The sequence below is a fragment of the Mus musculus genome, chromosome 13, assembly GCF_000001635.26.
Source record: "Mus musculus strain C57BL/6J chromosome 13, GRCm38.p6 C57BL/6J".
Lineage (NCBI taxonomy): Eukaryota > Metazoa > Chordata > Mammalia > Rodentia > Muridae > Mus > Mus musculus.
In genome coordinates, this window is record NC_000079.6 from 33,385,004 (window position 1) to 33,457,092 (window position 72,089).

The 72,089-nt window shown below is 39.3% G+C and overlaps 1 protein-coding gene and 1 pseudogene across 1 annotated transcript; both read left to right on the top strand.

Annotated features, from left to right (window-relative positions):
• The first annotated feature begins 10,669 nt into the window (after positions 1 to 10,669).
• Serpinb9h (serine (or cysteine) peptidase inhibitor, clade B, member 9h) lies at positions 10,670 to 20,142 on the top strand. Its single transcript, NM_001370927.1, has 6 exons — positions 10,670 to 10,935; positions 12,189 to 12,329; positions 12,768 to 12,885; positions 14,330 to 14,472; positions 17,025 to 17,180; positions 19,157 to 20,142. Exons 1-6 carry the CDS (start codon positions 10,768 to 10,770, stop codon positions 19,562 to 19,564), a joined length of 1,134 nt encoding a protein of 377 aa, NP_001357856.1. The 5' UTR covers positions 10,670 to 10,767; the 3' UTR covers positions 19,565 to 20,142.
• Positions 24,101 to 51,779, top strand: Gm19155 (predicted gene, 19155; annotated as a pseudogene).

Sequence of the window (72,089 nt, forward strand, 5' to 3'; positions counted from 1 at the left end):
CCTGAAAAAATGTTCAACATCCTTAATCATCAGGGAAATGCAAATCAAAACAACCCTGAGATTCCACCTCACACCAGTCAGAATGGCTAAGATCAAAATTTCAGGTGACAGCAGATGCTGGCGAGGATGTGGAGAAAGAGGAACACTCCTCTACTCTTGGTGGGATTGCAAGCTTGTACAACCACTCTGGAAATCAGTCTGGCGGTTCCTCAGAAAATTGGACATAGTACGACTGGAGGTTCCTGCAATACCTCTCCTGGGCATATATCCAGAAGATGTCCCAACCAATAAGAAGGGCACTTGGTCCACTATGTTCATAGCAGCCTTATAGAACCCAGATGTCCCTCAACAGATGAATGGATACAGAAAATATGGTACATTTACACAATGGAGGTCACACGGCCCCCAATTTAGGAGCTAGAGATATTACCCAAGGAGCTAAAGGGAACTGCAACCCTATAGGTGGAACAACAATATGAACTAACCAGTACCCCGGAGTTCTTGTCTCTAGCTGCATATTCAACAAAAGATGGCCTAGTCGGCCATCACTGCAAAGAGAGGCCTATTGGACTTGGCAACTTTAGATGCCCCAGTACAGGGGAACGCCAAGGCCAAAAAGGGGGAGTGGGTGGGTAGGGGATTGTGGGGTGCGTATGGGGGACCTTTGGGATAGCATTGAAAATGTAAATGAGGAAAATAACTAAAAATTAAAAAGAATGAATTTATGAAATTCCTAGGCAAATTAATGGACCTGCAGGGCACCATCCTGAGTGAGGTAACCCAATCACAAAAAAACCTCACTCAATAGGTATTCACTGATAAGTGGATATTAGCACAGAAACTTAGAATACCCTAGATACAAGAAACAATTTGTGAAATACATAAAACTCAAGAAGAACGAAGACCAAAGTGTGGACACTTTGCCCCTTCTTAGAATTGGGAACAAAATACCGGTGGAAGGAGTTACAGAGACAAAGTTTGGAGCTGATACAAAAGGATTGACCATCTAGAGACTGCCATATCCAGGGATCCATCCCATAATCAGCTTCCAAACACTGACACCATTGCATACACTAGCAAGATTTTGCTGAAAGGACCGTGATATAGCTGTTTCTTGAGAGACTATGCCTGGGCCTGGAAAACACAGAAGTGGATGCTCACAATCAGCTAGTGGGTGAATCAAAGGGCCCCCAATGGAGGAGATAGAGAAAGTACCCAAGGAGATAAAGGGATCTGCAACCCTTTAGGTGGAACAAAAATATGAACTAACTAGTACCCCCCGGAGCTCCTGTCTCTAGCTTCATATGTATCAGAAGTTGGCCTAGTTGGCCATCAGTGGAAACAGAGGCCCATTGGTCGTGCAAAATTTATATGTCTCAGTACAGGGGAATGTCAGGGCCAAGAAGTGGGAGTGGACGGGTAGGGAAGTGGGAGGGTATGGGGGCTTTTGGGATAGCATTGGAAATGTAAATGAGGAAAATCCCTAATTTAATTAAAAAAGACTAGTATAGCAGAATTTACATTGTTGTTGGTCAGGGATCAAGAACAAGGATACTTCAAAAATTGGACAAAAATTTTTAGGACTGGCACAAGACGTATTCAAAGGGATGGGATAAGGGACAACAGTCAAGGAGGACATCCTAATGCAGCACAAAGGAAGCAGGCCGAGACATTTCTTAATCCAGTAATATTGGCAAGTGTCAGGTCCTCTCTTAAGAGAGATAGCCAAGAAAAAGGGTAATGTGTGGACAATGTGGAGAGCTGTGCACTCAGATTTTTTTCTTTATTCTGTATCTATTGCTGTTCCAAGAAGCTAATAACTTTTTCTTTGCAAAACTGGGGCAGAAGCACCTGTAGCTGCACATCCTACAAAAGCATATGGAGACATTAGTTCTAAATCTTTAGTAATTAATTTCTCTATTGATAGTAAAATTTCCTCAGTTAGGCATATCCATCAACTTAGTGTTGTTTACCATTACCACTACTTCTAGACCTTCCCATATTGTTGGATGTATAAAAGGGTGCATCAGGGATGTAGGCCCAATACAGCTTCTCTATCATAATTGTCAGGATACTATACAAACTTCATGATGAGCATCATTCTTTTTCCCAGCATCAGCAAGTCTCATTAAGCACTCTGGCACCTAGCATCAGCATCCTGTAGAAAAAACACAAACATGCCCTCTTCCCCACAATCAGAGATTTCCTTGGCATAGAAATTTTAGAGTTTTTTTTAGTGTACAGTAACATGATCCCACCCCCCTTTTTTTCGAAAGCCAATTTTTCAGAGTGCAACGTGCATGTTCAAAAATTTCTCGTCCCATTAATTTAAGGAATTACAGTTTTAGGTTCAATTTTAAATTCTGAATTCCTTACAAAATTGTATAGAGTTGTTTCCAGTATGAGCAGGCCCATTTTCTGTTTTGATGTTTTTAAGCAATACCAAAGCAGTAAAAGTCTGTAAGCAATGATCAATTACATTTCCAGAAGCTTCTCCTGTATGTAGAGAAGCAAAAGTGAGTCCCGAAGATGTGTCAATACAGACATGTATATATTGGAATTTTTCAAATTGAATAATGAGTTACATTTATTTGCCAAATATTATTGGGAATAAGCCCTCATAGATTAATCCTTAACGATGAACTTGAGACAATGTAAGACAGTCAGGACATTGTCTTACAATCATTCTAGCTTATTTCTTAGAGATCTTATGAAATGACTAGGAAGATGAAATTTACTATGATCACATTTAGCCAAAACAATAGGATCTGAAACTAAAGCTTCTCCTATTAAAGCTCTGTCAATAAAATCATTGCCCACAGCTAAAGATCTGAGCGCTTTTTGGTTAGTTAGTTTGTTTTTTGAGACAGGGTTTCTCTGTGTACCCCTGTCTATCCTGGATCTCACTTTGTAGACCAGGCTGGCCTTGAACTCAGAAATTCGCCTGCCTCTGCCTCACCAGTGCTGGGATTAAAGGCGTGCGTTACCAAGCCTGGCACCCAGAATGAGCTCTTATATGACCAATATGAAAAGGATTTTTTTTTCATGCAAGAATGGTGTTTTGTGCCACACCAACTCCAGTAGGATCTGTGTGACAAATTCCACAGACTGAGGCAATTGACCTCAAAAGGTCCTGTAGGTGTAAGAGTCTTATTAAAAATTAACAAATGTAAAGACAAAGGATAATCTATATAAGTAACAAATTGTTTCTCAGTAACTCTTTCTACTTGTTGTAAGGCTAACAGCCCTTCTGAAGTTAAAACTCCAGGAGATGTAGGATCAGCACTCCCCCTAAGAATATCAAATAAGGGTTTCAATTCTCCTGTTGTAAGCATTAAATAAGGACGAAGCCGAGTAATATCAGTTAACAGCTTTTGAAAATCATTTAAAGTTGTAAAATTGTCCCTATGAATAATTATTTTCTGAGGAAAAACAGCCTGGTCTCTAATCCTAAAACCTAAATAATTATAAGGATCTTGATTTTGTACTTTTTCTGGAGCTATTTGTAATCCTTTACCAGATATTGCCCCTTGTAAGTCTGTATAACATAGAAGCAAGTCCTGAGGCACTTTCTCTGCTAATATGATGTCATCCATGTAATATATAATATATTTATTGGTTATTATTGTCTTGTAGGCTGAATGGCTTGTGCCACAAATTTTTGACATAATGTAGGATTGTTAACCATGCATTGTGGAAGAACTATCCATTGATACCTTTTCATTGGCTCTATAAAATTAATAGAAAGAACACTGAAAGCAAATCTTACACATAGTTGCAAAGCAATAGTAAAGAAACAGTCTTTCAAAGATCCTACTATTTTAGAATATGCTTTATGAATGTCTCCACCTGCTTGATTTTTCAACATTTCAAAACACTAGCTACAGCACACAATTTAGTTAGCTGTACTGAAGCAGGAGGAAACTTGAAAGAATAAACTTGTGATTCAATCACATATATTTCTCTCCCATAGAGAGGCTGTTTATAAATACAGTAGATGTATTTTTTATGGGATGCATGCATAAATTTACAGGAAATACAAAAGCATGCATACAGGTAATTTCTAGCAACTTATCATGTTGATAATGATTATCAATTTTACTTAAAAAGTTTGCAATGCAATAGACCAAATATCAATATTTTGCAATAACCAATTTAAATGCTGTTTGAGACAAGGAATACATGTCTCATCAGGTTTTTAAGACTTTTTTTCTAAAATATCTTCTTAATCTTATCTTACAATTCTGTATTAACACCACAACAGGTTCATAATAGGATGTTAAAACTTTGTTTGGAGGTGAAGAAAGATGATTTCACATTAAGGTTCTTTTGTGCCAAAGAATTGCTGTGGGCACATTAAGTAAAAATATCTAAAATAAGCAGCTAATATTTGATTACCATTGATAACAATTAACAATTGATTATGAAGTGCCCCTTCTTGTCTTTTTTGATAATTTTGGGTTGGAAGTCAATTTTATTCGATGGCTACTCCAGCTTGCTTCTTCAGACCATTTGCTTGGAAAATTGTTTTCCTGCCTTTCACTCTGAGGTAGTGTCTGTCTTTGTCCCTGAGGTGGGTTTCCTGTAAGCAGCAAAATGTTGGGTCCTGTTTGTGTAGCCAGTCTATGTCTTTTTATTGGGGGAATTGAGTCCATTGATGTTAAGAGAAATCAAATAAGAGTAATTGTTGCTTCCTGTCATTTGTGTTGTGAAAGTTGAGATTCTGTTCTTGTGGCTGTCTTCTTTTAGGTTTGCTGAAAGATTATTTTCTTGCTTTTACTAGGCTTTACTTTCCATCTTTGTGTTGGTATTTTCCCTTTCTTATCCTTTGAAGGGCTAAATTGGTGGAAAGATATTGTGTGAATTAGGTTTTGTCATGGAATACTTTGGTTTCTCCATCTATGGTAATTGAGAGTTTGGCTGGGTATAGTAGCCTGGGCTGGCATTTGTGTTCTCTTAGTGTCTGCATAACATTTGTCCAGGATCTTCTGGCTTTCATAATCTATGGTGATTAGTTTGTAGTAATTATAGTAGGCCTGCCTTTATATGTTACTTGACATTTTTCCCATACTGCTTATAATAATCTGTCTTTATTTAGTGCATTTCTTGTTCTGATTATTATGTGTTGGGAAAAAATACTTTTCTGGTCCAGTCTATTTGGAGTTCTGTAGGCTTATTGTATGTTCATGGGGATCTCTTTCTTTAGGTATCAGAAGTTTTTTGTTTTTTTTTAATAATTTTGTTGAAGATATTTGCTGGCCCTTTAAGTTGAAAATCTTCATTCTCATTTACTCCTATTATCTGTAGTTTTGGTCTTCTCATTGTGTCTTGGATTTCCTGGATGTTCTGAGTTAGGATCTTTTTGCGTTTTGCATTTTCTTTGATTATTGTGTCCATGTTCCCTATGGAATCTTCTGCACCTGAGATTCTCTCTTCCATCTCTTGTATTCTGTTGCTGATGCTTGTATCTATGGTTACTGATTTCTTTCCCAGTATTTCTATCTCCAGAGTTGTTTCCCTTTGGGTTTTCTTCATTGTTTCTACTTCCATTTTTAGATCTTGGATGGTTTTTTTCAATTCCATCACCTGTTTGGTTGTGGTTTCCTGTAATTCTTTAAGTGATTTTTGTGTTTCTTCTTTAAGGACTTCTACCTGTTTAGCAGTGTTTTCCTGTAGTTCTTTAAGGACTTCTACCTGTTTAGCAGTGTTATCCTGTAATTTCTTGAGGATTTTTATGCTTCCTCTTTAAGGGCTTCTACCTGTTTAGCAGTGTTCTCCTGTATTTCTTTAAGTGAGCTATTAATACTCTTCTTAATATCTTCTATCACAATCATGAGATATGATTTTAAATCCGCATCTTGCTTTTCAGGTGTGTTGGGGTATCCAGGACCCGCTGTGGTGGGCATACAAGGTTCTGATGATGCCCAATTTTCTTGGTTTCTGTTGGTAAGATGCTTACACTTGCCTTTTGCCATCTGGTAATCTCTGGTGTTAAAGTTCAAGCTGTCTCTGGCTGGAGCTTGATCCTCCTGTTAGCCTCTGTCAGCACTCCTGGGAATCTAACTCTCACCTGAGTTCCAGTGGTCAGAGCACTCTCTGCAGGCAAGCTCTCCTCTTGCAGAACAGGTGTCCGTAGCCTGGAGCTCTGATCCACCTCATGAATGCTGGGTCAAAGCCCTCCCTGCAGGCCGACTCTCCTCTGGCAAGGAAGGTGCCCAGGGGACTGGGTCTCAGCTCTGTCTCCTGACTGAGGATGAAGGTCCAAGGGGACCCTGTCCAAGAAGCTCTGTAGCTTCTACTGCCCACGCCCATGTGCACTCATGCGATCACCAGGTCCTGGGTGTGTTAGGGGTGCTGTGGCATGGAGAGTCCTCTGGGGCCCTAGATACTCTCAGCTGGTTTCACGAAGAAGATGGCAGGGCTGGCCCAGACTTGAATGGACCACAGCCTCTGGTTGGGTGGAGTGGCACTTCATAAACATCAAAGGTAAAATCTACCAAGATGATCTCTCAATTCTAAATATCTATGCTCCAAATGCAAGGGCAGCCACATATATCAAAGAAACTTTAGTAAAGCTCAAAGCAAACATTACAACTCACACAATAATAGTGGGAGACTTCAACATCCCACTCTCACCAATGGACAGATCCTGGAAACAGAAACTAAACAAAGACACATGGAAATTAACAGAAGTTATGAAACAAATGGATTTAACAGATATCTACAGAACATTTTATCCTAAAACAAAGGGATATACCTTCTTCTCAGCCCCTCATGGTACCTCCTTCAAAATTGACCATATAATTGGTCACAAACGGGCCTTGAAAGATACAAAAATATTGAAATTATCCCATATATCCTATCAGATCACCATGGACTAAAGCTGATCTTCAATAACAGCATAAATAATAGAAAGCCAACATTCACGTGGAAACTGAACAACACTCTACTCAAGGATAACTTGGTCAAGGAAGGAATAAAGAGAGAAATTAAAGACTTTTTAGAGTTTAATGAAAATGAAGCCACAACATACCCAAACTTATGTGACACAATGAAAGCAGTCCTAAGAGGAAAACTCATAGCCCTGAATGCTTCCAAAAAGAAAGTAGAAAGAGCTTACACTTGCAGTCTGACAGCACTCTTAGAAGCTTTAGAATGAAAGGAAGCAAATTCACTCAAGAGTAGACAGCAGGAAATAATCACACTTAGGGCTGAAATTAATGAAGTGGAAACAAAAAGAACTATTCAAAGAATCAACCTATCCAGGAACTGCTTCTTTGAGAAAATCAACAAGATAGATAAACCCATAGCCAAATTAACTAGAGGGCACAGGGATATTATCCTAATTAACAAAATCAGAAATGAAAAAGAAGACATAACAACAGAACCTGATGAAACCCAAAATATCATCAGATCCTACTACAAAAGGCTATACTCAACAAAACGAGAAAACCTGGATGAAATGGACAATTTCCTAGACAGATACCAGGTACCAGAGCTAAATCAGGATCAGATTAACAATCTTAACAGTCCCATTTCCCCGAAAGAAATAGAAGCAGTCATTAACAATCTCCCAACCAGAAAAAGCCCAGGACCAGATGGTTTTAGTGTAGATTTCTATCAGACCTTCAAATAAGACCTAATTCAAACTCTCCTCAAACTATTCCTCAAAATGGAAACAGAAGGTACTCTACCGAATTCATTCTATGGAGCCACAATTACTCTGATAACTAAACCACACAAAGATCCAACAAAGAAAGAGAACTTCAGACCAATTTCCCTTATAAATACTGATGCAAAAATGCTCAATAAAATCCCCAGAAACCGAATTCAAGAACACATCAAAATGATCTTTAATCATCACTAAGTAAGCTTCATCCCTGGGATGCAGGGATGGTTTAATCAACAAAAATGCATAAACGTAATCCACTATATAAACAAACTCAAATACAAAAATCCCATGATCATTTCATTAGATACTGAGAAAGCATTTGATAAAATCCAAAACCCCTTCATGAAACAAGTCTGGAAAGATCAGGAATTCAAGGCCCATACCTAAACATTATGAAAGCAATCTACAACAAACCAGTAGCCAACATCAAAGTAAATGGAGAGAAGCTGGAAGCAATCCCACTAAAATCAGGGCCTAGACAAAGCTGCCCACTTTCTCCATACCTATTCATTATAGTACTTGAAGTCCTAGCCAGAACATTTCTACAACAAAAGGAGATCAAGTGGATACAAATTAGAAAGGTAGAATTCAAAATATCACTATTTGCCGATGATATGATAGTATATATAAGTGACCCTAAAAATTCCACCAGAGAACTCCTAAACCTGACAAACAGCTTCAGTGCAGTAGCTGGATATAAAATTAACTCAAAAAAATCTGTGACCTTTCTCTACACAAAGGATAAAGAGGATGAGAAAGAATTTAAGGAAACACCACCCTTCACAATAGTCACAAATAATATAAAATAATTTGGTGTAACTCTAACTAAAGAAGTGAAAGATCTGAATGATGAGAACTTCAAATCTCTGAAGAAAGAAATCTAAGAAGATTTCGGAAGATTGAAAGATCTCCCATGCTCATGGATTCGCAGGATCAATATAGTAAAAATGACTATCCTGCCAAAAGCAATCTACAGATTCAATGCAATCCACATCAAAATTCCAAGTCAATTCTTCACTGAGTTACAGAGAAATTTGCAAATTCATCTGGAATAACAAAAAACCTAGGATAGCAAAAACTATTCTAAGCAATAAAAGAACCTCTGGTGGAATGACCATGCCTGACCTCAAGCTGTTCTACAGAGCAATTGTGGTAAAAACTGCATGGTACTGGTACAGCGACAGACAGGTAGATCAATGAAATAGAACTGAAGACTCAGAAATGAACCCACACACCTATGGTTACTTGATCTTTTACAAGGGAGCTAAAACCATCCAGTGACAAAAAGACAGCATTTTCAACAAATGGTGCTGGCACAACTGGTGGTTATCATGTAGAAGAATGAAAAATGACCCATTCTTATCTCCTTGTACAAATCTCATGTCTAAGTGGATCAATGAACTCTACAAAAAAACCATAGTCACTGAAATTTATATAAGAGAAAGCAGGGAAAAGCCTTGAAGATATGAGCACAGGGAAAAATTCATAAAGAGATCAGCAATGGTCTGTGCTGTAAGATAAAGTATAGGCAAATGGGACCTCATAAAATTGCAAAGCTTCTGTAGGGCAAAAGATTCTCTCAATAAGACAAAAAGGCCACCAAAAATTGGGAAAGAATTTTTACCAATCATAAACCTGATAGGGAAGTAATATCCAATATATACAAACAATTCAAGAAGCTGAACTCCAGAAATACATATAGCCCCATTAAAAATTGGGGCACAGAGTTAAACAAAGAATTCTCAACTGAGGAATACCAAATGTTTGAGAAGCACTTGAAAAAATGTTCAACATCCTTAATCATCATGGAAATGCAAATCAAAAAATCCCTGAGATTTTACCTCACACAAGTCAGAATGGCTAGGATCAAAAATTCAGGTGACAGCAGATGCTGGCAAGGATGTGGAGAAAGAGGAACACTCCTCCCTTTCTGGTCACATTGAGAGCTTGTACAACCACTCTGGAAATCAGTCTGGTGGTTCCTGAGAAAACTGGACATAGTACTACCAGAAGATCCAGCAATACGTCTCCTGGGCATATACCCAGATTTTCCAACTGGTAAGAAGGACACATGTTCCACTATGTTCATAGCAGCCCTATTTATAATAGCCAGAAGTTGAAAAGAACCCAGATGTCTCTCAACAAAGAATGGATACAGAAAATGTGGTAGATTTACACAGTTGAGTACTACTCAGCTATTAAAAACAACGAATTTATGAAAATTCTGGACAAATGGATGTATATGGAGGATATCATCCTGAGTGATGTAACCCACTCACAAAAGAAGTCAATTGATATTCAGTCACTGATAAGTGGATATTAGCCCAGAAACCTAGAATACCCAAAATACAATTTCAAAAACACAGGAAAATCAAGAAGAAGGAAGACCAACGCGTGGATACTTCATTCCTCCCTAGAATAGGGAATAAAATACCCATGGAAGGAGTTACAGAGACAAAGTTTGGAGCTAAAACGAAAGAACGGATCATCCAGAGACTGCCCCACCCAGGGGTCCTTCACATAATTAGCCACCAAACCCAGAAACTATTGCATATGCCAGCAAGGATTTATTGAAAGGACCCTGATATACCTGTCTCTTGTGAGGCTATACCAGTGCCTGGCGAACACAGAAGTGGATGCTCACAGTCATCTATAGGATAGAACACAGGGTCCCAAATGGAGGAGCTAGAAAAAATACTCTGTCTCTCTCTGTCTCTGTCTCTCTCTCTGTGTCTCTCTCTCTCTTTTCTTTTTCTCTTTATTCTCAAAGCAATCTTTTTCAGAAGAAAGAAGCTAATATTTTTGGACTGAAACTAGAGCCTACTTTGTAGCTCCTGTGTATGCATTCCTGATGACCTTTCCGTCTATCTATGCAGATGACATAGAAGCTAGTTTGTGTTCCTGCTATGATCAACTTACCTAATAACCTTAACATTCAAAGGACTATAACATAGAGTGAATTTTTGAAAACCTACTTAAAGCATTTATGAGCTTTTGTAATGAAAACCAGAAGTAGAGTTCCGTATTTCCCTTCATCAGAAAAATGAAACTTCTGTGTTCAGTTCCTTTTCTTCTTTACCTCCAGACACTGCATCATGAATACTCTATCTCAAGCCAATGGCACCTTTGCCATCCATCTTTTGAAGGTGCTCTGTCAAGACAACCCTTCAAAAAATGTGTGTTATTCTCCTATGAGCATCTCCTCTGCTCTAGCCATGGTTCTCTTGGGTGCTAAGGGAGACACTGCAGTCCAGATATGTCAGGTACGTTCCCTGTAAAACCATACCCTTGTCACATGCACAAGAGCTGCTGAGAAAGATCAGTAGATGTTAAATTTTAAATGGTAAAATTGACCCTGGTTGTGCTATTTTGATTCAACTTTCATTTTGAAGCTCATGAATTTAACTTGACTTATTCCTTACTCTGATTATAACTTCATGTTTTTCTTTGTCCAAAAGCCTCTTTGAAGCTGGAAAATCCCTAGGCTACTTGCTCCTAGACTCAGCCAATCACATTACAAGTTAGGCAGCACTGTTTATCTAGATAGGCTATGCTACTGTTTGTGGTTTTTCCCATGAAAATACTGGTCCTGGTAACTGCCTAGGATTGCAGCTTGGATCCTGTCTCCTGCATCCATAATTAATAGGTATTGGAATGTGTGTTCAATAAACAAGCAAGATCCAACTGAGATTGTTGTCTGAGTTGTTTGTGTAACTGATCCTGAACCCTAGCATAGGAATATCCACATACTATTTGTTGGAGCCTGGGATAAAGAGGAAGGAAGACTGAAGTAACATTGTTTCAAAGGCAATGATTTTTCCTAAGTAATAACTTGAAGGAAACTCTAAATATTTCACCCAGAATTCACTTAAAAAAATTTGCCTGCGCCTTTAATCCCAGCACTCAGGGTGCAGAGGTAGGCATATTTTTCAGTTCGAGGCCAGCCTGGACTACAAAGTGAGTTCCAGGAGAGCCAGAACTATACAGAGAAACCCTGTCTTGAAAAATGAAACAAAACAAAAAAAAATTGCCTAAATAGTTTATGCTGGGTCTGGTAGCAAAGAGATTTAAAGCCAACTATTAAGGATTCTGAGTTAGAAAAATGCCAAGTCCAAGGCTAGTCTGGGCAACTTAGGTTTAAATAGAAAGATCTTTAGGTCTTTTATTGTTTTATTTTGTTTTAATGATGGAGAAAAGAGGTTGTGATCATAGCTGAGTGGCAGAGCTCTTTCCTAAAATGTTTGAGAATGTTGGTCTGTCACAAGAACTGCAATGGACAAAAAGGGTGTTGAAATCATTTAAAAATTGGTTACTGTAATCTTTTCTGTTTTTCGTTTAATGAATTTGTATTTATTCACTGGGAAGGAAGGTCAATTCCTACTTTTAATTATTTCAACACCAACCTGTCTTTCATGAGAACCATAGTTACATGGCAATCTGAGCGATCTTGAAAATTCCTTTTGCAACTAAAAGTTTCATCTCTGGTCTGAAAAATGTTTCATCTTTTCCTTCTCAGGCACTTCATTTAAACCCAGATGAAGATGTCCATCAGGGCTTCCAGTTGCTTCTCCATAACCTGAACAAGCAAAACAACCAAAAGTACTGCCTTACTATGGCCAACAGGCTCTTTGTAGAAAATACTTGTGAATTACTTCCAGTAAGTTGTACCAGTAGAAAGATAACTTATATCCCAAGTGCTTGCTGCTTTAGATTCAAGGGAAAGGACCCTATAGAAACTGATACAAGTAGGATTAAGTACCAGCCACTGTGTATGTACACATCTAAAAACCTGCATTTCCAAGGCTGGGACATGAGAGAGTCATGAGTTCTAAGACAACTTAGGCTACATAGTAAGTCTTGACAAAATAAAGTTCATCAAAGTAAGTAATTCTGTTAAAATGTCTTTAAATTTTTCAAACTTGACAACTTGTAGTTTTATTTACTTATGTCTTACACTTCCCATTTGATGATTTTGTTATATAAAGTGATATCTATACTCATTCAATTTTATTAATTCCATACTAATCAGAAGGTGGAGAAGCTTGCTGACATTTTATTTTGCAAAGTTACCTCCCTGAATATTTTCTCTCCAAAGACATTTAAGGAGTCCTGTCTTAAATTCTACCACTCTGAGATGGAGCAGCTCTCTTTTGCCGAAGCTGCCGAGGAGTCCAGGCAACACATAAACATGTGGGTCTCCAAACAGACTAATGGTAAGAAGATCAAGTTCCTTCACATTGCACATTCTTGTCCTTTCTATGTGTCCTTCTGTCTTCCTCCTTCCCTCCTCTTTACTTTCCCTTCTCCCCACCATGGTCTGATCTCACTATTTTTCACAATCAAATTGATGCAAACTAGCCAGACCACATGGTTCAGTTTAGAGATGAAGGAATTCATGGAGCTTCACCTCAGACCCTTTCATTTTAAAACCAGAGATTGTTTGTGTATGTCAAGTACTACAGAGGGAATGATGTAAATGTCATGAGAAGTCATGTGCCTAATTATCAGTATAACATTTTACCTTTGAAGGCATGGGTGATCTGCAGTGTTTTGACATGTGATTCTAACATTCCGGAGACTGTGATTCATGGGTAGACCTTCACCATAATCATGCCCTGGGGCTGCTTCTTACTAGATTCTGTGTTCTCTCAGCTCTCACCAACTTTACCTCTGCAGAGGACTCCTGTTTCTGCTTCCACAGTTCCTAGATCTAGTCCCTTACTTATATTTGATGATACTAGGTTTGGTTTCCATGAATGGCACTCTGTCAGAATAGCTCAGTTTCATTAAACTAAAAGAGCCTCCAATTTGGGTTTGAACCTTATATGTTTTGGTGTCAGATGTGACAGGTTCCAAAATTTGTATTTGAGATTATTGAGATCACTGTTCTTTGAACCTTAGAAATGCCTCTGCATCACCTGGTACATTCATATTTCTTCTAAAACTCAGATTAAAATTAGAATTGTTCTTGCATTCATCAATTATTTGCTACTTCATATTGGATTTTGGCCCTCTTGAGATCAGATGATGGCCAAAACTATTGGATTCCCATGTCAGCTAAGAGTGGAAGGTGAAGTGATGTGAACAAACCAGGTTATATCACCAGCAAGGAGTGAAGTCAGGCAGACAAAAGCAGTGCTGCTTCTTTCTCAGATCTTCATATATGGCAGCACAAGAAAGATGATGTTCTTTCTGGAAAACATCTTCATAGACCCATACAGAGATCTGCCTTTTAGCAGATTCTACACTCAATCAATTTGGAAACTATCATGAGCCACAGGAGAGTGTTACCATGGTTCCCTCCCTATCCTGCCATCATTTTTATCCTTGTTTTGTTCTGGATCTTAGAGTCTCCTTTTCGGCCTTTCCCAAATCTGATTTCCTTGAGGGACTTACAAATAATGTTTTTCCAGTGTGTATGACCTCAAGTCAAACATGGCTGCTAGTGTTTAGTTTTGGTTTATTTTTTAATACAATTAACAAATTAAGCACATTTGAATAAATGATACTTTGATCTGCTCAGAAGTCATATATGTTCATGAAATACACACACATACACACACACACACACACACACACACACACACACACACACACACACACACACACACACACATTATGTATATGGTACCTGAATGAAGTCTGTTTTCTCCAAAGGTAAAATTCCAGACTTATTGTCAAAAGACTCAGTTAATTCACAGACCAGGCTGATTCTCGCCAATGCCTTATATTTCCATGGAACATGGTGTAAACGTTTTGAAAAAAATAGGACCAAGGAAATGCCCTTTAAGATAAACAAGGTAAGGAACAGTATCCTAAACTTCTTGCCAAGTGATGAAGAAATTGCATGGAAAACTTTAATTGTGAATGTGTAGTCCTCAGAGCCTTGGTAGATACTGCATTCCATTTGTAGGGTGCTGGTCTTTATCTCTAGCCGAAAGAAAGAAAGGAAGAAAGAAAGAAAGAAAGAAAGAAAGGAAGGAAGGAAGGAAGGAAGGAAGGAAGGAAGGAAGAAAGAAAGAAAGAAAGAAAGAAAGAAAGAAAGAAAGAAAGAAAGAAAGAAAGTCAGGCAAGCACAGAAAAACCATTGAGATTTGTCTTTCTAAAAGCACCATTAAACTTCCTTAAAAGAAATTATATGAACAAAAAGTATTTCCTGTCTTTATGATTGTGCATTATATTGATGGCTCATACAACTTCTGATCATTTCTCATAAAACCATGCCAAGGCAAGGAAGCAAGAGTGGATGGGTTGGTGAGCAGGGAGAGGGGAGAGGGTAGGGTTTTTTTTGGAGGGGAAACAAGGAAAGAAGATAACATTTGAAATGTAAATACTGAAAATATATAATAAAAAATTAATAAAACCATAGTAGAAATTGATATTCATTTAAGTTCAAGGATGCCAAAACTGTGCTGCTATGGTAATGTAATACATATATGGAGCACTAGTAAGAGTAGATAGTAAGAGTACGAGAAATATACAAACATTTATACAGTAGAGTATTTTTAATAAAAATGCTCATTTTAAATTATTAATCAAATTATCACTATTAACCAGTATTTATCGCTTTTAAATACCGAACAGGAATGGTTAAATATCAGTTCTTATTAGAGTATAATATCTATTTGCATTGATATTAAATTATTTTGCCCTATCACTATAAATATAACTAAATGTAGTTTTCAGCCTCATAAATGTTAAACTCCTCATTAAATTTTTATTAGAAATGATTTAAGAGAAATTTTAAAGGAATGAGATTTTTGAAATTTAGAAATGTAATCTTTACTAGGAATAACCAAACAAATTTTTATGTTAAATGTACACTCTAATTTAAATCTTCTTGTGTCCTACTTCTGTATTTAAAATATACCACTGGAGTATAAGAAATATAACACCTTGATTACATCACAAGGAGATACACAAAATTCTGTCAAAATGGACCACAACTTGTAATCAGTTAAAAATAATTTTTTTTCACATTTTGATGGATTATCACACTGTTACTTTATCACAAAGAAGCCTAGATATATGTTGATATGTTTTCCATCTTGTAATAATTTATCTTGGGATTATTCTTCCCTGTGATTGGTTATCAGAATATAGTTCTAACCTAAACCGGTAAGTGTCCCTGTTTTTCAATTTGTTATTCTGTAAAATAGTGACCCATTGTGAACCTGTGAGTTTGTGTACCTCTGTGTCCAGGCTGTTTTCTGAGCGAATACATTTGTCTGTTGTCCAATTCACAACACTATGAAAATATTGCACTCTAATATTTTTGTTTTTATAATTGATTATGCTGTTTCATTAGGTGTAATAGATGACCATATTAAATGTTGAAAATCCTACTTCTGATCGATAGTGTAGCTAACTTTCCTAGATAATTAACTTAAAAGTAGGAAATATTTATTATGGCTCATGATTCAGAAGTTTCAGCCCAGGTCAATTAGCCCAATCACTCCAGGTTGTACAAGTACAGTATAACATGGTAAAAATTGTATGGTAGAGGCTTGTTAACCTTACACCAGTCAGAGAACAAAAGAGAGAAATAGGAAGGGTCTGCAGCGCCAATCTCCTCTTCAGAGGCACCTGCTCACCAATACTAACTTTGACCAATTAGAACCTATCTCCTAAAGATTTGGCCTGCTCCTAGTACTGCCCCCATGTGGTAAAAAGCTTTGAAACAAGAGCCTTTGTGGATTATTTTTAAACCCAAGAAGGGCTTTAGAATATTAACATTTGATACACATTTTTCTTACTGTATAGGATCATCTATCATTCGTCCCTGTGCTAGTTGTTGCTTTGGCAATATGACACATGCTATAACCAAATTGAAAAGAAGAACTCTACATGGAGAAATTGTCTCCACAAATTGGCCCAGAGGCAAATCTGTTGATAACTTTCTTGATTAATGATAAATGGAGTATGTTTCAACTCATTGTAGTCATGCCAACTGTGGCAGGTGGTCCTGAGTTGAGTAAAAAAGCAGACTGAAAAATCCCAAAGAACAAACCAATAAATAATTTCTTCCATGGCTGTTCCTTGAGCTCCTGCTCTGACTTCACTTTAGGACCAAATGTGATCTGAGAGTCCTAATATTAATCATCTTCCCATGTTTGGTCATGGTCTTTTATTACAGCAGTAAAAGTTCTAACAGAGACAGGCCTATATCTGCTTATACTCAATTATGTTAGTGAAAACATGAAGAGGCTGAAAGAATTTGTGGAATTGTACCTGGAACATGAATATTGATTTCACTGTGAGTGTAGAAAACACTGGAATTATCCACAGCTGATGTGGAAACCATCTGACTTCTCTCAATTATATATTTGATGTGATGTTTTCATCTGTTCAGAAGGAAACAAGACCAGTGCAGATGATGTGGCGGGAAGACACATTATTCCATGCCTATGTGAAGGAAATCCAGGCACAAGTGCTAGTGATGCCCTATGAGGGCATAGATTTGAATTTTGTGGTCCTACTCCCAGATGAGGGTGTGGACATCAGCAAGGTAAGCCTGAATATTCTGTAGCATTCACCACTCCAAATGACTTTGAGAAGAATCCAGTGTTCATTTGTGTCCTTATTAGAACAGACCTTAACATCTTCACCCTGGCAACTGCCATTTGAGGGAATAGTGTTCACAGACAGAACTTCAAGCTGTAGGCAGGCACAGGTCTTTAGGATCTTAGCTGTGTCTAAGATGCCCATCATTGTCCATATGCCCTTGTTACATGCCATAACTTCATCACTAGAATGGGCAATGACTACTGTGGGTCAATGGGCTATGCATGGACAGCCTGGTCTCCAGGCTGAGGTCTCGAAACCCTGGTAGAATCCGGAGGTGGTAATTTTTGTGTACATGGGATGGAAGGTGTTCCCTCATTTCTCCAAAATCCCTGTCTCTTGTCAAAGTTACTGCCCCCATAGCCCCCACAGCACCAACAGGAGAAGCGTGTGGCTAACAGCCACATAGACGACATCCCAAGCGTATGGTCTTCTGGTTATATTGCTCCTCACAGTTACTTAACAACAGCAAGATAACATCCCACTACAAGAGAGGCTGCTTGACCCCTCTTCTCTCTCTTAAGCTTTTACTTTCCTTACTCTCTCTCTAAGATTTTAGCTCTCTCTCTTCAAGCCTTCACCTTTCTTACTCTATAGCTCCTTTTCTCTCTTTCTGGTCCCCCTTCTCTTCTCTTGGCCATGGTCAGTCTCTCTCTTTCCTTTATCTTCTGTCTTTCCCCCTGCCTTTCTACAATAAAGCTCTAAAACCAGAAACTGTACATCAGGGCCAGGGCTAAAGACACTCACCTGTGTGGGAACCACCCAGAGCCCCCTCTCCCACTGACCTCGCTTCCTTTCCTGTCCAGGGATGAGAGTGTCACCCCAAGGCCCCTATTCTCTTCTCATCTCCTCCTCTGTATCCAGCATGGGATGCTGGAAACTTAGATTTGGTACTGGAAGCTGCCCCTTGTCCACCTGCCACCATGTGGTGTCAGTTCCTTCACGCAAGGAGACGCCCACCTGGGGCCACATGGAAAGGGTCTGGCAGTCCTCCCAAGTCTTCCCACCAAGAACACTGGAACTCTGGCTGGATGCAGGCTCTCTTCCTTACCCAACTGCCCCTACACCCATGGCCCCACAGACTACCAATTAGGAAATGAGGGCCACTCAGGTTAAAAAGTTACCACATTTCTTTCAACATAATCCTCCTCCATAAATATAACCCATATCATTTACTGTTGGTATTTTGTTTTAATATCTGAGAATGGAAAATAGCCTGAAACAATGTCCTAACTATATATATATCCTATGTGTATATATATATATATATATATATATATATATATATATATATATATATATATATAACTATAAGAAACATAAACTTTGAAAACTAAGGAGGGCAAAGTCAGACATGTCATTGTAACAAATGGTGGTCTTCCTTGCATAAGGAAACCCCACAGTCTATGAGCCATCCTCTGAATTGATGGTAGTAAATTATGCATGACATAAAGTGTCTTTCAAAGCAAAAGAGCTCCCTGCCTCTTACTATCCAGCTCTCTAATTGTGGCTTCACTTCAATAGAGAATGAGTTAAATTTTCATCAACTTTTTTTCTTCCCAATACTTAATTTCTATTTAAGTACCAATAATTTAATATCTTTGAAACAAGAAAACAAAATAAAATAGAAATTAAACAATAATCACCTGGATAGTGACACTTGTCAGGATAATAGATCTCTCCCAAAGAGAAGACAGCCAGATAGCCCTGCCCTGTACTGCTTGTCCACCCTTTTCCATCATGAAAATCACAAACAAGCTACCAGGACAGTGGGTTACCCATACTTCCTGGCCATTTGAGTAGGCAATTCTTGTATATGATGACAGACAGTACTATGAGCAGGGATTACCTGTGTGGCTCTGGGTAAAACTTCACCTTTGAATCTAAATGTTTCTAATTCTGTTTTTTTTTTTTTTTTAGGTGGAAAACAATCTCACTTTTGAGAAGTTAACAGCCTGGACCAAACCAGAGTTTATGAATCGCACTGAGTTTCATGTTTATTATCCAAAATTTCAACTACAAGAGGATTATGATATGAATTCCCTGTTACAGCATTTGGGAATTTTGAATGTCTTCGATGGAAGCAAGGCTGACTTATCAGGAATGTCTACTAAGGAAAATCTGTGTCTGTCCGAGTTTGTTCACAAGTGTGTAGTAGAGGTCAATGAGGAAGGAACAGAGGCTGCTGCAGCCTCTGCTGTAGAATTTATATTTTTATGTTCAGGTCCTGATCCTGAAACTTTCTGTGCTGACCACCCCTTCCTTTTCTTCATCATGCACAGCACAACTAACAGCATTCTGTTCTGTGGCAGATTCTCATCTCCATAAGGCATATTTTTTATGGGGGTAGAGTTCTCTCTTGGCATCTCTACCAGCCTTACTGCTCTGTGAGGATGGACAAGTGGGTGGAAAACATGTTCCAAGATGAAGGAACTTTCACCGTTTCATTCTGATCTAGTGATGCCCACATTCAGCTCTCCCTACCCTGATATTAATTTGTGTCCTTTGCCAGGTCAGATGACCACAGAGTGTTATGGATTCCTTTATAGATTAGAAAGCAAAGGTAGTCCTCAAGATAACCTACAATGATCTCTAAAGTAACCCTAAATAAACCTCCAGTCAATCCACAGACAAACAATGACATCAAAATACATTGTCTTTTCCTGGAACCACAACACTTGCCCTCACTTGCCTTATTCTGATTTTATCCTAACAAATGCTTCTCTGGGTGAGGACTGCCACTTTTATTTCCTGGTATCTGTTCCGTATGCACATTTGAAATTCATTTTCCTTTCTGCCTACTACTCACCAGGTATGTTCCCAATACTATGGTAGTTTGGGAACAGGTGCAGTGAGTCCTCTAACAAATGGCCATTTCTATCTGTTTTCAATATATTTACATATCATAACAACTAGTTTGGACTACCAAATGCCCTCCATGCAAAAGTCATGCTTCTACAAACTACCATGATTCTCTAAAACTAAACATAATAGTCAAATTCTCTAGTCTTCAAATGCATTTCAAAATAAATTTTTTATCAAAAAACTTTGTGTACTTTAAATTTTAACTAATGCACTTAGAGGGGTTTTTCTGTTAACTTTCTGCATCTTAGATTCTCTTATAACTAGAGCTATGTCCATATGGCCCACACTATGCCACATACAGGAGGCATATGTATTTTCAGTGTGTTAGAGTGCCATTACAGAGACATGGTTCAGAATTGCCTCTTTTCCAGAGGTTCCTGGAAAACTGTTTACCACCCACATGGCTGCTTAACACTGCCTCTAACACGAGTTTCAGGGATGCTGATGTCCTCTTTAAGCTTCCACAGATCCTAAATGTACATAGTACATGAAATATTGCTCATAATCTCTCACACACGAACAAGTTTAAAATTTAAAAAAAAAAGTTCTAAATGAAATCATGCTTGTGGTTTCTCAGAAAGCCGGAAGTAGTTCTACCTGAGGACCAAGCTGTACCACTCCTGAGCATATACCCAAAAATGCTCCAACATATATCAAGAACACTGGCTCCACTATGTTCATAGAAACCTTATTTATAATAGTCAGAAGCTGGAAACAACCCAGAAGTTCCTCAACAGAGGAGTGAATAAAGAAAATGTGATACACTTACACAATGTAGTACTACTCAGCTATTAAAACGATGACTCTGTGAAATGCACAGGCAAATGGATAGAACTAGAAAATATCATCCTGAGGTAACCCAGTCACAAAAGAACACACATAGTATGTATTCACTAATAAGTGGATATTAGGCAAAAAGCTCAGAATATCCACAATACAACTCATAGACCATAAGAAGCTCAATAAGAGTAAAGAAAACATTATGTATACATTTCCCCTCTTGGTAATATGCCCCAATCTTCTTATAGGAAGGGACTGGTGAAAAGTTAGCTAGCCGTAATCAACAACGAAGAATCCATGGAATGTGAAGTTTTTCTAGACAGAGTGCACCACACAGCTTGATAATGAGTTAGCTCTCAGGCTCAGGAAAATGAAACCTTAACCTTCTCAGGGAGTAGATATATGATCCTGTAGTCAGTCAGTGTGAGCATTTCGTGTGTCTGTGAAGCCTTTTGGATTCTCCTGTTTCCCAACAAGGCTTCTGTCTATGATAACGTTGCACTTATGTGTCTGGTACTCATATATCTTCATGCATTTTACCTTTAAAAACTTGAACTTAAAAATAAACAAAAACATTTGACTTCAATTAAGTAATGAGAATTCGGTTTCCTCAGCAACATTGTAACAGTTAAGAGAACCACCAAATCTGCATGTGTTACCATGAGTAGTGTATGTACTATTAAGACACTGAGTCCATGCTCTCCCTGGAGTCATCAGCATGCTTAAATGGATCTTGTCCTCACATTTCCTACTGGATTTCCCTTTGTATATTGTGTTTAAATATATATGTGATTGCCTCTTCATAAATCCAATTCTACTTCATATTGGCTCCTCCTGGAATTTCTTTCTGTGGCAAACTCAAAAATTGTGAAATGTCCATACTTAAATTCTCTGGCAAGAAATCAACCTAAGGCAGGTGGCATTGGATAGCATGGCTGTGATCCTTGCCCATGTCTCTGTCATCTAGAAACAGGAAGAGCACTGAAAACATTAGGTTAGTAACAGAAGGCCAAATATATGACTACATATTTCATTCACAAGCAGTGCTCATGACTTGGAAAAACAGGAGGAAAATGGATTTGTGGTTTTTAAGAAAAGTAGGTGGGTGTTGAAGCTGGATATTAAATTGGGCATACAGTATAAAGTTCAGGAATTAGATGATGACTGTCATATAACTTTATAAGTATTGTCACAGCCCACAAATGTGTGATTTGAAAGACAAATGAAGGCAGACAACATCCTCAATACCCCAGGATAAGAGGGAAGAGGACTGACCTAATCTCATCTAGCTCCTTGCAAAAGGGCAGAAACAAACACTGAGACAAATTATTACAGGGCATTATGTCCTCCATACATGAACTGGATAGACTGTATTTGTATGCCCCAAAGATACAAAACTTGCTCACATTAAGCACCTTATTTGTTTCACCTTTTTATCATGTACAGCAGCCTTGTTTGGAAACAGGAGAATCCAAAAGGCTTCACAGACACACAAAATGCTCACACTGACTGACTACAGGATCATATATCTACTCCCTGAGAAGGATCAAGGTTTTCTGATATTAATGTGCATCTGTCCTAGAACATTATCCCCAAGCTACCATCAGCATGTCTAGGTAGACAAATAGCCTCAGGATGTGAGAAATGCTCCTGTTCAGAAAATAGCATACAATCTTCTTTCCTCTGAGAGCACCAAACATGCATATGGTACACAGACATACATGCATACAAAGCACCACCCCGACACACAAACAATACACTATTTAAATTTAAAATATTAAAAAGGTGAAACAAGGTGCTTAATGTGACCAAGTTTTGTATCTTTTGGGCATGCAAATGGAGTCTACCCAGTCCATGTATGGAGGACATAATACCCTGTAATAATTTGTCTCAGTGTTTGTTTCTGCCCTTTTGCAAGGAGCTGGATGAGGTTAGGTCAGTCCTCTTCACTCTTATCCTGGGGTACTGAGGATGGTGTCTGCCTTGTACTTAATAAAGAGCCTGGTTGAACAGGATAAACATCTAACTGATCTCGATGGGTAGCAAGCCTTGAACACTGCACTGAAAAGCTGCAGAAGTGGCAGGTGATGTTGACTGCCTCAGCCAGGGATGTGGGAGCCTCAAAATTGGGTTGGACTAGCTGCACTATGGTAAAACAGCAGAGATCCTGAGGTTGTCCTGTCCCAATGAACTTGGAATGGGAGAATAGTTTGAACTGAGTGAGAGGGATGGGGTAGGTGATTCTCTAGATGGAATAAAAAATCACTTCAATGATTCTGAAGCAACTTTAAAGTGACATAAGGACGAATTGGCAGGAATGTAGGGATGGAAGCTGGATCAAATGAGAGGACCAACTGGAGTATGAGACACTAGAATAAAGCAAAACTACATTTCCTTGAGAGCCCTGGAAGTTGGGTGTAGGAAGCAGTGTCAGCTTTAGTGTTCTGAGGCTCCCTAGACTTTTTGATATGCATTTTAACAAAATAGGAAGGACTCAGGAACAAACTTCCAAGGTTAAAAAGTCCTATGACAGTGAGAGCACAGCTATAGTTTACACAGTGAATCAGAATTGGGTTAAGGCCTCAGAAGTAGACACTTAGTCTGGGCCAAGCTGTACATTTATCTCTCAGGTGATGCATGATCAAGAGAAAAGCAGTCTGGATGCCTGCAGTGGATGCAAGGTCCCCTAAGTATTTACTGCATGGGAATGAACCCTGCTGCACAACTGAGTAAATAACACAAGCATGTCTTTGGATCTGTTTAGTGTTTCAGTATCTTTTCCTGTACTATCTGGCAAATATGTAGGACCCTTTCTAATGCATACCTGGATATCATGGTTGTTTATTTCTTCCCTTCCTTTCTTCCTCTGTCTGCCTATTCTCAATTATACCATCTTGAGAAGAGAAGAACTGGTCACTATGGAAGGAGACTAGAGCCTGCCTCACTCAGCTGTGTCCTGCATTTTTCTTTTTGATATACATTCCGTCTATCTATGCAGATTAGAAAGAAGCTAGTTTGGGTTGCTGCCATGACCATACTTAGCTAGTAACCATAAAATTGGGAGGGCGTTGACTGAGAATTAATTTTCCAAATCTATTTTGAAATCTTTAAGAGCTTTAAAATAAAAATCAAGAGTAGAGTCCCAGATTTCCCAGAATAAGAACAATAAAACTTCAACTGCATGAGCACAGTTTCTTCTTTTCCTCCAAACTCTGCATCATGAATACTCTGTTTGATGCAAATAGCACCTTTGCCATCCATCTTGTGAAGATGCTCTGTCAAAATAACCATTCAAATATATGTGTTATATTCCTTTGAATATCTCCTTAGCTCCAACTTTGGTCCTTTTGGTGGCAAAAGGAAACACTGCAGTACAGATGGCTCAGGTATGTAATCTGTCACCCACATTCCTACTCTCCCTTGCCTATGAGTTGCTGAGAAGGAATTATAGTAATGTTAACACACTATTTCCTGAATCAGTGGCTAAAAAGATGGAAGACAGACTCTCTTCTGGTAAAATTTATTTAAGATCAATGAGTAATAGTTTTGAGTGAAGATCTCTCAAATTTTCATCCAGATTTCATGTAGTAGAAAATAATGCATAATTTATGCTAGGCTTGGTGGCATTTAATGTTAACTAGTTAGAAGCATAAGATTGGATAATCAAAAGACCAGGGCTAGTTTGGGCAACTTAAGTTCCAATGAAAAGATTTTTCTTTTTTTTTGGGTTTTCTTTTTCCCTTTTTTAAGATGGAGGGAAGTTGATGGGATTATAACTGAATGGCAAAACTCTTGTCTAATATGCTTGAGATATAGGGTCAATCCCAAGTACAGCAATGGCCAAAAGAGATCCTGAAATTATTTTCAATATGTGTTACTGAGATCATTCTTATTTTTATAGTAACAGACTTTGTAATTATTCATTGGTAAATGTCATATATTTGGTCTAATGCTTGTATTATGCTAACTGGGTCCCCCAAATTACACAATACCTCACATGTAAAATGCTGAGGGTCCCTGTCCCCAATTGGTTTTGCTTGGTAAATAGAGATGCTGGAAGCCTATGGCTGGTCAGGGGGACAAAGGCAGGACTTTGAGGATTCCTGGGGAAAGGACTGAGGGAGGAGGAAGGAGATAGCCACCATGATGGGGAAGAAGAATGATACATTAGACCTAAGAAGTGTAGAAGAGAGAACACAGCCATCAAGTAAGAATCAGGGAACATTGTCCAAAAGGGCTGCAGGTCTGGGTCTGTGGCAGCAAAGATGAAATCTAGGCTTTAGTAAGTGATGACTTGGTGTTATCATAAAGTACATGAGCCACATGAAGGCTAGAAGTGGCTTAAACATTGAGCTGTTTAAGGCATATTAGAATATAAGGCTCTCTGTCTCTGTCTCTCTCTCTCTGTGTTTGTGTGTGTGTGTTGTGTGTGTGTGTGTGTGTGTGTGTGTATGTGTGTGTTTGTTTGTGTGTGTGTGTGTGTGTGTGTGTGTGTGTGTGTGTGTGTGTGTGTTTGTGTGCTTGTTGTTCGTTTGGGAACCCAGAACACTGGTGAGTGAGCAAAGAACTTATGCCACTTTTGCTAGGACAATTTGAGTAGCAATTCATTGGCTACTTCTATAGGCAAAGAAGGTTCATTCTTTTAATTAAGTGTTTCAATATCAACCTCTCTTGGATCAGAGCCTCAGGTCTATCACTGCCTGAACCATCTCTTCAGCTTGAAAATTCAGTTTCCAACCAAAATGTTTGATCACTTAACTCAATAATGGGCTGTAACCTGATATTGTAAGCTGAAATCTGTTTGATGTTCAGTAGGAGTAGGAAAATTCTTATATTTCAGAGATTGGAGGACAAATATTCTTATGAAGACTGGGGCTTGAGGAGTTCTGAGAATGCTAGTTGCAATGTATAGAAAGGAGTTGGCACAGATGAAGCAATCAGGTTGCCACGCATACTGTTGCTGGATGTATGTGTAACCCAATGCCAGAAAGATTATTAAGCTGCTAAATATTTTCCTATATTTGTGGGCCTCAAACATTACAGGTGTTGATACAAAACATATTTGTAGATGGAACAAAAATAATTAAAAGCTTACTATCAAATAAACATCAACAATGATGTCTTAGCAAAATAGCTTCATCTGTCTTGAATAGGACGTGACATTAAGAAGATTTTACATGAAGTTTATAGCTGCAGAAAAACAACAAACCCTCATAAATTAGTGTAATTTATTGAGGATATAAGGAAAGTGACCACTGTTGATTGCGGGCATATGGTAAATTTTTAGCTGCTACTGTATATTGGCTTAGTCATTGTTAGTAAAAAACTGGTTTACTAAGTTAATACACACCCAATGATTTGCTTAATTTTACACAAAGATTTATGAGTTGGCAGAAAATGTTTATACAGAAACACAGCTTTAGATTTTCCTCAGGAACCTTCTCATCTCTATATAATCACAAGTCAATTAAGCATTTTGGAGACTCATCAAGAAATTTGTTTTTCAGAGAAATGAAGTCGATATGAGAAAAACAAAAATTTTAGTATAGTAGACTTCCTCTTTAGTGTGTAATAAAAATTTTCAAAGTTAATGCTCCACTTGGTTTTTTAAAATTTTTTTATTAGATATTTTCTTCATTTACATTACAAATGGTATCCCAAAAGCCCCCTATAACCCTCCCCGACCTGCTCCTCTACCCACTCACTCCCACTTCTTGGCCCTGGCGTTCCCCTGTACTCTGGGGTATATAAAGTTTGCAAGACCAAGGGGACTCTCTTCCAAATGATGGCTGATTAGACCATCTTCTGCTACATATGCAGCTAGAGAAATGAGATCTGGACCTACTAATTATTTCATATTGTTGTTCCACCTATAGGGTTGCAGACCCCTTCAGCTCCTTGGGTACTTTCTCTAGCTCCTCCATTGGGGCCCTGTGTTCCATACTATAAATGACTGTGAGCATCAACTTCTGCATTTGTCAGGCACTGGCATAGCCTCACAAGAGACAGCTATATCAGGGTCCTTTCAGCAAAATCTTGCTGGCGTATGCAATAGTGTCTGTGTTTGGTGGCTGATATGGAATGGAACGCCAGGTGGGGCAGTCTCTGGATGGTCCATCCTTTCATCTTTGCTCAAAACTTTGTCTCTGTAACTCCTTCCATGGATATTTTATTCCATATTCTAGGGAGGAATGAAGTATCCACATGGTGGCCTTTGTTCTTCTCAATTTTCTTGTTTTTGGAAATTATATCTTGGGTGTTCTAGGTTTCTGGTCTAATATCCACTTCTCAGTGACCATATATCAATTGACTTCTTGTGTGATTGGGTTACCTCGCTCAGGATGATATCCTCCAGATACATCCATTTAACTAAGAATTCCATAAATCCATTGTTTTTAATAGCTGAGTAGTACTCCATTGTGTAAATATACAACATTTTCTGTATCCATTCCTCTGTTGAGGGACAACTGAGCTCTTTCCAGCTTCTGGCTATTATAAATAGGGGTGCTATGAACATAGTGGAGAGTGTGTCCTTATTACCAGTTAGAACATCGTCTGGGTATAAGCCAAGGAGAGGTATTGCTGGGTCTTCCGGTAGTACTATGTCCAGTTTTCTGAGGAACCACTAGATTGATTTCCAGAGTGGTTGTACAAATTTGCAAACCCACCAGCAATGGAGGAGTGTTCCTCTTTCTCCACATCCTTGCCAGCATCTGCTGTCACCTGAATTTTTGATCCAAGCCATTCTGTCTGGTATGAGGTGGAATCTTAGGCCTGTTTTGATTTGCATTTCCCTGATGATTAAGGATGTTGAATATTTTTTCAAGTGCTTCTCAGCCCTTTGGTAATCCTCAGTTGAGAAGTTTTTGTTTATCTCTGTATCCCATTTTTAATGGGGTTATTTGAATTTCTGGAGTCCACCTTCTTGAATTCTTTGTATATATTGGATATTAGTACCCTATCAGATTTAGGATTGGTAAAAATCCTTTCCCAATATGTTGGTGACGATTTTGTCTTATTGACGGTGTCTTTTGCCTTACAGAAGCTTTGCAATTTTATGAGGTCCCATTTGTCTATTCTTGATCTTACAGCACAATCCATTGCTGTTCTATTCAGGAATTTTTCCCCTGTGCCCATATCTTTGAGGCTTTTCCCCACTTTCTCCTCTATAAAATTCAGTATCTCTGGTTTTATGTGGAGACATTTGGATCCACTTAGACTTGTGCTTTGTACAAGGAGATAAGAATGGATCAATTCACATTCTTCTACATGATAACTGCCAGTTGTGGCAGCACCATTTTTGAAAATTGTGTCTTTTTTTCCACTCGATAGTTTTAGCTCTCTTGTCAAAGATCAAGTGAACATCAGTGTGTGGGTTCATTTCTGAGTCTTCAATTCTATTCCATAGATCTACCTGTCTGTGACTGTACTAGTACCAGGCAGTTTTTATCACAATTGCTCTGTTATACAACTTGAGGTCAGGCATGGTGATTCCACCAGAGGTTCTTTTATTGTTGAGAATAGTTTTTGCTAGCATAGGGGTTTTTTTTTTTGTTTTGTTTTGTTTTGTTATTTCAGATGAATTTAAAATTGCCCTTTCTAACTCAGTGAAGAATTGAGTTGGAATTTTAATGGGGATTTCATTGAATCTGAAGATTGCTTTTGGCAGGATAGTCATTTTTACTATATTGATCCTGCCAATACATGAGCATGGGAGATCTTTTCATCTTCTGAGATCTTCTTCAATTTCTTTCTTCAGAGCCCAAGAGGACTCCCTCCACCACAAGACCCCTAGCACACCCAGAACCTTGTGATCTCCAGAGAGCACATGGGCGACAGAAGCAAGAGCACTTCTTAGACAGGGTCCTGTTGGGCCATCTTCCTCAGCCAGGGGGCAGAGCTGAGACCCAGACTCCTGGGCACCTTTATTGCCAGAGGAGAGTCAGCCTGCAAGGAGGCCTCTGACCCCAGGACTCAGGAAGTAGATCAGAACTCCAGACTTCTGGACACCTGCCCTGCAAGAGGAGAGCTTGCCTGCAGAGAATGCTCTGACCACTGGGACTCAGGTGAGATTTGAACTCCCAGGATTGGTGACAGAGGCTAACAGAATCACCAGAGGATCAAGCTCCAGCCAGAGACAGCTTGACCATTAACACCAAAGATTACCAGATTGCAAAAAGCAAACATAAGAATCTTACTAACAGAAACCAAGAAAACTGGGCATCATCAAAGCCCAGGATGCCCAGCACAGTGAGTCCTGGAATCCCAACACAGCAGAACAGCAAGATTCAGATTTAAAATCATATCTCATGATGGTGGTAGAAGTTTTCAAGAAGGGCATTAATAACTCAAAGAAATACAAGAGAACACTTCTAAACAGGTAGAAGCCCTTAAAGAGGAAGCACAAAAATCTGTCAGGGAATTACAGAAGAATACTGCTAAACAGGTAGAAGTCCTTATAAAATTACAGGCAAACACTGCTAAACAGGTAGAATCCCTTAAAGAGGAAGCACAAAAATCCCTCAGTGAATTACAGAAGAATACTACTGTACAGGTAGAAGTCCTTAAAAACTACAGGCAAACACTGCTAAACAGATAGAAGTCCTTAAAGAAGAAACACAAAAATCCCTTAAAGAATTACAGGACGAAACAATCAAACAGGCAATGGAATTGAACAAAACCATCCAAGATCTAAAAATCGAAGTAGAAGCAATGAAGAAACCCCAAAGGGAGACAACTCTGGAGATAGAAACCCTAGGAAAGAAATCAGGAACCAATGACCTGAGGATCAGCAAAAGAATACATAGACAGAAGAGAGAAGCTTATGTGCAGAAGATTCCATAGGGAAAATGGACACCACAATCAAAGAAAATACAAAATACAAAAAGATCCTAACTCAAAACATCCAGGAAATCCAGGACACAATGAGAAAACCAAACCTACCCATAGTAGGAGTAGATGAGAATGAAAAATTTCAAGTTAAAAGGCTAGCAAATATCTTCAACAAAATTATAGAAGAAAACTTCCCATACCAAAAGATAGAGGTGCCCATGAACATAAAAGAGGCTACAGAACTACAAATAGACTGGACCAGAAAAGAAGTTTCTCCTGACACATAATAATTAGAACAACAAATACACCAAATAAAGACAGAATATTGCCGGGCGTAGTGGCACGTGCCTTTAATCCCAGCACTTGGGAGGCAGAGGCAGGCGGATTTCTGAGTTCGAGGCCAGCCTGGTCTACAAAGTGAGTTCTAGGACAGCCAGAGCTACAGAGAAACCCTGTCTCGAAAAACCAAAAAAAAAAAAAAAAAAAAAAAAAAAAAAAAAAAAAGAGAGAGAGAGAACACAAATGCCAGCAAAGTCTACTAATCCCAGCAAAACTCTCAATTGTCATAGATGGAGAAACCAAAGTATTCCGTGACAAAATCAAATTCACACAATATCTTTCCACGAATCTAGCCCTTCAAAGAATAATAACGGAAAAACACCAGTACATGGAGAAGAAAGTAATCCTTCAACAAACCTAAAAGAAGACAACCGCAAGAACAGAATCCCAACTTTAACCACAAAAATAATAGGACACAACAGTTGCTTTTCTTTAATTTCTCTTAATATCAATGGGCTCAATTCCCTATAAAAAGACATAGACTAATAGACTGGCTACACAAACAGGACCCAACATTTTGCTGCTTATAGGAAACCCACCTCAGGGACAAAGGCAGACACTACCTTAGAGTAAAAGGCTGGAAAACAATTTTACAAGCAACTGGTCCGAAGAAACAAGCTGGAGTAGCCATTCTAATATCGAACAAAATTGACTTCCAACCCAAAGTTATCAAAAAAGACAAGGAGGGGCACTTCATATTCATCAAAGATAAAATCTACCAAGACAAACTCTCAATTCTAAATATCTATGCTCCAAAGGCAAGGGAAGCCATATTCATTAAAGAAACTTTGGTAAAACTCAAAGCACACATTGAACCTCACAAAATAATAGTGGGAGACTTCATCACCCCACTCTCACCAATGGACAGATCCTGGATGCGGAAACTAAACAGAGACACATTGACACTAGCAGAAGTTATGAATCAAATGGATTTAACAGATAACTACAGAACATTTTATCCTAAAACAAAAGGATATACCTTCTTCTCAGCACCCCATGGTAACTCCTCCAAAATTTACCATATAATCGGTCTCAAAACAGGCCTCAACAGATACAAAAGTGTTGAAATTACCCGATGCATCCTGTCAGATCACCATAGACTAAGGCTGATCTTCAATAACTGCATAAATAATAGACATTCAACATTCACGTGGAAACTGAAAAACACTCTATTCAATGATAGCTTGGTCAAGTAAGAAAGAGAAAGAGAGAGAAAGAGAGAGAGAGAGAGAGAGAGAGAGAGAGAGAGAGAGAGAGAGAGAGAGAGAGAGAGAGAGAGAGAGAGAGAGAGAGAAAGAGAGAAAGAGAGAGAGAAAGACTTTTCAGAATTTAATGAAAATGAAGCCACAACATACCCAAACTCCAAACTCACGGGACACAGTGAAATCAGTCCTAAGCGGAAAACTCATAGCCCTGAGTGCCTCCAAAAAGAAAATAGAGAGAGCATAGGCTAGCAGCTTGATAGCACACCCAGAAAAGCTAGAACAAAAGGAACTAAATTCACACAAAAGGAGTAGATTGCAGGAAGTAATCAAACATAGGGCAGAAACCAACCAAGTGGAGACAAGAAGAACTATTCAAAAAAAATGATCCAAACCATGAGCTGGTTCTTGAGCAAATCAACAAGATAGGTAAACCCTTAGCCAGACTAACTAGATGTCACAGGGATAGTATCCTAATTAACAAAATCAAAAATGAAAAAGGAGACATAACAAAAAAACCTGAGGAAATCCAAAACATCATCAGATCCTTGTAAAAGCTGCTATACTCAACAAAACTGGAAAACCTGGATGAAATGGACAATTTCCTAGACAGATTCCAGGTACCAAATTTAAATCAGGATCAGATTAATGATTTTAACAGTCCCATTTCCCCTAAAGAAATAGAAGCAGTCATTAATAGTCTCCCAACCCCACCCCCCAAAAGTCCAGGGCCAGATGGGCTTAGTGCAGAATTCTATTAGACCTCCAAAGGAGACCTAATTCCAACTCTCGTCAAATGATTACACAAAATAGATACAGAAGGTACTCTTCCCAATTCATTCTATGAAGCCACAATTACTCTGATACCTAAGCCACACTAAGATCCAACAAAGAAGGAGAACTTCAGATCAATTTCTCTTATTAATATCGATGCCAAAATACTCAATAAAATCCTTGCAAACCAAATCCAAAAACACATCAAAAGGATCATCCATCATTACCAAGTAGGCTTCATCCCAGGGATGCAGGGATGGTTTAATATACGGAAATTTATCAACGTAATCCACTATATAGACAAACTCAAAGACAAAAATCACATTATCATTTCATTAGATGCTGTGAAAGCATTTGACAAAAATCCAACACCCCTTCATGAGAAAAGCCATGGATTGATCAGGAATTCAAGGCCCATTCCTTAACATAATAAAAGCAATATACAGCAAACCAGTGGCAAACATCAACCTAAATGGAGAGAAGCTGGAAGCATTCCCACTAAAATCTGGGATTAGAAAAGGCTGCCCACATTCTCCATACCTATTCAATATAGTACTTGAAGTCCTAGCCAGAGTAATTCGACAACAAAAGGAGATCAAGAGGATACTAATTGGAAAGGTAGAATTCAAAACATCCCTATTTGCAGATGATATGATAGTATATATAAGTGATCCTAAAAATTCCACCAGACAACTCCTAAACCTGATAAACAGCTTCATTGAAGTAGCTGCATATAAAATTAACTCAAACAAATCAGTGACCTTTCTGTACACAAAGGATAAACAGGCTACGAAAGAGATTAGGGAAACCCTCCACAATAGTCACAAATAATATAAAATACCTTGGTGTGACCCTAACTAAGAAAGTAAAAAATCTTTATGACAAGAACTTGAAGTTTCTGAAGAAAGAAATTGAAGAAGATCTCAGAAGATGAAAAGATCTCATGCTCATGGATTGGCAGGATTAATATAGTAAAATGACTATCCTGCTGAAAGCAATCTACAAAATCAATGCAATCGCCATCAAAATTCCAACTCAATTCTTCACTGAGTTAGAAAGGGCAATTTGCAAATTTATCTGGAATAACAAGAAACCTAGGATAGCAAAAACTATACTCAACAATAAAAGATCCTCTGGTAGAATCATGATGCCTGACCTCAAGGTATACTACAGAGCAATTGTGATAAAAACTGTCTGGTACTAGTACAGCCATAGATAGGTAGATCAATGGAATAGAATTGAAGACCCAGAAATGAACCCACACACCTATGTCCACTTGATCTTTGACAAGGGAGCTAAAACCATCCAGTGGAAAAAAGACAGCATTTTCAACAAATGGTGCTGGCACAACTGGTTGTCATCATGTGGAATAATTCGAGTTGATCCATTCTTTTTTTTTTTTTTTTTTTTTCCATTTTTTATTAGGTATTTAGCTCATTTACATTTCCAATGCTATACCAAAAGTCCCCCTTACCCACCCACCCCCACTCCCCTACCCACCCACTCCCCCCCTTTGGCCCTGGCGTTCCCCTGTACCGGGGCACACAAAGTCTGCGTGTCCAATGGGCCTCTCTTTCCAGTGATGGCCGACTAGGCCATCTTTTGATACATATGCAGCTAGAGTCAAGAGCTCAGGGGTACTGGTTAGTTCATAATGTTGTTCCACCTATAGGGTTGAAGATCCCTTTAGCTCCTTGGGTACTTTCTCTAGCTCCTCCATTGGGAGCCCTGTGATCCATCCATTAGCTGACTGTGAGCATCCACTTCTGTGTTTGCTAGGCCCCGGCATAGTCTCACAAGAGACAGCTACATCTGGGTCCTTTCAGTAAAATCTTGCTAGTGCATGCAATGGTGTCAGCATTTGGAAGCTGATTATGGGGTGGATCCCTGGATATGGCAGTCTCTACATGGTCCATCCTTTCATCTCAGCTCCATACTTTGTTTCTGTAGCTCCTTCCATGGGTGTTTTGTTCCCACTTCTAAGGAGGGGCATAGTGTCCACACTTCAGTCTTCATTTTTCTTGAGTTTCATGTGTTTAGGAAATTGTATCTTATATCGTGGGTATCCTAGGTTTTGGGCTAGTATCCACTTATCAGTGAGTACATATTGTGTGAGTTCCTTTGTGATTGTGTTACCTCACTCAGGATGATGCTCTCCAGGTCCATCCATTTGGCTAGGAATTTCATAAATTCATTCTTTTTAATAGCTGAGTAGTACTCCATTGTGTAGATGTACCACATTTTCTGTATCCATTCCTCTGTTGAGGGGCATCTGGGTTCTTTCCAGTTTCTGGCTATTATAAATAAGGCTGCTATGAACATAGTGGAGCATGTGTCCTTCTTGCCAGTTGGGGCTTCTTCTGGATATATGCCCAGGAGAGGTATTGCTGGATCCTCCGGTAGTACTATGTCCAATTTTCTGAGGAACCGCCAGACTGATTTCCAGAGTGGTTGTACAAGCCTGCAATCCCACCAACAATGGAGGAGTGTTCCTCTTTCTCCACATCCTCGCCAGCATCTGCTGTCACCTGAATTTTTGATCTTAGCCATTCTCACTGGTGTGAGGTGGAATCTCAGGGTTGTTTTGATTTGCATTTCCCTGATGATTAAGGATGTTGAACATTTTTTCAGGTGCTTCTCTGCCATTCGGTATTCCTCAGGTGAGAATTCTTTGTTCAGTTCTGAGCCCCATTTTTTAAGGGGGTTATTTGATTTTCTGAGGTCCACCTTCTTGAGTTCTTTATATATGTTGGATATTAGTCCCCTATCTGATTTAGGATAGGTAAAGATCCTTTCCCAGTCTGTTGGTGGTCTTTTTGTCTTATAGACAGTGTCTTTTGCCTTGCAGAAACTTTGGAGTTTCATTAGATCCCATTTGTCAATTCTCGATCTTACAGCACAAGCCATTGCTGTTCTGTTCAGGAATTTTTCCCCTGTGCCCATATCTTCAAGGCTTTTCCCCACTTTCTCCTCTATAAGTTTCAGTGTCTCTGGTTTTATGTGAAGTTCCTTGATCCACTTAGATTTGACCTTAGTACAAGGAGATAAGTATGAATCGATTCGCATTCTTCTACATGATAACAACCAGTTGTGCCAGCACCAATTGTTGAAAATGCTGTCTTTCTTCCACTGGATGGTTTTGGCTCCCTTGTCGAAGATCAAGTGACCATAGGTGTGTGGGTTCATTTCTGGGTCTTCAATTCTATTCCATTGGTCCACTTGTCTGTCTCTATACCAGTACCATGCAGTTTTTATCACAATTGCTCTGTAGTAAAGCTTTAGGTCAGGCATGGTGATTCCACCAGAGGTTCTTTTATCCCTGAGAAGAGTTTTTGCTATCCTAGGTTTTTTGTTATTCCAAACAAATTTGCAAATTGCTCCTTCCAATTCGTTGAAGAATTGAGTTGGAATTTTGATGGGGATTGCATTGAATCTGTAGATTGCTTTTGGCAAGATAGCCATTTTTACAATGTTGGTCCTGCCAATCCATGAGCATGGGAGATCTTTCCATCTTCTGAGATCTTCTTTAATTTCTTTCTTCAGGGACTTGAAGTTTTTATCATACAGATCTTTCACTTCCTTCGTTAGAGTCACGCCGAGATATTTTATATTATTTGTGGCTATTGAGAAGGGTGTTGTTTCCCTAATTTCTTTCTCAGCCTGTTTATTCTTTGTGTAGAGAAAGGCCATTGACTTGTTTGAGTTAATTTTATATCCAGCTACTTCACCGAAGCTGTTTATCAGGTTTAGGAGTTCTCTGTTGGAATTTTTAGGGTCACTTATATATACTATCATATCATCTGCAAAAAGTGATATTTTGACTTCCTCTTTTCCAATTTGTATCCCCTTGATCTCCTTTTGTTGTCGAATTGCTCTGGCTAATACTTCAAGTACTATGTTGAAAAGGTAGGGAGAAAGTGGGCAGCCTTGTCTAGTCCCTGATTTTAGTGGGATTGCTTCCAGCTTCTCTCCATTTACTTTGATGTTGGCTACTGGTTTGCTGTAGATTGCTTTTATCATGTTTAGGTATTGGCCTTGAATTCCTGATCTTTCCAGAACTTTTATCATGAATGGGTGTTGGATCTTGTCAAATGCTTTTTCTGCATCTAACGAGATGATCATGTGGTTTTTGTCTTTGAGTTTGTTTATATAATGGATTACATTGATGGATTTTTGTATATTAAACCATCCCTGCATCCCTGGAATAAAACCTACTTGGTCAGGATGGATGATTGCTTTAATGTGTTCTTGGATTCGGTTAGCGAGAATTTTATTAAGGATTTTTGCATCGATGTTCATAAGAGAAATTGGTCTGAAGTTCTCTATCTTTGTTGGATCTTTCTGTGGTTTAGGTATCAGAGTAATAGTGGCTTCATAAAATGAGTTGGGTAGAATACCTTCTACTTCTATCTTGTGAAAAAGTTTGTGCAGAACTGGAGTTAGATCTTCTTTGAAGGTCTGATAGAACTCTGCACTAAACCCGTCTGGTCCTGGGCTTTTTTTGGCTGGGAGACTATTAATAACTGCTTCTATTTCTTTAGGGGATATGGGACTGTTTAGAAGGTCAACTTGATCCTGATTCAACTTTGGTACCTGGTATCTGTCCAGAAATTTGTCCATTTCGTCCAGGTTTTCCAGTTTTGTTGAGTATAGCCTTTTGTAGAAGGATCTGATGGTGTTTTGGATTTCTTCAGGATCTGTTGTTATGTCTCCCTTTTCATTTCTGATTTTGTTAATTAGGATTTTGTCCCTGTGCCCTTTAGTGAGTCTAGCTAAGGGTTTATCTATCTTGTTGATTTTCTCAAAGAACCAACTCCTCATTTGGTTAATTCTTTGAATAGTTCTTCTTGTTTCCACTTGGTTGATTTCACCCCTGAGTTTGATTATTTCCTGCCGTCTACTCCTCTTGGGTGAATTTGCTTCCTTTTTTTCTAGAGCTTTTAGATGTGTTGTCAAGCTGCTAGTATGTGCTCTCTCCCGTTTTTTCTTGAAGGCACTCATAGCTATGAGTTTCCCTCTTAGAAATGCTTTCATTGTGTCCCAAAGGTTTGGGTACGTTGTGGCTTCATTTTCATTAAACTCTAAAAAGTCTTTAATTTCTTTCTTTATTCCTTCCTTGACCAAGGTATCATTGAGAAGAGTGTTGTTCAGTTTCCATGTGAATGTTGGCTTTCTGTTATTTATTTTGTTATTGAAGATCAGCCTTAGTGCATGGTGATCTGATAGGATACATGGGACAATTTCAATATTTTTGAATCTGTTGAGGCCTGATTTGTGACCTATTATGTGGTCAATTTTGGAGAAGGTACCATGAGGTGCTGAGAAGAAGGTATATCCTTTTGTTTTAGGATAAAATGTTCTGTAGATATCTGTCAGATCCATTTGTTTCATCACTTCTGTTAGTTTCAGTGTGTCCCTGTTTAGTTTCTGTTTCCATGATCTGTCCATTGGTGAAAGTGGTGTGTTGAAGTCTCCCACTATTATTGTGTGAGGCGCAATGTGTGCTTTGAGCTTTACTAAAGTTTCTTTAGTGAATGTGGCTGCTCTTGTATTTGGAGCATAGATATTCAGAATTGAGAGTTCCTCTTGGAGGATTTTACCTTTGATGAGAATGAAGTGTCCCTCCTTGTCTTTTTTGATGACTTTGGGTTGGAAGTCAATCTTATCAGATATTAGGATGGCTACTCCTGCTTGTTTCTTCATACCATTTGCTTGGAAAGTTGTTTTCCAGCCTTTCATTCTGAGGTAGTGTCTATCTTTTTCTCTGAGATGAGTTTCCTGTAAGCAGCAAAATGTTGGGTCTTGTTTGTGTAGCCAGTTTGTTAGTCTATGTCTTTTTATTGGCGAGTTGAGACCATTGATGTTAAGAGATATTAAGGAAAAGTAATTGTTGCTTCCTGTTATTTTAGTTGTTAAAGGTGGCATTCTGTTCTTGTGGCTGTCTTCTTTTAGGTTTGTTGAGGGATTACCTTCTTGTTTTTTCTAGGGCGTTGTTCCCGTTCTTGTATTGGTTTTTTTCTGTTATTATCCTTTGAAGGGCTGGATTCGTGGAGAGATAATGCGTGAATTTGGTTTTGTCGTGGAATACTTTGGTTTCTCCCTCTATGATAATTGAGAGTTTGGCTGGGTATAGTAGCCTGGGCTGCAGTTTGTGTTCTCTTAGTGTCTGTATAACATCTGTCCAGGCTCTTCTGGCTTTCATAGTCTCTGGTGAAAAATCTGGTGTAATTCTGATAGGCTTGCCTTTATATGTTACTTGACCTTTTTCCCTTACTGCTTTTAGTATTCTATCTTTATTTAGTGCATTTGATGTTCTGATTATTATGTGTCGGGAGGAATTTCTTTTCTGGTCCAGTCTATTTGGAGTTCTGTAGGCTTCTTGTATGTTCATATGCATCTCATTCTTTAGATTTGGGAAGTTTTCTTCAATAATTTTGTTGAAGATGTTTGCTGGACCTTTGAGTTGAAAATCTTCATTCTCATCCACTCCTATTATCCGTACGTTTGGTCTTCTTATTGTGTCCTGGATTTCCTGGATATTTTGAGTTAGGATCTTTTTGCATTTTCCATTTTCTTTGATTGTTGTGCCGATGTTCTCTATGGAATCTTCTGCACCTGAGATTCTCTCTTCCATCTCTTGTATTCTGTTGCTGATGCTCAAATCTATGGTTCCAGATTTCTTTCCTAGGGTTTCTATCTCTAGTGTTGCCTCGCTTTGAGTTTTCTTTATTGTGTCTACTTCCCTTTTTAGGTCTAGTATGGTTTTGTTCATTTCCATCACCTGTTTGTATGTTTTTTCCTCTTTTTCTGTAAGGACTTCTACCTGTTTGATTGTGTTTTCCTGTTTTTCTTTAAGGACTTGTAACTCTTTAGCAGTGTTCTCCTGTATTTCTTTAAGTGATTTATTAAAGTCCTTCTTGATGTCCTCTACCATCATCATGAGATATGCTTTTAAATCTAGGTCTAGGTTCTCAGGTGTGTTGGGGTTCCCTGGACTGGGCGAAGTGGGTGTGCTGGGTTCTGGTGATGGTGAGTGGTCTTGGTTCCTGTTAGTAAGATTCCTCCGTTTACCTTTCGCCATCTGGTAATCTCTGGAGTTAGTAGTTATAGTTGACTCTGTTTAGAGATTGTTCTTCTGGTGATTCTGTTACCGTCTATCAGCAGACCTGGGAGACAGATTCTCTCCTCTGAGTTTCAGTGCTCAGAGCACTCTCTGCTGGCAAGCTCTCTTACAGGGAAGGTGCGCAGATATCTTGTATTTGGACCTCCTCCTGGCCGAAGAAGAAGGCCCAAAACAGGACCTTTCTCAGACACTGTGTTGCTTTGGCAGTTCCCAGGTGGTACAGACTCTCACCTAAGCAGACTAAATTCCTAGGTTCCTTGGAGTCTCGGGACCAAGATGGCGACCGCTGCTGCTGTGGCTTAGGCCGCCTCCCCAGCCGGGTGGGCACCTGTCCTCCAGTCCGGAAGGTGGCCGCTGTCCCCGGCCCACACAGGGTGCTGCCTCGGCGCCTCTGTGCTTCTGCCTGTTCCAGAAGCTGTCAGGTTCTCTGGCGCACCCTCTCACCTGTTCAGACTAATTTCCTAAGTTCGGTGGGTCTCGGACCAAGATGGCGACCCGAGTTGATCCATTCTTATCTCCCTGTACAAGGTTCAAGTCTAAGTGGATCAAAGAACTCTACATAAAATCAGAGATACTGAAATTTATAGAGGAGAAAGTGGGGAAAATCCTTGAAGATATGGGCACAGGGGAAAAATTCCTGAATAGAACAGCAATGGCTTGTGCTGTAAGATCAAGAATTGACAAATGGAACCTCATAAAATTGCAAAGCTTCTGTAGGGCAAAAGATACTGTCAATAAGACAAAAAGCCCACCATCAGATTGGGAAAGAATTTTTACCAATCAACTTGGTTTTTTAAAAAAATACAACTGTGGTTTGAAAAATTCTACTATAAATTACACTATTAAGTAATCAATTTAATTCCTTCTCAGAGACTTGTGTAATAACATCACTTGGATAAGTGCTAAGTTAACTTGCTAAAATCCAGGAAACAGCTAACAGGAGATATTACCAGACTATATCTTTGATAAGTCTTATCATTCTGTGATCCCATAGCTTCCTACTATTCTGTTTCTTGGCTTTCTCAAGATATGTTAATTTCCAAACATTAAATAGATTGTGTTTTATATCTATTGTTCTGATTATTACATTTTTGACTAATCATATTTGATTTACTCAATTTATTTGGAGCAAGTCAGCTTGTGTGGCTCATCCTTTTGTGAAGTAAACATAAAATGAGCCAGTATAAATATCCAACTACATTCAGTATTCAGTGTACAGAGTGTAATTTTTTATCTACGTTGTAAGATGGACACAAGATTCCTTTCTTTGTGGCTATAAATATGTCCATAGACAGTAAATAAGTAACTTTATACTATCCAATAAATTAAAGCATATATCTCTGTATTGATCATTAACACTATCTCTTCGACTTGAAAACTATTTCAAATCCTGGGACAAATATATATTCAAAAATAAAAGCACCTCACTGGGCTTGTATCTCACATTATAAATAAAATTTAATGCAAAGGTGGCAGCAATATTAATATAAAAGCTCTGAGCCATGAATGTATTGGAGGAAAGCATAGGATTAGTTTATTGTGAGCTTGTGTTAGGCAATGGAATTCTTAGCTGTGGCATGGCTTTACTGAATGACAATCATGATATTAAATGTGGTGAGACTTTGTGAAAGAATCATTCTCTCTGTGTCAATGTGCATTATCAAGAAAGTAGAGAGAACATGTCTATAAAATGAAAGAATGGTAAATCTACAGACACAGAGAGAAGATTGGTTGTTACACAAACAGGGAGGAAAGAATAGAGTCACTGATTGACGGTTATACAATTTGTTTGAAAGGCGATTAAAGAAGATTATAGCATGTCATTGACAGGCAATGAAGTTTCTACTTATATATTATTATTATTGTTAATATTATTAGTTTTTTATTATACAAATAAATGCAATAAAATGCTTTGAAAAACCAAACTAGGACAGAGGGGCTTTGCTTTGGAAGATAGGAGCAATCAGCCGACACCCAGATGCAGCTAGACACCCCAGAATATCTGACACATCAGGAAAAAAGGATCACAGGATCACAGGATCACAGGATAACAGGATAACAGGATAAAAGGCTATCAGGAAGGACAGGATCCAGTCAGAGACAGTAAGAGAAGTTAAATCCAGAGATAATCAGATGGCAAGGGACAAGATAAGGAACATAAGGATCAGAAATCAATGCTAGTTGGTAGCATCAAAACCTAGCTCTCCCACCACAGCAAGCCCTAGATACCTCCACACACCTGAAAAGCAAGAATTATATCTAAAATCCCAGATCATGAAAACGATAGAGGACATTAAGTAAGACATAATAACTTCCTTAAATAAATAGAGAATAACACAGGTAAACAAGTAGAAGCCCTTAAAAAGGAAACACATACATCTCTTAAAGAAATACAGGAAAACACAATCAAGCAGGTGAAGGACTTGAAAAAAACTATGCAGGATATAAAAATAGAAATAGATACATAAAAGAAAACAAAAAGAGGCAGGTAGATTTCTGAGTTTGAGGCCAGCCTGGTCTAAAGAGTGAGTTCCAGGACGGGCTGCAAAGAGAAAACCTATCTCAAAAGAGAAAAAGAAGAAGAAGAAGAAGAAGAAGAAGAAGAAGAAGAAGAAGAAGAAGAAGAAGAAGAAGAAGAAGAAGAAGAAGAAGAAGAAGAAGAAGAAGAAGAAGAAGACATAACGACCAATAACCTTAGAGATAGAAAACCAAGGAAAGAGGGCAGAAGTCATAGATGTAAGCATCACCAACAGAATACAAGAGATAGAAGAGAGAATCTCAGGCATAGAAGATGCCAGAGAAGACAACTGAGACAACAGTCCAAGAAAATACAAAACACAGAAAGCCCATACTCAAAACATTCAAGAAATCCAGGACACAATGAAAAGACCAAACCTAAGAATAATAGGTATAGAAGAGAGTGGTGATCACCAACTCAATGGGCCAGCAAACATCTTAAGCAAAATTTTAGAAGATAACTTTCCTAACCTAAAGTAAGAGATGCCCATATACATACAAGAAGCCTATAGAACACCAAACACATGGGATCAGAAAAAGTTCTTCTTTCATATAATATTCAAAATACCAAATGCTTAGAAAAAAAGAAATCATATTGAAAGCACTAAGGAAAAAGGTCAAATAACATATAAAGACAGACCTATCAGAATTAAACCACACTTCCTAAAGTGTCTCTATAGCCAGACAATCTTGGGCAGATGTTGTATAGATATTAAGAGAACAAAAATGCCAGCCCAGGCTTCTATACCCTGCAAAATCCTCAATTACCATAGATGGGGAAACCCAGTTAATCTATGACAAAACCAAATTAAATGATATTCTTCTCCAATTTAGCCCTACACAGGATAACAGAAGGAAAAGTCCAACACAAGGAGTGAAACTGCACCCAAGAAAGAACAAGAAATTAATCTTCTCACAACAAACCCAAAAGGAGAGAAGGATACAAACATAATTCCACAACATCAAAAATAACAAACCAACCAACAAAGAAACAAACAGGAAGCAACAATTATTGGTCCAATCTCTCAACATCAATAGACTCAATTCCCATACAAAAAGATATAGGCTAACAGAATGGATATGTAAACAGGACCCAGTATTTTGCTGCATACAGGAAACATACCTCAGTGAAAAGGACAAACACTACCTCAAAGTAAAAGGCTGGGGAAAAAATCTAAGTAAATGGTCCCAAGAAATAAGCTGGAATAGCCATTCTAATATCTAATAAAATATATTTTCAATGAAAAGTTAATTTAAAATATGGGGAAAGACACAACATACTCAAAGGTACAATTCACCAAGATTAACTCTCAATTCTGAACATCTATGCCTCAAATGCAAGAGTACCCACATTTGTAAAAGAAACTTTCCTGAAGCTCAAAGCACACATTGAACACACAATAGTAATGGGAGAATTTAAAACCCCGCACTCATTAATCTACATATCATGGAAACAGAACCTAAATAGAGACAGTGAGATTACCAGATTTAACAGGTATCTACAGAACATTTCACACTAAAACAAAAGAATATACCTTCTTCTCAGCACCTCATGGTACCTTCTCAAAAAATCGACCATATATTCAGACACAAAACAAACCTCAAAAGATAAAAGCAAAGCTCTCATACACTTGAAAGCAGAACAACTATCTACTCAATTAAAACTTGGTCATGAAAAAAATAAAGAAATTAAATTCTTTCTAGAATTTAATAAAAATGAAGGCACAATGTATTTAAGCTTATGGGACACAATGAAAGTAATGCCAAGAAAAATCTCATAGATCTATGTGCCCCATACAGAAATTGGAGAGATCATACACTAGCAGCTTAATAGCACATCTGAAAGCTTTAGAACAAAAAGAAGCATAAACACCCCAGAGGAGTAGAGGCAGGAAATAATCAAAGATAGGCCAGAAATCAATCAAGTAGAAACAAAGAGAAATATACAAAGAATCAACAAAAAGTGGTCCATTGAGGAAATCAACAAGATAGATAAAACCTTAGCCAAACTGACTAGAGGGCACAGAGACAGTATCCAAATTAACAAAATTAGGAATGAAAAGGGAGACATAACAGAAACTGAGGGAAAAAAGCCATTAGATCCTACTATAAACGCCTATACTCAACAAAACTGCAAACTTTAGATGAAATGGATGGATTTCTAGACAGAGCAGATACCAAAGTTAAATCAGAATCAGATAAACAATCCAAATAGTCTCAAAACACCTAGGGAATTAGAAGTAGGGATCATAAGTCTCCCACCTAACAAAAGCCCAGGGCTAGATGGTTTCAGTGCAGAATTCTATCAGACCTTCAAATAAGGCCCAATTCTAATATTTCTCAAACTATTCCACAAAATAGAAACAGAAGGAACACTCCCCAATTCTTTCTATGAAGCCACAGTATGCTGATACCTAAAGAACACAAACACCCAACAAAGAAAGATAACATTAGACCAATTTCCTTTAAGAATATTGATCCAACATAACTTAATAAAATTCTCACAAATAGAATCCAAAAAAAACATCAAAATGATCATTCACCAATATCGAGTAAGCTTCATCCCATGAATGCAGGAACGGATCAATATAGGGAAATCCATCAATGTTATATATATATATATATATATATATATATATATATATATATATATATATATATATATATATATACATACATGTGTGTGTGTGTGTGTGTGTGTGTGTGTGTGTGTATTCAAAGAAAAAACATTTGGCAAAATACATCACATCTTCATGTCAAAAGTATTAGAGAGATGAAGAAAACATGCTCCACTATAAAAATCTTGTTATTTATAACACCCAATTAGTGCTGTTGATTACATACACCTACCTAACTAGCACAAGTCCCCATGCCATTTCTGAAGCAAGTGTGCACTGCCTCATCACTCACTGTCTCACTGTGTTTCCTGGGCAGGTTGTCTCTGAATGTCACATACCTCCATACCTAAAGCACTGCTCCCAAGAAGAGCCTCACCTGGTTTCTTTCTCAAGTTCCATAGCCAAACTTGATCAAATGTGGTAAGAAACTTCCGGGTCTTGGAAGGGGATCAGTCCAGTATACTTTGCTGAGGCCAATTAAGAGCCAATAAACAGACAGTGAGGTGACAGGTAGACTTGGCTCCAAATCTTTGCTGCTTCTGAACCAAGTGATCATCAGCCTTCCATTTAACAACAAAAACCTATGAGGGCCAGGAAGTCGTGGGGTCTGGAGTAAAATTATGGTTGAGGTATGTCCAGACAGAAATCTCATCTTGAGATCTTTAGGAGGAGGGCCACTACCCCTATCGGCCCTGGGTCTACATGTCCCAGCATACACAGCCCTGTACCCCTATCATTGTCCTCTCTCCAAGAGGTCAAGTAGCCAGTAGCCACATTAAGATTTCTCTCCCCTGGTCATGTCCAGCAGCACCTGGCATTCCTCCTTATGAAAATGATGAATCCCTATTACCCTGGCCACAGCCTATGATGGACACTCACCCCATAAGACCCATATCCTCCAACATTTAAGTGATATTACTTACCCCCATTATATGAGAAATTTCATTGAAACCTCTCTCCCAAGTATTTGTTCTAATTGTTATCACAGCCACCTGAAGTTTCTTTCAGCCCCAGCTGTTCATTCACCCCCTTCTCCCCTCAATATATGTCACCAGTTGTTAAACCAGGGTAGTTACTTTGAGATTTGAACCAGATCAATTGACCATCAGTGATCTTTAGGTGCTGTAAAATGAGGGTGATTCCAGAAATGATCTGGACTGCAATGGTTCCCTTTTTTCTCAAGCAGACCATGGCTAGGGCTGAGAAGAAGTTTATGACTTAGAAAAGTACATTTTTCAACTCTCTTCACCATTATTTTCAAAAGGCTTAAAGCAAAGATGCCATTTATTTTCCACAGAGGATCCATGATGGTGACCCTGGAACAAGGGATTAAATTCAACATTACATAAGCACTGGTTGATGTGTAAACTGCATCTTCACTTTCACATACTGTGAGGCTATGGCTCAGTGCATAAAGGAACACACACTTCAGGTATGGTAAAGGTCACACTCATTCAATGATAAGCCCTGCTGTTAACAGTAAGGCTAATTCAGGGACAGGACTGTCTTTCTAATGTTCAAGAAATTATTAATTACATAAAGAGCTACAAGGAGTCAGGTAAGAAGACACAAGGCAGGAATCGATTCACTAGCCAACAAATCAGCAAATACAGCAAAAGACTGGGAACATGAGATTCTTGAGGTAGTGTCTGTCTGCTCTGTGATCACCCACAAATATTTACCAAAGTCCTGTTTCCCAGCCTACCAGCTTTAGTGGACTAAAAAGCTTATATTATCTTTCCCAAATAGTGTATGAGAACATGTAGAACGTAAAAGGGGAATGGAAGTTTCTACCAGCAAGAGAAAAGAACACACCTCTAGGAAATGTGAAGAAACACAGAGTGTATTTTGGCTGTTAGCTGTGGTTAGACTTATAAAGGTGCTGAAGATATAGATCCAGGTTCCAATCCTTTGAGCATACATAATCATGGTTTTGTACTGGGTATTTCAGTCAACTAGTATTTGTTTCTTTTTTCACTTTTCTTGATGCTCAGAACTGTTCTTATTGGCTAGTAAGAATCTCTTTAAACTTGTTCCTTTGCTTTGAGATATTGGTCTCAAACATACTGATTTTGTGACAACCGAAGAGCCTTACACAGTGTTCAATACAAAAGATATAAGATACAATTTGCTAAACGCATGAAACTCAGGAAGAATGAAGACCAAAGTGTGTACACTTTGCCCCTTCTTAGAATTGGGAACAAAACACCCATGGAAGGAGTTACAGATACAAAATTTGGAGCTGTGACGAAAGGTTGGACCATCTAGTAATTGCCATATCCAGGGATCCATCCCATAATCAGCTTCCAGACGCTGACACCATTGCATACACTAGCAAGATTTTGCTGAAAGGAATCAGATATAGCTATAGCTGTCTCTTGTGAGAATATGCCGGTGCCTAGCAAACACAGAAGTGGATGCTCACAGTCAGCTATTGGATGGATCACAGGGCCCCCAATGGAGGAGCTAGAGAAAGTACACAAGGAGCTAAAGGGAACTGCAACACTGTAGGTGGAACAACAATATGAACTAACCAGTACCCCGGAGCTTGTGTCTTTAGCTGCATATGTATCAAAAGATGGCCTAGTCGACCATCACAGGAAAGAGAGGCCCATTGGACTTGCAAACTTTATATGCCCCAGTACAGGGGAACGCTAGGGCCAAAAATGGGGAGTGGGCAGATAATGGAGTGGGAGGGTGGGTATGGGGGACTTTTGGGATAGCATTGGAAATGTAAATGAGGAAGATACCTAATAAAAATTTTTTAAAAAGAGCCTTGCACACAATGTTCAATGTATCTAATCCAAGAACATAATTCTGTTCCTCTCCTGGTTTCTGTTAATAGAAGAGTTGTCAGTAAAGCAAAGGATTGTACTACAATCCCAGTTTCTGCTATTTGGCACACCAGCAAAAAACGGAGAGACACACTTCCCTTCAGAACCCAAGTAGACCCTGCAGGAAAGTCTGCCTTGGAAGTCCCATGCAGGACAGAGTGGGGTCATACAAGGATGGAATAATGATAGACAGGATGACACCTTGGCAGCTTAGCTCTGTCAACTCTGTTTGTTTGCCTTGATCTCAGGTCAGGAATCCCAGTGAAAGGCTTCGGACCTCACTGGATAGCTCAGTTCCTCCCTCCAATGGGACCACATTGAATAATGCTGCTTTTTTCCTCTTTTCACTATGAATCTGTCTCTTTTAATATCTTTTTAAAAGACAGGTTGCCAAGTCTGGATTCAGAACTTCCAGAGACAGATTCTGACCCTATCTGATAATTGACCAGATTCTTGAGTGTTCCTGACAGACTCACTATGTAGTCCAAGCTCTTTTGAACATAATATATAAACCAGACTGGCTTGGCACTCACAGAGATATACTTATCTTTGACTCTGGAATCTGACATTACATGTGTGTTCCTGTTTACCCTCCTTGATATTATTAATTTGTTCACTTTAGAGAAAGTCTTTGAAAATGACTCTTATATGGGATTCATAGATTGTGGCACATTAAATGAATTCTTCACAGCTCTAGCAGCACTGAAAATTTATTAATCTCTCCAGTATTCTTTCTTACATAACATTTATTTCAGGCATTCTGTTTCCTCCATTAAATTGGGGCACTTCCCAGCATGAGCCAGCTTCCTGCCTCTGTGCAGTCTACATTCTGATTCCAGGACCAGAGGAGGATCAAATCTAATGGAATTTAACATAAAATGATGGAGTGTCATAGAAAAATAAGACATATTTATTAACTTTGTGTGAAGGACACTAGGCAGGTAGCTGGGAACAGGTACCCAGGCACATGATGATACACATAGTCTGAATATAGGGACACATAAGCCCAAATAGTCCAGCACACAATCCCCAGGAACATAGATTCAGAGTCCTATATGGACAGTAGGGAAGGCAAAGATTCAGGTTCCAGTCTCTTACCTACAAGAACAGAGAGAAAACTATGTTTGGACATGCCACTTTCTGAACAGATTACTTCTAAAAAAAATCTTCTCCAAAGTGAGAATATCTTCAATCTTAAGACCCAGCCAACACTTAGAGTCTGAAGTGGGCCAATCAGTCTTGATGATTAAGCCTGATTAGAGAAGCCTATGTAAGATCGATGAAGGCATGGAAGGGAGTTTTCTTAACTGAGACAGACCAGGGCTATGGCAATGCCTTAGAGAGTCTTTCCACTATTCATATCTCATAGAGATGGAAGAGTCATATGGTATGTACATATGGTATAAGGATCTATGATCTTGAAAAGATTTAGAATTTACCATTGACATAAAAAGGTAATCAGAGAGCATAGACAGTAATTTTGTGCCATGCAATTATTTCTAAATATGATAGTGATGATGATCATGATCTTAGTGCTCACCAAAATAAAAATAGAAAATGAATCTGAGAAGAAATTCTTATAGAAAGATTTATCTAGGGGCAGTAAGCACCCAGTATATGATTGACATCACTATTCACCAGGAAAACATAACTCAAAACCATAATGAGGCACCATATTACATCCACTTGCTAAAATCAGAGAAAGACACACACACACACACACACACACACACACACACACACACACATACACACGGAGAAACTAAAACTCAAACAAAACTGGTGGGATGCTTTCAAACTCATTATGTAGTTCTTCAAAAAGATAAATTGATGGTTTAAAAAGGCTCAGAAATTTCTAAGGCTATGTCCACTTCAATTCCAAAAGAGATGTGTCTATACATAAATGTATACATGAATGTTCATAGCAAAATTAATTCTAAAGAAAAGATAGAAACAGTATAAAACTAACCAATTGCATAATAGCTTATTTTAGTCAGCACTATGATTAATTTTTTCAAGCAGGGAAATAAATAACATATAAAAAATGTCTTGAGATAGCAAAGGAACATGAAGAAAATTAAGGAGACTCGAGAATGGAATGAAGCCCTTTACACCTGGGTATGGAAAAGAATTTTGCCAGGCCAGTTAATAAAGTTGATTATACATACACACACACACACACACACACACACACACACACACACTTCTGATGCTTTGCTGGGATATTTAGAGGAAGAATGGTAAAACAATAATCATACTTACAGCCTAAGCATGCTTGATCCCTTTCCAGACGCAAACCTGCAGCTTCAGATGAATCTTACGAGATATCCTACTTACAGTACAAGGAATGTCCTAACCAATACTTTAATAAGTGTTCCTCTGGAGGTTCCACTAAAGTCACATTAATGAACGAATAATGAGGAAGTGAAATTTTGGTGGGGAGGCCAGATGCTTTACTCAGTTTTTAAGCTCAATGCAACAACAATCTGGAAGCATTTGAACCTCAAAAATACTTTATTCCAGAAAAGGATTAGGACCTGGTATCATTAAGCAGAAAGGACAATGATGATGATGACAATGACATAGTTGAGAATTGTAAAGTAGATGGTAAATATAGTACTGCTGTGAGGGACTATGTTCTTAAGAGAGGCCACTGTTTTTAAAGCCAGGCTTCATTCTAACAAGACTCCATAGAGAAAACAAAAGGGTAAAAAAAGGATAATGCATCTAGCTGAGACAGAAAATGACATGGAATTTTGTTAGAAGATGAAGAAGATGGAAGGGAAGACTGGGAGGGAGCAGGAGTGAGAATGAAGGAGATACAGAGCAGAAGGAGACATTATGTCAGAGGACATAAGGACAAAGAGGAAGGTAACTATGGGGCAAGTTTCAATGCTATGTGACTAAAAGGATAAGTGGCCCCCAAAAGAAGAGTTTAGATGTAAGGTGGTTAGACTGGATGTTGGAAAAGCAGAGGAAATAGAGAAACGTAAAGGGACATTTGAATTTCCCTAGTGCTGTTAGAGACTGGGACGTGACTGAGGAACCAGACGCTGCACATAAGGAAGCCAATACTTTCCTCAAGCAAGATGAGCAAGAAAGCCACAGGCTAAAGGTTCTGCAGCTGCTGACACTCCCTGCTGGGTCAGGGGTTAGAAGACATGTGGTGTTAGTAGCCTTTTATGGAAATGTGGAGATGAGCAGCAGAAGGTAAGTACCCTGGAGAAGCCAAAGTGCATCACAGCAAAAGTTCTTAGAGGAAGAGACTGGTGAAAAGCTAGCCATCCACAAGCCACATCTGAGAACACTTGAGGCGTAAAGGGTTTCTAGAATGAGTCCATCACAGTGCTGAATTAGTAGAAAGATATTGTTTCAAGTTTTCATGGTATATCTTGGTTTCTTCATCTATGCTCATTGAAAATTTTGCTGTGTATAGTAGCATAGGACTCTCCGTTTTAAATGTCTTTGAGAACAACTCAACATTAGATTAATCCAGCAATGTCCTTCTGCATTAGAAGATGATTCAATGTTAACACCTTTGTGGCTGGCAACTGAGGTCTGGTAGTCACAGATCCAGCTATGAGACTTTGAGACTAAAGTTGTGTCCAACACTCTCAATGTGGGCTGTGTGACCTGACCATGTAAGATTTTTCCATCCCTGAAATGGAAGCAGGATGCCTGATAGAATAAGTTGAAGGCAACTGGGGCAACAAACAGCACACAGCTTAAAAACTATTCACCCATTGTAAATAAAACCACATATCCCTGTTAGTATTTTATTTTAATAATTGAAATGATAAAAGACAACAATATTCTACTTTAAACTAACAAAGAGAAAGAGGAGGGGTGCAGTTGGAGAGATTATAGTCAGGCAGGATATTATGGCATATTGTGGTCTCCCTTGCAGCAGGCTACCCCGTAGCATGTGAACCATCCTTTCAATGAAGGACAGTAGAGTGCTTATGACCCAAGAGTTCTTTGTAAGCAGAACAGTTGCCTGACTCTCAACATCTAGATTCTTTACTGCAGCTTTGCTTCTCTAGGGTGTTAGCTAGTATTTTATCACTAACAAGATGTATGACATGAATAACCTAGTTCAGAAAGAAGTTATATTGGCTCATTCTTTCAGAGGATCCATTTCAAGTTACCTGTCCCTATCATTGGTTGCCATGGCTGCAGGTGGATGTGACAGGGGCTACAGATCTTTGAGTAAGCAGGAAAGAGAAATAAGAAGGGGCATGGACAGAGTATTGCCTTGAGAGATACAACACCAGCAACTACCTCCTTTGTTCAGCTAGATACTCTCATCCCTAAAAGTTCAGTTGCTTCCAAAACAAGGATCCCAAATAAGCAACCTATGTGGCTCTTGGTAAGACATCAACTGTAAGTCTGAAAGTTTGTAATTCTGCTTTACCAAGGGGAAAACAATCTCACATTTGAGAATTTAACAGAGCAGACCAAACCAGAATTGATGACTGTCACTAATTTTGAGGTTTTCCTTCCAAAATTTAAACTGGAAGAGGATTATGATATGGATTCTGTGTTTCAGTGATTGGGAATAGTGGATTTCTTTCAAGCGGGCAAGGCTGCCTTATCAGGAATGTCTCCAGAGAGATACCTGTGCCTCTCCAATTTATTCACAAGGGTGTCGTGGAGGTTATACTGGACTAGAAAAGAAAATGCATCGACAACATAATACTGAAAACATAAAATCCACAGAACAACAACAAAATAGGAATATTAAATGCATCAAGGGAAAGGGGACAGGTAAAATACAAAATCAAACATATCAAAACTATACCTGACAACATAGACAATAAAATTTCAAAGGTCCTAGACTGATATCTTTCAACCTCAAAAAAGCCACAGATGCCAATCTAGAGTACTATAGTGAGTGAAATTATCAATCAGCATAGATGAAGAAACCAATAGATTTCAATAAAATGCAAATTCCAAGAATATCTATGTCCAAATATAGCTCTATATAAAATATTAGGAGGAGAGGTCAACACAACACTCTCACCAGTTGACAGGTCAAAAACTGAACAAAAAGTAGGGAAAAACTGAACAAAAAATAGGGAAACCAAGTGCTGGTTCTTTGAGAAAATCAGCAAGATAGAAGATCGCTTAGAAAGACTGACCACAGTACAGAGAGATAGTATCAAAATAAACAAAATCAGAAATGAAAATGGAGATATATCAACAGATACTGATCTTACTCAAAAAATCATTAGAAACTTTGAAAGTTCTAAATAAAATATAATTGCATGCATAGTTTGTTTTATGTCCATCTCATCCCTCTCTCTCATTCTCCATATATATTATCTATCTATCTATCTATCTATCTATCTATCTATCTATCTATCTCTCTATCTATCTATCTATCTATGGATGTAGATATAATATGCACGCATGTAGTATACATATATATACACTATTATAATAAATATTAAAATATATACTATATGTTATATATGTGATTATGTAATAATATATGTATATAAATTTATATAACATGTACATTATATTATACATTATATACTGTTGGGAGCCGCGCCCACATTCGCCGTTACAAGATGGCGCTGACAGCTGTGTTCTAAGTGGTAAACAAATAATCTGCGCATGTGCCGAGGGTGGTTCTTCACTCCATGTGCTCTGCCTTCCCCGTGACGTCAACTCGGCCGATGGGCTGCAGCCAATCAGGGAGTGACACGTCCTAGGCGAAGGAGAATTCTCCTTAATAGGGACGGGGTTTCGTTTTCTCGCTCTCTTGCTTCTTACACTCTGGCTCCTGAAGATGTAAGCAATAAAGCTTTGCCGCAGAAGATTCTGGTCTGTTGCGTCTTTCCTGGCCGGTCGTGAGAACGCGTCTAATAACAATTGGTGCCGAATTCCGGGACGAGAAAAAACTCGGGACTGGCGCAAGGAAGATCCCTCATTCCAGAACCAGAACTGCGGGTCGCGGTAATAAAGGTTCCCGTAAAGCAGACTGTTAAGAAGGATTCAACTGTATGAATTCAGAACTTTTCAGCTGGGGAACGAGAGTACCAGTGAGTACAGCTTTACGAGGTAAGTCTGATCTTGAACTTTCTAAGGAAATTCAAGACAGTCTATCAGAAGTAAAGTGGAATATGTTTGGCCTTGAATTTTTTCTGGTGTTAGGAGCCCTTTTGTTCCTTTTCACATGTTATCAAGTGATTAAGATAGGGCTGAAAATTCTAGAGGAAATTCAGGACAAGCTATCAGAAGTAAAGCGGGGAGAGAGAGTAGGAGCAAAGAGAAAATATGGTACACAAAATAAGTATACAGGCCTTTCCAAGGGTCTTGAACCCGAGGAAAAGTTAAGGTTAGGTAGGAATACCTGGAGAGAGATTAGAAGAAAAAGAGGAAAAAGGGAAAAGAAGAAAGATCAATTAGCGGAGGTCTCTAGGAAAAGGAGCCTGTGCTCATCGCTGGATGGGCTCGGGGAGCCAGCTCTTAGTAGCTCTGAAGCAGATGAAGAATTCTCCTCTGAAGAAACAGACTGGGAGGAAGAAGCAGCTCATTATGAGAAAAAAGGGTACCAGCCAGGTAAAGTGCTAGCTAATCAGTTAAGGAAGCCAAAAGCGGCTGGCGAAGGCCAGTTTGCTGATTGGCCTCAGGGCAGTCGGCTTCAAGGTCCGCCCTATGCGGAGTCCCCGCCCTGCGTAGTGCGTCAGCAGTGCGCAGAGAGGCAGTGCGCAGAGAGGCAGTGCGCAGACTCATTCATTCCCAGAGAGGAACAAAGGAAAATACAACAGGCATTTCCGGTCTTTGAAGGAGCCGAGGGTGGGCGTGTCCACGCTCCGGTAGAATACTTACAAATTAAAGAAATTGCCGAGTCGGTCCGTAAATACGGAACCAATGCTAATTTTACCTTGGTGCAGTTAGACAGGCTCGCCGGCATGGCACTAACTCCTGCTGACTGGCAAACGGTTGTAAAAGCCGCTCTCCCTAGTATGGGCAAATATATGGAATGGAGAGCGCTTTGGCACGAAGCTGCACAAGCGCAGGCCCGAGCAAACGCAGCTGCTTTGACTCCAGAGCAGAGAGATTGGACTTTTGACTTGTTAACGGGTCAGGGAGCTTATTCTGCTGATCAGACAAACTACCATTGGGGAGCTTATGCCCAGATTTCTTCCACGGCTATTAGGGCCTGGAAGGCGCTCTCTCGAGCAGGTGAAACCACTGGGCAGTTGACAAAGATAATCCAGGGACCTCAGGAATCCTTCTCAGATTTTGTGGCCAGAATGACAGAGGCAGCAGAGCGTATTTTTGGAGAGTCAGAGCAAGCTGCGCCTCTGATAGAACAGCTAATCTATGAGCAAGCCACAAAGGAGTGCCGAGCGGCCATAGCCCCAAGAAAGAACAAAGGCTTACAAGACTGGCTCAGGGTCTGTCGAGAGCTTGGGGGACCTCTCACCAATGCAGGCTTAGCGGCCGCCATCCTCCAATCTCAGAACCGCTCCATGAGCAGAAATGATCAGAGGACATGTTTTAATTGCGGAAAGCCTGGGCATTTTAAGAAAGATTGCAGAGCTCCAGATAAACAGGGAGGGACTCTCACTCTTTGCTCTAAGTGTGGCAAGGGTTATCATAGAGCTGACCAGTGTCGCTCTGTGAGGGATATAAAGGGCAGAATTCTTCCCCCACCTGATAGTCAATCAACTGATGTGCCAAAAAACGGGTCATCGGGCCCTCGGTCCCAGGGCCCTCAAAGATATGGGAACCGGTTTGTCAGGACCCAGGAAGCAGTCAGAGAGGCGACCCAGGAAGACCCACAAGGGTGGACCTGCGTGCCGCCTCCGACTTCCTATTAATGCCTCAAATGAGTATTCAGCCGGTGCCAGTGGAGCCTATACCATCCTTGCCCCCGGGAACCATGGGCCTTATTCTCGGCCGGGGTTCACTCACCTTGCAGGGCTTAGTAGTCCACCCTGGAGTTATGGATTGTCAACATTCCCCTGAAATACAGGTCCTGTGCTCAAGCCCTAAGGGCGTTTTTTTCTATTAGTAAAGGAGATAGGATAGCTCAGCTGCTGCTCCTCCCTGATAATACCAGGGAGAAATCTGCAGGACCTGAGATAAAGAAAATGGGCTCCTCAGGAAATGATTCTGCCTATTTGGTTGTATCTTTAAATGATAGACCTAAGCTCCGCCTTAAGATTAATGGAAAAGAGTTTGAAGGCATCCTTGATACCGGAGCAGATAAAAGTATAATTTCTACACATTGGTGGCCCAAAGCATGGCCCACCACAGAGTCATCTCATTCATTACAGGGCCTAGGTTATCAATCATGTCCCACTATAAGCTCCATTGCCTTGACGTGGGAATCCTCTGAAGGACAGCAAGGGAAATTCATACCTTATGTGCTCCCACTCCCGGTTAACCTCTGGGGAAGGGATATTATGCAGCATTTGGGCCTTATTTTGTCCAATGAAAACACCCCATCAGGAGGGTATTCAGCTAAAGCAAAAAATATCATGGCAAAGATGGGTTATAAAGAAGGAAAAGGGTTAGGACATCAAGAACAGGGAAGGATAGAGCCCATCTCACCTAATGGAAACCAAGACAGACAGGGTCTGGGTTTTCCTTAGCGGCCATTGGGGCAGCACGACCCATACCATGGAAAACAGGGGACCCAGTGTGGGTTCCTCAATGGCACCTATCCTCTGAAAAACTAGAAGCTGTGATTCAACTGGTAGAGGAACAATTAAAATTAGGCCATATTGAGCCATCTACCTCACCTTGGAATACTCCAATTTTTGTAATTAAGAAAAAGTCAGGAAAGTGGAGACTGCTCCATGACCTCAGAGCCATTAATGAGCAAATGAACTTATTTGGCCCAGTACAGAGGGGTCTCCCTGTACTTTCCGCCTTACCACGTGGCTGGAATTTAATTATTATAGATATTAAAGATTGTTTCTTTTCTATACCTTTGTGTCCAAGGGATAGGCCCAGATTTGCCTTTACCATCCCCTCTATTAATCACATGGAACCTGATAAGAGGTATCAATGGAAGGTCTTACCACAGGGAATGTCCAATAGTCCTACTATGTGTCAACTTTATGTACAAGAAGCTCTTTTGCCAGTGAGGGAACAATTCCCCTCTTTAATTTTGCTCCTTTACATGGATGACATCCTCCTGTGCCATAAAGACCTTACCATGCTACAAAAGGCATATCCTTTTCTACTTAAAACTTTAAGTCAGTGGGGTTTACAGATAGCCACAGAAAAGGTCCAAATTTCTGATACAGGACAATTCTTGGGCTCTGTGGTGTCCCCAGATAAGATTGTGCCCCAAAAGGTAGAGATAAGAAGAGATCACCTCCATACCTTAAATGATTTTCAAAAGCTGTTGGGAGATATTAATTGGCTCAGACCTTTTTTAAAGATTCCTTCCGCTGAGTTAAGGCCTTTGTTTAGTATTTTAGAAGGAGATCCTCATATCTCCTCCCCTAGGACTCTTACTCTAGCTGCTAACCAGGCCTTACAAAAGGTGGAAAAAGCCTTACAGAATGCACAATTGCAACGTATTGAGGATTCGCAGCCTTTCAGTTTGTGTGTCTTTAAGACAGCACAATTGCCAACTGCAGTTTTGTGGCAGAATGGGCCATTGTTGTGGATCCATCCAAACGTATCCCCAGCTAAAATAATAGATTGGTATCCTGATGCAATTGCACAGCTTGCCCTTAAAGGTCTAAAAGCAGCAATCACCCACTTTGGGCAAAGTCCATATCTTTTAATTGTACCTTATACCGCTGCACAGGTTCAAACCTTGGCAGCCGCATCTAATGATTGGGCAGTTTTAGTTACCTCCTTTTCAGGAAAAATAGATAACCATTATCCAAAACATCCAATCTTACAGTTTGCCCAAAATCAATCTGTTGTTTTTCCACAAATAACAGTAAGAAACCCACTTAAAAATGGGATTGTGGTATATACTGATGGATCAAAAACTGGCATAGGTGCCTATGTGGCTAATGGTAAAGTGGTATCCAAACAGTATAATGAAATTTCACCTCAAGTGGTAGAATGTTTAGTGGTTTTAGAAGTTTTAAAAACCTTTTTAGAACCCCTTAATATTGTGTCAGATTCCTGTTATGTGGTTAATGCAGTAAATCTTTTAGAAGTGGCTGGAGTGATTAAGCCTTCCAGTAGAGTTGCCAATATTTTTCAGCAAATACAATTAGTTTTGTTATCTAGAAGATTTCCTGTTTATATTACTCATGTTAGAGCCCATTCAGGCCTACCTGGCCCCATGGCTCTGGGAAATGATTTGGCAGATAAGGCCACTAAAGTGGTGGCTGCTGCCCTATCATCCCCGGTAGAGGCTGCAAGAAATTTTCATAACAATTTTCATGTGACGGCTGAAACATTACGCAGTCGTTTCTCCTTGACAAGAAAAGAAGCCCGTGACATTGTTACTCAATGTCAAAGCTGCTGTGAGTTCTTGCCAGTTCCTCATGTGGGAATTAACCCACGCGGTATTCGACCTCTACAGGTCTGGCAAATGGATGTTACACATGTTTCTTCCTTTGGAAAACTTCAATATCTCCATGTGTCCATTGACACATGTTCTGGCATCATGTTTGCTTCTCCGTTAACTGGAGAAAAAGCCTCACATGTGATTCAACATTGTCTTGAGGCATGGAGTGCTTGGGGGAAACCCAGACTCCTTAAGACTGATAATGGACCAGCTTATACGTCTCAAAAATTCCAGCAGTTCTGCCGTCAGATGGATGTGACCCACCTGACTGGACTTCCATACAACCCTCAAGGACAGGGTATTGTTGAGCGTGCGCATCGCACCCTCAAAGCCTATCTTATAAAACAGAAGAGGGGAACTTTTGAGGAGACTGTACCCCAAGCACCAAGAGTGTCTGTGTCTTTGGCACTCTTTACACTCAATTTTTTAAATATTGATGCTCATGGCCATACTGCGGCTGAACGTCATTGTACAGAGCCAGATAGGCCCAATGAGATGGTTAAATGGAAAAATGTCCTTGATAATAAATGGTATGGCCCGGATCCTATTTTGATAAGATCCAGGGGAGCGGTCTGTGTTTTCCCACAGAATGAAGACAACCCATTTTGGATACCAGAAAGACTCACCCGAAAAATCCAGACTGACCAAGGGAATACTGATGTCCCTCGTCTTGGTGATGTCCAGGGCGTCAATAATAAAGAGAGAGCAGCGTTGGGGGATAATGTCGATATTTCCACTCCCAATGACGGTGATGTATAATGCTCAAGTATTCTCCTGCTTTTTTACCACTAACTGGGAACTGGGTTTAGCCTTAATTCAGACAGCCTTGGCTCTGTCTGGACAGGTCCAGACGACTGACACCATTAACACTTTGTCAGCCTCAGTGACTACAGTCATAGATAAACAGGCCTCAGCTAATGTCAAGATACAGAGAGGTCTCATGCTGGTTAATCAACTCATAGATCTTGTCCAGATACAACTAGATGTATTATGGCAAATAACTCAGCTGGGATGTGAACAAAAGTTTCCGGGATTGTGTGTTATTTCCATTCAGTATGTTAAATTTACTAGGGCAGCTAATTTGTCAAAAAGTCTTTTTCAGTATATGTTACAGAATTGGATGGCTGAATTTGAACAGATCCTTCGGGAATTGAGACTTCAGGTCAACTCCACGCGCTTGGACCTGTCGCTGACCAAAGGATTACCCAATTGGATCTCCTCAGCATTTTCCTTCTTTAAAAAATGGGTGGGATTAATATTATTTGGAGATACACTTTGCTGTGGATTAGTGTTGCTTCTTTGATTGGTCTGTAAGCTTAAGGCCCAAACTAGGAGAGACAAGGTGGTTATTGCCCAGGCGCTTGCAGGACTAGAACATGGAGCTCCCCCTGATATATGGTTATCTATGCTTAGGCAATAGGTCGCTGGCCACTCAGCTCTTACATCTCACGAGGCTAGACTCATTGCACGGGGTAGAGTGAGTGTGCTTCAGCAGCCCGAGAGAGTTGCACGGCTAAGCACTGCAATGGAAAGGCTCTGCGGCATATATGAGCCTATTCTAGGGAGACATGTCATCTTTCATGAAGGTTCAGTGTCCTAGTTCCCTTCCCCCAGGCAAAACGACACGGGAGCAGGTCAGGGTTGCTCTGGGTAAAAGCCTGTGAGCCTAAGAGCTAATCCTGTACATGGCTCCTTTACCTACACACTGGGGATTTGACCTCTATCTCCACTCTCATTAATATGGGTGGCCTATTTGCTCTTATTAAAAGGAAAGGGGGAGATGTTGGGAGCCGCGCCCACATTCGCCGTTACAAGATGGCGCTGACAGCTGTGTTCTAAGTGGTAAACAAATAATCTGCGCATGTGCCGAGGGTGGTTCTTCACTCCATGTGCTCTGCCTTCCCCGTGACGTCAACTCGGCCGATGGGCTGCAGCCAATCAGGGAGTGACACGTCCTAGGCGAAGGAGAATTCTCCTTAATAGGGACGGGGTTTCGTTTTCTCGCTCTCTTGCTTCTTACACTCTGGCTCCTGAAGATGTAAGCAATAAAGCTTTGCCGCAGAAGATTCTGGTCTGTTGCGTCTTTCCTGGCCGGTCGTGAGAACGCGTCTAATAACAATATACATTTATATAACATATATTAGCATATAGAATATATATATATACACACACACACACACACATATATGTGTGTGTATATATGTGTGTGTGTATTGACCCATCCAGCAGGTCCAGTTATTGGAGGGTCTCGAGGGGACCTTCTCCTAAGAACCAAATGGGGGGAGGGGTAGAGAGAGACAAGAACCTTGTGTAATGAAGGACACAGGGAAGCAGTCTGAGTAACATCAAGGTCTCGCTTTATTGAGAAAGGCCCAAGGCTTAAATGCACAAGCAAAAGGGGAAGTACTTTTCAGCAGGAGGAGTGGGACAGTAGAAATGCACAAGCAAAAGTGAAAGTACAAGTACTTCTCAGTGGGAGGGGTGGGGCAGTAGAAATTTTTCTTTAGGCAGTTACAAGGGGAAGCAGGAACTTGGTGATATCAGGGTGTGGTCAGGGCATCTGGTGCTGACTTAGGGCTGGAACATTCTGTGGTTATTCTTGGAAATGTGTGTCGGTGGCCCGCTTTTGACCCCCTTTTCTTCTCGGGGGGGAGGCCCAATTCAGAGATCAGGACAATAGCGCTGTCTTAATAGCTCCCAACATCTCCCCCCCGTTTTAATATTTTTATAAAGGCATATTGAATAATAAATTTGTAGCTACGTTTTTAACGACTGCCTAAACATCTGTTTGCTCACCGGGTGATTCTCTAAAACCACAAAGGACACAAGGAGAAGTCATCTATGAGCCTTGAATTAAGGGTTCCAGTCTGTTGGGTTTAACCTGGGGTAGCCAAGGGATTTAGGAATGAAGCAAGCTCTGTGGGTAGAGGTAGAGGTCTGATTCCCAGTGTGCAATGTTAGGGGCCATGTACAGGATTGACTCTCAGGCCCACCGATTTTTGCCCAGAGTAACCCTGACCTGCTCCTGTGCTGTTTTTCCTCGGGGAAGGAGCCCAGGGCACTCAACCTTCATGCAATCAGACATGCCTCTCAGAGACTGTCTAACAGCTTCCAGACTAATCTCTGTGTAATACTTAGTCTCACAACTCTCATGGGCGATGGCTTCAAGTTCCAATTTTTCGATGTGTCTACCCTGGGATGACTGTTTAGTTTCCAATGTGGTGAGAATGTATATTACCATGTCAGAAGCACAAACTACGGCAATCTATAAATGATTCATGGCATGAGACTGATGGCCGAATTTAGGGGGAGGGGAATGATCTTACTTAAGCATTTTATGGAAATTGAGTCTCTCTCCTCGAGATGAGGGTGAGGAAGTGGTATCCACATCTGACTCTTCTCCAGTAACCTGCTTGTTATTGACAAAGTCCAGCCGATGGTAATGAACTAAAACAAATTCGCTTGAAAGAGATGAATCAATTTTAGATTTAATAAATCAGGTCAATTTCTGAAATGCCCAAGGACCAAAGGAAATCAATAATAAGAGTCCCAATAGGGGCCCCAAAAGGGAGGGCAACAAGGTAGAAAGCCAGGGGGAGGTTGAAAACCAATTTTGGTACCATGACTCTTGTTGTTCTCTCTCTCTTTTCCTCTTTTCTAAACTGGCAGTAACATTAGCCACTGCGTGGCAGTGACTAAAATTTTTATCTCCCCACGGTAGTCGGTGTCAACCACTGTAGGAGTCACCGTTAGGCCTTGTAAAAGTCTGGACACTCGGCTGATGGTGAGAAAAAAAGTCTTTGGGGAGGGGGCCCAAAGTCACCTGTTTCGATGACCACTGTTCCCTCCTCAGGAGTTATAATCCTGGTGGTGGAGGAACACAGGTCCAACACTGCATTCCCTGCCGTGGTCCTGCACAATCTCCTGTGGGGGATGGTTCTCTGCAGTTGTTATCAGGGGAGATGGGCCCCGCAGGGGGACCCTCTGGCCCTTTCCCTGGACCGCAGGTATTGGGTGGCCTTGGATATCACTCTTAGATCGGCAATCTCATGCCCAATGGTGGCCTCTCTTGCACTTAGGGCAAAGACAGGGGGAACTTTTGTTGGGTAGCAGACATGGTTGAGACTAGGGTGCTCTGTCTTTGTGTAGGACATTCTCTAGCAAAATGTCCAGGTTGGTTGCATCTATAGCAAGTTTTTCTCTTTTATTTAGTTGTAAGGCAGCCCCAATAGCCAGGTTGATAGACTTGTTGGGAAAACACATCTACCTCATTACAAAGCTTGATCATACCATTTATATCTAAACTCTTGGTTTTACCTCTCAGGGCAGCCCTACATGCCGAACTGGTGTATTCAAGAGCAAGTTGTTGGACCAACAGACCCTCACTTTCCTCAGGTCCCAAAATTCTCTCAGCTGCTTCCTGCAATCTGGCAATGAACTGCGCATAGGACTCTTGGGGCCCTTGTATAATCTTGGTTAAGGGTGTAGTAAGCGCCCCTGCAGCAGGGACAGTGTGCCAAACTCCCAGGGCCGCCTGTGCTTTCTGGACGAGGATACCAAGGGAGAGCCCTAATTGTTTTTTGTCTGCAGCGAAATTGCCTTTACCACAGATTTTATCAGCAGTCCAGGAGGCTGTCTTACTAGTAGGATTCTTTCTGTTATTTGCAGCCAGATTTTCTCCTCTGTCCACAAACTCTGACTTCCAAGTTAAATATTGGCCTCTAGTGAGGACAGACTGAACAACTTTATTCCATTCATTGGGTATCAAGTAGCCTTCTCCTGCTAAACCTTCTAATATAGATACTGTGAATGGGGCATTAACCCCATAATTTTTGACTGCTGAATGAAGATCTTTTACATGTCTCAGTTTTAGCTTTTTGTAGACTGGTTGGCTGTTGGTGTCTAACCCTTCATCGGGGGACATGCCACCCTCATCGGAATCAGAGTTTGCTTGATCCCACTCCTCATCACTCTCTGGTTCCCCTTGATCTTTATTGGAAGAGCTAGTCTGTGTGTGTGTGTGTGTGTGAGGGGGGGTGTCCTCATGACCTGGAGCAGCCTAATGGGCTTGAGCTTGGGTGAGGACCGGGAAGGTCAGTTTTTTTATTCCCTTGTTTCTGAGAGGGACCTTTGCGGCCAGTTTGAGGATTTATTGAGATGGGACTTTGAAGGTTCCCCATGAGGGCTCTTTGTAGACTCCGAGTCTCTAGACTGAGGGCTTGTAGCTCCTTTTGAAGCCCTAGAACATTTTTAAGATTGGTGATCTGAGTCTGAAGTTCTCTTTTAGTTTGAAGTAATCACTGAACGGATGGAGAAGTCAGAGATATGGGGTGAGGGGTAGGGGGGATGGGGGGCAAGTAAGGAGGGGGGTGTTTATTGAAGAGCTCGATGGTAAGATAGGCACCGGACCCGGGACCATAGTGGTCTTGTTCATATTTAAAGGCTTCCTCATCTAATTTTGCCTCCGAGGCAGGATCAAGCGGTTCATCTGACAACTCCTTATACAAAATGAGGTAAATTCTTTTTGGTCTAACAGGGGGTTGAGCAGTAGCCCCTTTTCTAGAATCTAATGTAATTTGGAGAGAAAGAGGGGAAGACAGGGAGTCCTCAGGGGCCGGGGCATCGATAATCAATGACGGCCGAGACTGATGATTCGCTGGCAGCTCAGTTTCCCTTTTGTGAGACGGCGATCAGGAGTTTTCTAGAAAATCTTCAGTAAGGGCTAGGAGGCGAGCGTCCTCTCCGCCCTCTTCTGCCTGTTTAAGGAGATCTCTGATGATTCCCCAATAGCTAAAAAAGGACTCAGGGACATCTTCTCCTTGTTTCATTAAAATATTGATTTCTTTGCCTACTTTACTCCAGGTTAAAGGGTGTATTTCAGGGCCATTTAATACCAGCCATGGACATCTCTCGTCCAAAAAACAAAAGAGTTTTATTAAATCCTTTTTCCTTAAACTCTTATCCCTCTTTCCTTAAGAGACCCCTTCATCTCTTGAATAAAAACTGCCTCTTTGACAAAACCTTCCCCATGGTTAATGGGACAACAACTGAATGCCCAGGCTTACCTCTCAACATTCCCAACACTCAAGCGAAGTGGCAGGGAACTGTCTCACTGTCTATGTGGTACCTCTTGAATCCTTTGTCCAGAGGGTGGTCGTACCTCGTGCCCCACCTCTGGCACCACTTGACCCATCCAGCAGGTCCAGTTATTCGAGGGTCTCGAGGGGACCTTCTCCTAAGAACCAAATTGGGGGGGGGGGCTAGAGAGAGAATCTTGTGTAATGAAGGACACACGGAAGCAGTCTAAGTAACATCAAGGTCTCGATTTATTGAGAAAGGCCCAAGGCTTAAATGCACAAGCAAAAGGGGAAGTACTTTTCAGCAGGAGGGGTGGGGCAGTAGAAATTTTTCTTTAGGCAGTTACACAGGGAAGCAGGAACTTGGTGGTATCAGGGTGTGGTCAGGGCATCTGGTGCTGACTTAGGGCTGAAACATTCTGTGGTTATTCTTGGAAATGTGTGTCGGTGGCCCGCTTTTGACCCCCTTTTCTTCTCGGGGGGAGAGGCCCAATTCAGAGATCAGGACAATAGCGTTGTCTTAATAGCTCCCAACAGTGTATTACAATGGTGTATGTGGGCATAGATAGTTCAAGAGGTAGAACAAAGAGTAAGCTGAACATCAAATTTGATCTGTTGTAGATTCTTCCCATTTTTTCAGGAGGCCTAACGTAAAACTTACAACTTTCTAAGTCACTTGGATTATAGGCCAGAGTAACATATGCAACAGAGAAATGTCTGGTCTTCAGACCCCAACTAGGCTTTACAAATATACTTCTTTCTTGGTAGTATGAGGAACCACATTCAATAACTTATCTTTCAAGTTGGAAGGACTACCTCAGCGTATCCCAACCAATAGAATACTGAAATAACAGTCACTTCATTTTCCTTGGATTTATTTCCATCCTCTCATGTGCATATGTGTTATCAAGGAATAAAAGTAGTTTCAAATTCCTGCTCTTATGGTCCAATCAGCACAAAATAATTGATATAGTGCACCCATGTTTTATTCCATGGAAAAGACAGATGGTTGTGATCCCTTATAACTAAGTTATAACACAGGCCCAGGGAGGTAATAAATCACTGAGTTAAAACTTTAAAACTATAATGCTGCCTTTGAAAATTGAAAGCAAATTTCTTCTCATGGTCCTAGAGGACATGTTCTGAAAACAAGGCAGTCTTCAAACAAGTAAGAATTTCTTCATACTGTGTACTAGATATCTACATTTTTGAGGAGGGCATTCAGTTCAGCAACTGCAGAGTCAGTATCATTTTTTTTCTTTGTAGCCAGTCATCATTCTCCTCAACCAATCTGTCTTCAATGCAGGCCAGATAAGGGACTAAAAAGTAGATGTACATGAAAATATATATCTGTATCTTTCAAGTACTTGATGATGTGACTATGTTTTACAATTTCTCCACAAATATACTGTTTCTGAATTACTATTTCCCTTGGTAGAGGCATGTAAGTGGTCTTGGCTACTTTGTGCATTCTTCTATTTCCACCCTTTATCCCCATAATTTTTCCCCTAACACTAGGTAGGATAGAAACAAGAATAAATGGGGAAGAAATTGGAATGAATACAGAGAATAGGAGAAAAAAAAACATGGCTAGAAGGGTAAGAAATCACTGAATCTAATATCTGTATTTTTTTTTACCACAACTACTAACAAACAGCATCCAACCCCCATGTAACTGACCAGCATTCACTAACCCTGACTTTACAGTGTTTTTATATCCTCTGAAAAATTCCCAGAACTCTTAATACTACACAATAATAGTAACTTTCTCTAGATAGCAAAACCATGCCTTTTATAGATCATGAGGCAAACCAGAGTCTGCTGCTACATGTAGCCCACAGCACACCCACATCCTCTCACCTGGGTTTAAGGTGAAAACACATTCTTATAATACTTTTGAGCTTCTTAAATAAATCAAACTTCAAAAATTCTCAAAAAATTTTGAAGCCAACTAAAGGTTTCCATTTATCCTCTACAAACTTGGTAACTTTCACTTCATAAAAAGGTGATCCAATGAAATCTTTCTGTCAAATTTTAAGTATACTTACCCCAATTAGAGTGGATGAGTTAGTGGATCCATTTGACCTGTGAATATGTGAATTAGGATTTAACCAAAACCTGATTAATCACTTGGTCTCCTTACAATCCCTCACTTTACCTGAATTGCCACAACCTTGCCTGGAATCTCAAGGCGTCTTTATTAATTCATAACTGTTATCCAATAAACCTTAGAAATTCTGGTTGTTCTTTTCTCCCAATGTACAATTATCCTTATAAAAGGCTGTAGGTCCCTATGGGGGAAGGACTTGAAAAAGTCTAAAAATAAAATTTTAGGGGATTTTCCATGATCCTTAGGCAGGAAATCCTGGCACTCCCTGCATTTAATATGTTTCAGTTCTGAAACCTAACTCAAGTTAGGAAACTGTTTCAAGTACCGAGATTCCGTTTAACCAAAATCTAATCTTTCATTTCCCTCATTTGTTTGTGTTTTTTCCATATAAAAACCAAACAAAAATCAAAGAGGTTACTTATCTATATTACACATGGAAACACCATGAGTGATTAGCCAGTAACAAATATATATAGAAGTCATACCATCATACAATTCACTTGCCCTTTACTGTGATTAAAGATTAGGCCATGTATGGTAGACATTATTTTGTCTATATTCTCCATTAGGTTACTATGATCACCTTGCTTTGGTGATGACTCAATGTTGTTGCCTATCTTTTTCTTACAGGGTCCAATTGAAACCATTCCATCTAATTCATTTAACTTAGCAGCAGCCTATCCCTTTCCTAAAGTCTGGCATAAGAAAAAAGGCAATAACTATGTTTTTTAAGTGTGCTGATGCCTATCTTACCATTTTGTCTTTTTGAGGATTAGTGAAGGACAAGACTTCTGGAGGTTATCCCTGTGAAAGTGTATTCTCTCTAGGATTGCAAATTCCCTGAGCCTTAAAACAGTTTTATCAACTGTAAACCAAGTGCTATCCGGTACCAACTCCTTTTCAGTAGGCCAAATTTTGACAAATGATTCACCTAACCATTAAAGCATACTACAGACACCTATGTGTCAACTGTTCAATCTTGTATATTAAGTCTACAAATTCTACACAGAATGTCCATATTAATGAAATTTGAGCAACTATCATGTTCCTTCCACCATTATCACATATCCTTAAAATCCATTCATCAGATTTATGTTTAAATAAATACCAAAATCATTAAGTATATCTATTTAGTATTATAATACATTATGTTATGGACTAAACTTCCCATATAGGAGTCTGATTTGCCATAAGTACAGTTATAGACTAGAAGCAACTGTGTGTGGGACCTGAGATACAGCAGTATTTACTTGTCTAGCATTTCCTTCTTACAAGTTTCTGTAAGTTTAGCATAGAATTAATTATTAATTATCTCAGTCAAAGGTGAAAAATGTTATACTTCAATGGGGGGAGTTGATGGCAAAAAAAACCTACTTCCTCATGTGAGATAAGTCTATGATTTTATAAGACATATGAATTTTACAATTTGACATATAAAAGTCATCCCACAAAAGCACTTCCCAGGTTATAACATCCCATTCTTTACTAAAAGCTCCCCTTACTTTAAATGCCAGTACCACTAGTGGCTGGCTCTTGAATATTTGCACTAATTCAGCCAAACTTATATTGAGGGCTTCAGCTTGAATTTCCCCAACTTGAGCTCAATGGATGCAGAAAAGAGGATTTTCATTTGGACCACACTTAAAAATCTTTATATTGTTTATTTGTAGCTCTATCCAATAAAATTTATTACTAAGTTCAGTTTTTTTCCCACACCTCCTTCTGACACAAAAGAATTTGACTTATTTTATCATGTAGGACTTTCCTAACCTTTGTCATTTCATCCAATGAGACTAAAGGTAGCTTACCAGCATACTTATCCAACAAAAATGTCAAAAGTTTTATATTGAGAGTCATCAAATATGTCACCTCCAACAATTAATAAACTAGGAATATCAAATTATTTTTCTCTTTCTGTTTGTTAACACAATGGGCTTTTAGTGCTCTCAGAGTCCCCAGGTGAGGCTTCAGTAAATAGATCATCTTCATTAACTATAGTTGGTGGCAAATTGCAAAGCCTATTCCAGATCACTAAAAGTTGTATCGTTATACTGAGATTCTCTATACATCTTCTGGAAAAAATGGTATTTGTAACCTCCCCTCCCCAGCCTGAAACCTCTTTGCCCAGGTTTCAGTGTTAGAGAGAATCAGGGCAGAGCTTGCCGCCCTATTGTCCTGCCACTCCCAATGCCCCCCTCCTAGCTGTTCCGGAGCCATCACGTGTTCACTTGCATCCTTACTCCAAGATGATTTGGCGGGAATTGGGCCCCTTCCTCTGCTTCATAACTCAGAGCACGAATTAGTAAAATTGAGCTTTGATCAGAATTTTGTCTTAGCTACCTTTTTCTCTCGTCTGCTTAGCTCCCTCTTCTCTTTCAGATTCCAGGATGCCTTCCAAGAACAGAAGCCAGACATGTGAGCCACTGGCCAGACACAACATCTGGCACCCACGTGGGACTGAGAAATGGCAGAGGACATTTGGAAGAAACACTGCTGGTTTGGAGTTCCATAGAAGAAGAAAATAATTAAAGGAAATTCATACTGGAGAAGGTCCGTATGGGCTAAGTTGAAACAGCGTTAAACCTGAACGCTAATTCACTTAGGTTCAGCAGTGAAGTTTATCAGGAGCTAGAAACTTAACAGGCGGTTAGCCATAGTTCCCAGAAGCTACATTTTTAGGCATGAGAAAAGAAAGGGTTTATTAAAAGGAAATTAATAATCAGGCGGACTGCATCATGCAGGAGGAAAATGTCCCAAAAAGCAGAGAGAAATTTCAGGAGTGCCATGCTTTGTTCTCTCTGGGCTTTACAGCAGAAGTACTCTGCCCCTTTTGTGTCTTGTCTAATGTCTGTTGCACCAATCTGTTCACGTGTTCAATTCATGTATGTTCGTGTCCAGTCTGTATGAATGAATGTTCTATGTTTTATGTTGGATAATAAAGATGGCAAAAACAAAACAAAACAAAAAAAAAACCTTATCTGCAAAGCCGAGAGCTGCCATGTGCTTCAACCAGGAAACAGACACATGGCTAGAGGGCCCCTGGTGGGAAAACTGTTCATTATTTAAAAAAAAAAGGGGGGGGGAGTCCACAGCCTCTTAGTTTCCGGGTAAAAAAGCTGATAAAAGGTTTTTTTCCTGGAGGGTTCTCTACAATCGTGATTAATGTGTTTGGCATATGATAAAGTGCTTTTTGTCCTATGATTGTAGCTTTAAAAAATTAAATTAATATTTTCTGATTGGTCTAAATGTAACTGCTTCATTTGGTTCTTTTTTTATTGGTAATGTACTCTGCGCATTTTCACTATCAGCTCATAAGTTTTGGGTTAAGATTAATAATTGTTACATTGCTAACAGATGGTTAGTCTTAACATTGATAACTCAAGTTTGAAAGTCCTTTCAACACATGGCATAAGGCAGGCAAAGAGGCTAAGTCTCTAAAGATATTTCTAGTTGAGATAATAATTGATGTGGTTCCTATCCTAGAAAGTAGAATTTAAGATAAGAGTTAAAACAATGTCCTTTATTAAAGCATTAAAGCTTGCATGTACTCATAGGTATTAATTGGCAGCCAAACTTTGTAATATGATAGTAATGCTTCGAATATTAGTTCTATAAGTAATAAATTGTTTTAAAATTGAGTTTTACTTTCCCAAAGTTAATGTTGCAAAAGAAACTTAATAATTCTTTACAGATCTAGCCAGATGCTGTTTTAATAAAGTTCAAATTCATAGTTTATAAAAAGTCAATCAGACCATAAAATTTATCAAGGCATTACAATCTGGTTTGTCTACCTTTTATATAGTTATATTAGATCCAAAAGTTTGTTTCTTTTTCTCTCTCCTTTGCATCTTTATGATTGAAAAGGTTTTGCTTCTAGTGAGTTTATAATAACTAAAATATTTTGCCTCTAATATGGCTAAATATTGATCTACATTATGTAAGAAATTTTTATCACTTCTGCTTCTATACAAGAAGCCAAGAGTTTTAATCTTTCAATGTATATTGTTTCCTAAGTGAAAAATGTTTTATTAACTAATGCTTCTCAAGGGAAGTTTACTTTAAATCCTTGCTCTCACCCAAAAGATTCAGAGACAATATCCTTTTATTACTTAGGGTTTTAGTTTACTACAAAAGGTTTTACAAAAAATAAAGAAAGCTTTTATAATTGTTATTAATTATATTCATTGGTAATTAAATATTAGCTGTGCCCAAAACAATTCCTTGGCCAGAAAAAAACATTGTAAAGTCATTTTTCTCATTCTCCCAGCCGATCGTTGGCCCAGCTAGCTGCTGGCTGCTGTGGGGCGGGGCCTTGGGACACACAGTTTCCCCATGTTTCAGCACAAATAATCTAGTTGTGTGCTGTAGATGGTGTTTTAAAATGCTGAACAATCAAACCTTAATTTGTATATTAATAGTTAATGCTATATCTCAGAGCTCACAATTGCTTAAGATTGTTCATCCCTCAGATGCTATTAATTCTCAAATTTACAATTGCTTATGCATGTACAACTCATAAAAATAATGCTGTCATTTTAAAAAGACATTTAGACATTTATTAAATTGTTCTAAATTGCCTGGACATTTTAAAACAATGCCAGGCTAAATTTATATCTCAGACAGTCTATAGGTGGTACATATATGGTAGATTAGATATATAACGTCATTCATTGTATATTCATATCAGTTATGGTTTAAGATAATATTTTAGTATTCTTAAAAATTGTGCATGTATAATTCTTTCCTTTTACTGTCCTCAGTTACTACTTGTTTCCACATAATAGTGTTAATTCTTGAGGACTTTTACTTAATTTGCTACAAATAAATGTTCTTATTTCTAGTTAATAAATAAATAAATTATACACACGTTACTCTTAATAACTTGTCAAGCTTTCTAGTTACAAACACTCCTTAAGAGAAATGATTGAAAGTGCAATTAGTCACTGACCCTTTACAGCGAAGTATTTAAAATGTTTTGTCAACAAGTTATTAATTCAAAAGATTAGATATTGTGAAACTTTAAAACTTTAACTTCTTAAAAGACAAAGAAGGGAGAAATTGTATCCCCGTACATACTATTTAGTGCATTCCCATGCACACTATTTAAATCATACCTTAATTTTCAAATTTTAAAATTTAAATGTCAAAGAATTTACTAAATGCTTTATAGTATCTTAAAAGGATCTACTTATTGGCTTATAGATTGATCCTAAACAGCTGCCTTCTTAGGGAAGGGAAAAACAGGTTCTCTCCACAGAATGCTGCAAAAGCATGATGGTTAATTTGTGTGACGAGCTGGTAGGTAAGTTGACTCAGTGCCCTGATTAAAGTGACTAGAAAACTAAATTGGGTTCATGTTTTACATCCATCCTTGCTTACCATTTTTCCAGTTTCAACTAGCTTCAAGCCTTTTAACTTTATGGCAATAGTATATCAGAGACTGTATGTTCTGACTTAGTAAGATTAGTCATTTAATAGAGTCATAATGATTTTTCTCTTTTCTTCAGTGTGACCAGTCATTCTAACTCAATCTTAGACTCTTCTTATATTTAGTCCAATATTAGAGATCCCTATTGTAGATAACTATATTCTTAATTACCTAACAAAGTTAATTCGGAGCACATCCACCATTTCCAGAGAGTCTCTGGCCTTTTTACTAATTCATCTACTGATGAGAAAAACATTTGATCACCTCAGTTAAGCATGGCCTTATTTAAACTTAATTAATAGGGGGGGAGAGAGGTTGGAGACCATACCTTTAGAAGTGCAAGCCCTTTACAGCCTCCCATCCTAAAAAGCCAATTGGCCTTGTACTACGGTGCCAGTTGTCACCCCCTCCTCCCTGTTCACTGCCTGTCATCCAAGAATGCTGAGGAACATCCACATACTCTTCTTTAGTGTTATTCATAATAAAGTGCCTTTCAAATTTGTACACTCAGTCTTCGACAGGGTTCCAACACCCTAAAAAGACCGTGTAGCTGACTACTTGGTATTCAGTAAAAATTTCAACAAGGAAGTTACCTATTCAGTACTAATTAGCATTATAAAAGTCAGAGCCAACAGCTCAGGGCTAGTCTGCTAGTTGTTTAGTAGGACAGAAAGGACAATCTTATCTAGATATGATTTACCATAAGAAAAGTTAAGAAATCCTACAGAGAGAGTTTCTTCATTAAGCTCTAAGAATTCAGGCAGAACTAAAAGACAAATAAATTTTATGCCTGAGCCTAGCCTTTTCTTTTTTATATTAACAACAGGAAGGAGATATAACCTCCCCT

Bases quoted from the DNA above. Each gene is read 5' to 3' on its own strand.
- Serpinb9h (NM_001370927.1), top strand. From the start codon at position 10,768: ATGAATACTCTATCTCAAGCCAATGGCACCTTTGCCATCCATCTTTTG. The intron at 10,936-12,188 runs GTACGTTCCCTG...TTTCCTTCTCAG, and splicing joins CTGCAGTCCAGATATGTCAG to GCACTTCATTTAAACCCAGA. The intron at 14,473-17,024 runs GTAAGGAACAGT...TCATCTGTTCAG, and splicing joins TGCCCTTTAAGATAAACAAG to AAGGAAACAAGACCAGTGCA.